This window comes from Saimiri boliviensis, chromosome 7 (genome assembly GCF_048565385.1).
Source record: "Saimiri boliviensis isolate mSaiBol1 chromosome 7, mSaiBol1.pri, whole genome shotgun sequence".
Classification (NCBI taxonomy): Eukaryota; Metazoa; Chordata; class Mammalia; order Primates; family Cebidae; genus Saimiri; species Saimiri boliviensis.
This window is the reverse complement of record NC_133455.1, coordinates 67,625,028-67,695,017: the sequence shown is the minus strand read 5'-3', so window position 1 is coordinate 67,695,017 and position 69,990 is coordinate 67,625,028. Positions and strand designations below refer to the sequence as shown.

At 47.7% G+C, this 69,990-nt stretch overlaps 3 protein-coding genes across 3 annotated transcripts in view; all 3 read left to right on the top strand.

Annotated features, from left to right (window-relative positions):
- Window positions 1-18,105: 18,105 nt before the first annotated feature.
- KRT2 (keratin 2) lies at window positions 18,106-25,800 on the top strand. Its single transcript, XM_003939198.3, has 9 exons — window positions 18,106-18,779; window positions 19,764-19,978; window positions 20,371-20,431; window positions 21,255-21,350; window positions 22,029-22,193; window positions 22,522-22,647; window positions 23,402-23,622; window positions 24,782-24,816; window positions 24,917-25,800. Exons 1-9 carry the CDS (start codon window positions 18,174-18,176, stop codon window positions 25,330-25,332), a joined length of 1,941 nt encoding a protein of 646 aa, XP_003939247.1. The 5' UTR covers window positions 18,106-18,173; the 3' UTR covers window positions 25,333-25,800.
- Window positions 25,801-46,926: 21,126 nt separating this feature from the next.
- On the top strand, window positions 46,927-57,701 carry LOC101047108 (keratin, type II cytoskeletal 73). Its single transcript, XM_003939200.4, has 9 exons — window positions 46,927-47,407; window positions 49,075-49,289; window positions 50,133-50,193; window positions 50,783-50,878; window positions 51,773-51,937; window positions 54,287-54,412; window positions 54,798-55,018; window positions 55,990-56,024; window positions 56,818-57,701. The coding sequence occupies exons 1-9, from the start codon at window positions 46,961-46,963 to the stop codon at window positions 57,078-57,080; spliced, it is 1,629 nt and encodes a 542-aa protein (XP_003939249.2). The 5' UTR covers window positions 46,927-46,960; the 3' UTR covers window positions 57,081-57,701.
- A 5,267-nt stretch (window positions 57,702-62,968) lies between these two features.
- Window positions 62,969-69,990, top strand: part of KRT72 (keratin 72) — a 12,444-nt gene continuing 5,422 nt past the window's right edge. The window contains exons 1-5 of the mRNA XM_003939193.3: window positions 62,969-63,523; window positions 65,419-65,633; window positions 68,096-68,156; window positions 68,546-68,641; window positions 69,432-69,596. Of these exons, the coding sequence (XP_003939242.2) occupies window positions 63,098-63,523; window positions 65,419-65,633; window positions 68,096-68,156; window positions 68,546-68,641; window positions 69,432-69,596 (963 nt within the window). The 5' untranslated portion in view covers window positions 62,969-63,097. The remainder of the gene's footprint in view (window positions 63,524-65,418; window positions 65,634-68,095; window positions 68,157-68,545; window positions 68,642-69,431; window positions 69,597-69,990) is intronic.

Below are 69,990 nucleotides of genomic sequence, written 5' to 3'. Positions count from 1 at the left end.
ACGCCCGGCAAATTCCTGAATTTTGTTCTGACTTTAAGATACCTGCATGTCCCTCATCTCCCTGGGTCTAGATCCAGGTGCCTCTCCAATATGAGCACAGTTAGAAGGACAGAATCTCACCTTCAGCTGGTTGGTCAATGGAGTCATGGGGCTCCTTCTGGGCCATGCTTCACAACATTGCAGCCATCAATTCAGTGGCCAGGCTTCCTTCCATAACTGATCAAAGTCTTGTTTTTTTTCCCATAACTGTGTGGCTCTTACACAACCACATCTCTGACAGAGCTTGGGGATTCATCTAATTCTAGAGAAGAACAGACTTCCTACCTTTTCCCATTCCCACACACTAACTGCCTCCTCTCCAACAACTCCAGGCCTAAGACAACCACTGAGCATCCACGGAGAACAGCAGAATCCAGCAATTCTCCCCGAACCCCTTGCCGCTCAGATCCGAATCCTAGCTCAGCTCAACTCTGCTATCCCAACTCCTTCCCGTGGAAAGTCTTCACTGGCCTCAGGGGCTGTTCTCTCGCACTTTGGGAGAGAGAATTCCAAATGATCATCTTGAGCTGGAGCCTGTGGTATTCTTGGGATTTTAGGAAGTCCAGGAAAGACTTCATTGGGACGGGGACCTTCTGTTCGTCCCTTGGAAGGACCATGAGGAAGTCTCACACAACTGCCCAGTTCTATCAAAAACTGGTGTGAAAATTTTAACAGGGACTTTATGGCTATTGATAAAAGTTTCTTTTGAAAAGAATATTCTTTCATTAGAATAGCAGTTCTAAAGGTATCAGTTACTTTGCCTCTTGTCTTATAGCAAAAATTAAAGTAACACCCTTTACTGTTAGGAAAAGAAAGAAAAGCACATAGATATATTGTGATCACATATAGTTTTAAAAAAATCAGTATAGTGTCCCCACTATAATATAAAGGAGACAGAAAAGAAAAACATGGTATAATATCATATTACATTTCAACCTGTAACATCTTAGGTGGAACCGCAATGGAAGACATAATTAAGCAGTGAGATGTTTGTGCCTATAGGTAAAATCACCACGCATTAAGCCAGCTACAAATGCAGACAGATGCAGGACGTCTATGGACAACTTAAAAACCCTGGTGACTTTGCCATTGATGACACAATTTTCCAAAAAGGTAAAAAACAAAACAAAACAAAACAAAAAAACTCCTGTAAGTTTCTGATGAAAAGAAATACAATCTTCTCTCTATATAGTAGCTGTATTTCTCAACCACTCAGTGAAAACAGTGCTAAAACGCCATCTGTGTGTGATACAGAATTAGGTTCTAGGTTCAACCATTATACATTATGGGGCACTCAAAAGCTGGGCAGGAGGCCTAGCAAAATCTGAATTCCAATCATTAAATGCCAGTGTCAGCTCCCCACGTCACAGTGACAAGCAAAAAATGCACCCACAGATTTCTAAAAGATCCCTGGACAATATTGCTGCTTTAGGACATTTTTGTGATTGGGGACATTTTTAGAGCATCTGGGGAGAATAGGCACATATTTTCAACTGTGCTTGTTTGTATATGTGTGTGTGTGTGTGTGTGTGTGTGTGTGTGTGTATGTTGTGGGGAAGGGTTCTGGAATGTGTGTGTTTCCACCTGAGAGTAGATTATATGGACCCCTGAATTGTGTAACTAATTCTCCATTAATTTTAATTTTATTTGCCATTAAAGTAACTTACTCTCTTTAAAAAAACAAAACAAAACAAAACAAAACAAGCCAAGAGGTGGGGAGCACCCGTAACAGAACCCAGGGACCATTATGCCTAAGGATTAGACAAAGAAAGGGCAATCAGTTGAGTCCAAAGGAGCCATCCCTGAGGCTGAGGGAAGTGAGAGAGCATGGAAACCAAGAGAGAGTGAGAGTCTTGAAAACCAAGTGAGAGTCTTGGAAACCAAGAGGCTAGCCCATTTCAATCAGCAGCCAGGAGGAGAAGTCAATGTGAGTTGGAGGAGCTACAAGTTGAGACGAGTCTAGAAATAGGGTCCAGATTTGGGTTGGTGGCAGGGAGGAAGTGGCGCGGCAGGCCCCTTCCCTGGTGAAGGGGGCATGGACAATAGTCTGACTACAGTTGGAGGCCAGATATGTGGTCACTAAAGTTGCCTCCTGGAGCTGCGGTGGGATGGAGTCTTGTGCTGGGTGACAGGGATAGTAAAGATGCTCACGAGACGTCTGTGGTGCCAGCAAATGTATTTGTTTGTTGAAAGGCTGGATCCTCAGCATGCCCTGGGATGCTCTGTGTCACCATGTTTGCCCCTCCCATATCTGCTGGAGGGAAGTGGACACTCCCTGCCAATCCATTATCAGAAAAATGGCGCAGTCTTAGTCAACTTGCGACCTTCCCGAGTTCATGTGGGTTTATTCCCACCCCTCCCAGGTGCCCACGCCCAGTTTCCAATCTGTCAATAGGTCCTGTGTGTTCTCTCTAGGCAGTATGGAGTGTCCTCTGCTGGTACAAAGGCTCCTCTACACGCAGTGATGGTACCTGTGCTGGTCGCCACAAGGCAGCGACTCCCAGGGAGGGTGAGGGTGAAGATGACATCATTTGGATATTTCAGAAAGCTTATTGGGAATAATAGAAACAAAAAGACTTTTCTTGATTCTGTTCAAGAATCCTAAAGACATAAGGAAGCAGCTAAATCCTTCCTCATACAGAGAATCTCTGATCGTGGGAGAAAGCTCTTGTCCCTGGGTGTTCAGTCCTGAGCATTTTGGAAGTTCAAGTGACCCACTGAAAAGCTAATGTGAGCACAGAGGCAAGAACTAGAGCAGAGAAGGGACTAGAAAGATCAAGGAAGACGGTTGAGAATGGGGTGTGATGATTTTTTTCTTTCTTTGCACTTTGGATCACAAGGTCAGGAGATCAAGACCATCCTGGCACGAACAGCATAGTAATCATATGAAAGAAATTTTTTTTGAGACAGGGTCTTGTTCTGTTGCCCAGGCTGGAGTGCAGTGGCATGATCTCAGCTCGCCGCAGCCTCAACCTCCCTGTCTGCTGGTGATTCTCCCACCTCAGCATTCTAAGTAGCTAAGACTACAGGCACACGCCACCACACCTAGCCAATTTTTGCTCTTTTTGTAGAGATGGGATTTTCCATGTTGTCCAAGCTTGTCATGAACTCCTGAGCTCAAGCGATCTACCAGCCTCGGCCTCCCAAAGTGCTAGGTTTACAGACATGAACCACTGTACCTGGCCAGTGATCACTTTCAATGAAGATTAACTACAGCATGGTTCATAAGGAAGAGAGTCAGCTTCTTCTTGCTTGGAAGTCACAGGAGTCACTCTAAAGAAGAACTTTCACCCCGGCCCAGTTGCCTCATGGTGCAGAAGCTGTCTTATGAGATGAATGAAGCTGCACTGGAGAAACACAAGTAGAAGGGTCTTTCCCCAGGCAAGGGCACCTGAGCAGCGATTCCAGCCCTGGTTTGGAAATTGGACCACTTCCAACGTGAAAGTGGCTGCCTTCTTTCCCCATTCTCCTCTCAAGTCCTCCAGATTCTTCTTTCTCAAGATTCCCAGATAAACTCTCAGAATATTTTGAGCAGTTATTTTAAAAAGCATTAAGATTTGGTTCTGGTTTGAGCTGATCTCATAGGTGTTTTGGGGAATGTTTTTGCTTGTTCAGTTAAAAAACGTTGGCGTTCAGTCCTTGAGCAGGGGTTGTTTATGATTGATTTGGTTCAATCCCGCTCAAGGTCTTGTTGTGTACATGCCGTGGGGGTGTCGGCAGGTGGGGCCTGTCATGAAGGAGAGGCCAGCCTGAGGCTTCACATGCAGCCCACCTGCCTCGGCCTCCCCAGTGTTTGGGGCTACAGGCATGTGCCACCATGCCCGGTTGCCATGCAGTTCTTTATAGCTTTAGAGACTTTCTGGCTTTGAAGGAGCTACGTCTTCAGCTGCCTCATGAGTATGTTTAAAGGGGAGGGGTGGGAAATACTCCAAGTGAAATTATGAGGATGTAGCTTTTATTCTTACTGAAAAATTACACAAACAGCATAGTAATCATATGAAAGAAAATGAAAATCAACAGGAAATTCACCCCAACTGAGAACTATTAAGTTTCCTTTTCTATTCTAGACCTTCTTCCTATGTAAAGATGAATAAATGCAGCTGTAACCAGAAAGTAGGTATCATTATTAGCATGTATTTTAGTATTAATACTGATCATCAACATTTTCTTCAAGGTCCCGCTAAATGCCAGACCTTCTGTGAAGCCTGCCTGCTCCTGCAGGGAAGAAAGCATTCTTTTGTGTTCTCATCCCATTTTACCTGCCTGTGTCCTGGCATTAATAACATCATATAGGGGCCGGGTGCAGTGGCTCACGCCTGTAATCCCAGCACTTTGGGAGGCTGAGGTGAGTGGATCATGAGGTCAGGAGATCAAGACCATTCTCGCCAACATGGCGAAACCCCATCTCCACTAAAAATACAAAAAGTAAGCTGGGCGTGGTGGTGCGTGCCTGTAGTCCCAGCTATTAGGGAAGCTGAGGCAGGAGAATTGCGTGAACTTGGGAGGCATAGGCTGCAGTAAGCAGAGATCACTGCACTCCAGCCTAGATGACAGAGCAAGACTCTGTCTCAAAAACAAAACAAAACAACCCCCCCCAAAACCCAAACAACCCCACAACATCATATAGGTAGCTGTTTATACGTCTGTTCCAATGATTTGTGTTGTCCTAAATGGATGAGTGGGTGGGGGGCATGTCTTATTTATTTCTGATTATTTCCAATAAAATGTGTTTAAAATCCTTCAGCAAAACAACACATGGGGTCTTTAATTTTGGGCCCCTCGGGTGAGGAAACTTGTCCTAGAAAAGCACATTCCGGAGTGAGAAATGTGCATTTATTGGCTTTCCTGGGTGTCTTTTTACCTGCTGGGACCATATTTCCTGTGGTGAAGGGTTAGAAGGGAGCTGCCTCTGGCAGACTGAGTTGTACTGGCCATTGGGAGTAGCTATGCCTGACCAATCCTGGGCCAGGAAAGGTCCTTGGTGGCCATCCCTACCTAGGGAGACCAGTAACTAGCAAAGTGAAGGGATAGGGACTGGGAGGGTTTGGGGGCCAATCTCTTAAGAAAGACCTCAGCGGGTAACAGTTCTCCTAAGTGGGGCCCTGGGTTGGGTGGGAGTAGAGTCTATTACATATTTCATCAGTAGAATTTCCGATGTGGTGAAAGTGGGTGTCACAATAGTAGGTTCTAGGAGAACTGGACAGGGAGAGCTAAGTCAGGATAGCCTTGCCTCTGAGGTCTTTCTGGGGATGCCATGGGACTCCTGACTTCAGCACCGTGCCTTATTTTTCACTAGGGAGATGAGCAAAGGGCTGTGGGAGTTCAGCCACAGTCATGGACAGGTGCTGCAGCTCTGCCCTGGGATGAGTGGCCTCTGGGATAGAAGACTGGGTGTCGTCCCTTTTCTTTAAGACCTGTCCTTAAGGTCGCCAAATATAGAACAGGATGATTAAACATGCACAGGGACATTTGACCTTAGATTAAAACCCTGTTTGGTGCTGTCTCTTGCCTAGACGCCTAGAGGCATTGAGAAGATTCTCCTGAGATTGCCTGGGACAGAGGCTGGGCCCTGTTGGGCTGAGCTGGATGGAAGCAGGCTGGAGGCAGGTGGCAGGGCCATCAGAGTCCGGGCCGAGAACGCACACAGGACACCTCTCATGGGCATCTGTTGGAGATTGAGTGCCAACCAGTTTCTCATGTAGGGCAGGCTTAAGGGAGGGGGTCCTGTCGTTCTCCAAATACACTAAACTTTTACACGTTTATGCTGTTAGGCCTTTGCAAATGCCTCTCCATTTTCCTGGAGTCCCTCTCTCCCTTTTCTGTGTGTAGACTCTAATGCATCCTTTAAAAGCCAGTTCATAGTTCCTCCTTCTTTTCTGCCTCACTTTTCTTTCCTGCCTCACGTTTCCATTTCTGTTTCCTTGCCTCTGGCACACGATGTCCAGCGGTGTCCTGGAGCCAGCCTGCACCAGCTCTTGAAAGCCAATCACCTGCTTTCCTTCCTACCTCCATGTTCAGCAACACCATGTTGATTGCTTGAGATTAACCATGGTAGATATATTTATGCCACAGAAATGAGTGCCTATGGAATAATGAGCTTCTTGAGGACAAGGACTGTGTCTTCTTTACCTTTTCATCCCAAGGATGCAGCAGACTGTGTGTTCTACTGACGTGATGGGTGAGTTCTTCTTAGTCAATGAACTGGACAGAGAGTGAGCACTGGAGGAATACAGGAAGATAGGGCCACGTTGCGTCAGGGTCATCAGTCAAGAGGCGAGAACATCTGGGTTGAGTTGGGTCTCGGAGGATGCGTTGATGGTAACTGGGGGCCTTGGAGGGATCCCTGGGGATGTTTCTAATTCTGGTGCAAGGAAACTCTTGTCTGGGAAGATGATCCTGTGAGGCAAGCTCCATCTTGGATTGTAGTCACCTGTCTGCATGCAGAAGTGTGCGTGAGACAGGTCTGAGGTGAGGCCATCCTGCCCCTCACCTAGCTGTAGGTCCTTAATTAACCTCTATTACATGGACAGGGGGAAAGTGTGTGGCAGGGTAGGTTCTTAGCCTAGATTCTAGACCCAACAACCCAGGCATTCCCAACCTCCACATTTCTACTCTGTATGCAATGGAGTAGTTGCCTAGTCCCTCTTGTTATCAGTCTTAAGTTTCTGCTGATGCCACCACAGTTCATTTCCTTTTGTCCTACACCTGGTGGAGCTGGAAGAGCATTCTAGGCAAATGAGGAATATGATGTCTACCTCCATATCCCTGAAGGAAGAACAAGTTGATCCTGTAGTTGCAACCATTCATTATTAGCATTTGCAGCTGAACATTTGGGTGTCTTCATTCACACTGTGCTGACTACTAGGGTGTGCTTGGGATCAGAGAAACCCCGCTGGGTTCCAAAGGGAGTGTCCTGTTTTTGGCTGCCTTCTCCTCATAATCCTCTCTCCTGGCTTGATAATGGATAAACAAGGTTCCCATGGTGAGAACATAAGGCTTTGAGGCAAGGTGGTGTGGCAGGAGCCTCATGCCACCTCACTGGCACTTCTGACCTGCCATGTGCCACCATGGAGGGGTGCACACCTGGCAGGACCAAGGCAAATGTACTCCACCCTACAGTAGGACAGTCATCAAGTTGTGGTTATTGGGAGTCTGATGAAGCAAGGATTGGACCATCTCGCCCCATACCCACCCTGCTAGCTCCCTTCCTGGCCATCCACAGGGATGTGAATAGGAGGAGCAGTTGGTCTGATGCCTTAACATCCCTGGGGGAAGTGTGGCAATGACAGATTGAGAAGTCGTAAAGGACACAGCTCCTACTTGCTTCCTGTTTTCCATTATTATGGATAATTGAGTGTTGACTGTGATATTTATTCAGCCCCTGTCTGTGGTCTACCTGAGCCCTTTTCTGGCTTTGAAATTCAATGCTGTCAGGCTGGTGTGGTGAGGTGGAGGAGCTGCAGGGCTGGGCTTTGCTCTGTTACCCTTCAGTCATGAGGCCTTGACAAGCACTGAACTCAGTGTCTTCATCTTAGAAATGAAGATGTCAGCCGCGGTGGTTTCTATCGTGTCTTTGAGCTGCTAGTACAGATGCCAGAGCTGGGTGGAGAGCCTTTAGGAGGGCAGAGCACTCTCGCTCAATCTCTGCGTTGGAAGCAGACAATTAGGGGAATGAGGGTGGAGAGGGCAGAAGTGGGGCTCCCAGACGCATGTGGCGTCTGAAGACGCTGGGCCAACCCTTATCACCACTCATCTTGTGATCTCGGGCAGGACTCTTCACTTTCTTAGAGGCTCAGTGTGGTCATGTGTGAAATGGGATAACATTTGTCTTAATTACTTCAGAGGGAGAGTGTCAAGGTGAAATGACACAGGCAACAGGGACCTGAAGTATTACACAAAGGGAGTGATCATCGCCACTGCTGCTCTTCCTTGAGAAGGCACCCAAGGGCAGGAGTGGGATGGGACCGAGGAGCAGCAGTGCAGCCTGGGAACGCAGGAAGAGCCGCTCACTTGGGGACCAAAGTGGGGTCCCACGCTTCATTCTTGGGGGTCTTGAAGCACTAAAGAGTCCTCCTTTTAAAAGAAATACATTCATGAAGAGAGGGCTCATACCCTGAATCCATTACCATTGGCCTTGTAATGAATGGCCAGTTAATGCCTGAGGATGGAGGAGCAGATCACCCATTGGGAGCAGGACTGGAGAAGGGGCAGGAGTTCCAGGGTGTGGGGTTAGGGGTGGGCTTGTAAGCTAAGGTAAGAGGTCATGGTCAGGTGACAAGATGCAGGCCAGGAGATTGTGGCAATAACAGAAAATTGATGTAACGTTGGAAGTTGTAGACTGCCTATCACTTCTACAGGTAGCGGGAAAGGAGAAATATTTGCTTTATGCTAGAAATTGTGCTGTGTCACCCAAACTACTTATTTCACAGCAACTTGGAAGTAGTACAATTGACCTTTGAACAACACAGGCTTGAACGGCACCAGTCCACTTATATGAGCATCTTTTTTTCAGTAAATGTATTGGAAAACTTTTGGAGCTGTATGACAAATTTGGAAAAACTTGAAGATGAACTTGTATCCTAGACACATCAAAAAAATTAAGAAAAAGTTAAGCATATCATAAATGCATAACATACATGTAGATAGTAGTCTATTTTATCACTTACTCCTCTAAAATATACACAAATCTACTGTGAAAAGTCAACATTTATCAAAATCTGTGCACACACAGACTCTACATAGTGCCAAAGTCAAGAAAAATGTAAGCAACTGTAAAGATACATTATTAAATCATAACGGCATAAAGTTAACTGTGATACATATGTGCTTCTGTAATCATTTTACAGCCACCTCCTGTTGCTACTTCGGTGACCTCAAATGTTGTGATTAAAACACTGTGTGATGCTGACCATCTCCAAGAGAGCAATCAGCTCCTCCAGTAAATCGCTTATCGCAGTAAAAAAGTGATCTCTGGAGGTTCTCCTGTATTCTCCGTCATGTTTAGTGCTTTTCAGTAAACCTTGAATAGCACTGTGGGACCCATGCAGAGTGACCCTAGTGATGCTGGAAGTGCTCCCAAGTAGTAGAGAAAAGCTGTGACATGACAAGAAAAAGCAGAACGGTTTGATAGATACTGTAGATTGAGGTCAGCAGCTGCAGTCACCTGTCACTTCTGACATGACAGATAATTCACCTGGTAAACACATGGCATAAGCTTATGGTATTGATAAATGCAGTAAAGTAGTGTAAACATGTTTTCCTTACGATTTTCTTAATATTTTCTTTTCTCTAGCTTACTTCGTTGTAAGAATACAGCAATAATATGTATACAACATACAAAATATGTGTTGACTGTTTATGTTATCAGCAAGGCCTCTGGTGAGCAGCAGGCTAGTAGCAGTCAAGTTTTTAGGTAGTCAAAAGCTACACTTGAATTTGCAGCTGCATGAGGAGTCATGCCCCTAAAACTTCAGTTGTTAAAGGGTCAGCTCTACTATTACCCCACTTTACAGATGAGGAAATGGAGGGCACAAAAGGGAAGGTAACCTTTCCAAGGCCAAGAGGCCAATCAGTGGTGGGGCTGGTGTCATCCCAAGTGCGTTGGACAAATCCACGTCCTTAACCAGTACACTGGTGGCCTTTGCTTGTTAGAAGGCACCATGCAAGGGTGATTAATTGTGATATTGGGTTGGTGCAAAAGTTGTTATGGTTTTGGCCATTACTTTAAATTACATTACTTAGCTTTTCTCCCTAAACAGAAGATCCCTCACAATGTTTTCCCTTGGGATACTGTAGTTACTTTTTATATGAGGACAGAAGGCAAAGAAAAGGCACAGGGGACAGGCAGAGGGCCCAACAGTCCAGTGTTGGAAAGCCTGAGGTTTCCACCAGCCAGGGTAGAGCAGGGCAGGTCTGCCTTGAACCTGGCCTCTGAAGTTTTTTTCTCAGTCCTCTTTCCCTCCATCAGCCTTAGGAGGGTGATGAGGAGCCATGCCTTCTGGTCCTTTGAAGGGACCTTAGTCTTCCCCGGCAGGGGCAGCTGCTCCCCACTAATGCCAGGCAGAGAGCTGAGTGCTGCTACTGAAACACCAGTGAGGAAACATAAGCTGGCATCTCCCAACCTCATCGTCAGGTCTCAGCCCAGTCCCGTCCCTCCCTGCCTGGTGGTGCTCTTTCCTCTGGCTCTCAGAGGAACCCTGGGGGGGAGCCTGCTCACCCCTTGGCAGATGGTTGTTGGGTTTCAGGACAAAGGCAAAATCTGCTTTTCCAAGGTAATGTAAACAGCCAACTTGCTCTAGTATGATGCTCCTCATTTTGCTGTTTGGAAAGCAGGTGCCTCCAAAAAGGTCCAGGATGCCAGGCAGCACGGCTGTGGGTGGGTGATGGAGTGTAGAAATCTCCTGTAGGAGCGAGGGTTCGGAAGATGTGGAGGCTCCTGGGACCAGGCTGAGCTCAATTTCCTGGCTGCTGGTCTAGGGAAGAAGGGAAGCAGAGGTGAAAAATAGAGGTGGAGGGTCGCTGGTGAGTAAGTGATCAAACCCAAGGTTGTGGAGCTGTAAAATGCTGGGTAGACACCCTGCCATGCCTTTCAGCAGCATTAGAGACTGGCAGCAGGACTGGCACTCACTCCTCGTGCTTCCTTATCGGCTCCCCTCCTGTCGTTCCAGGCAGATTCACTCCCCTGGGGCTCCCGCCCAGTGCCCAGTGTCTTCCCCTGAACAGGCCCCTGGAGACCAAGCTCTCTGTCTCCCAGCCTTCCCACACTGCTGAGACCTCCTCCCCGGGATGCTGGGGACTCCTGTACCATGTGGGTGGCAACTCCCAGCCTGCCTCCTCCAATTTCTTCTCACTGCCCACTGCACAGGTGTAAAGCTCCCAGGTATAGGCAGGGCTAGGGCCCCTGCTGACCCTTCCTGTCCCAGCTGTACCTGGGCTCAGAACCAAGCACAGCAGTCTGTGTCCATGCCTCTGTCCCCAGAGAGTGCAGGATGAGGGCCTCTGAAACTGGGTCTTAACAAAGCCCTGGACAGTTCTCTGCTGCCTTGGCAATGCTGCACCAAAGAGGCTGTGCACTGTATTCACACTCTGCATGGTGGGAAAGGATCTCCACATTCCCTGGCCTTTCTAATGGGTGACGTGAACTCCCTGGGACATGGGAGGAGGGAGGAGCCCCTCTTCCTCACATTCAGTATGATAGTCTACCATATTGTAGACTATCCATGTCTCTACCTGCTTGGGCCTGAGCAGAAACCCAGCACATTGGATACTGCAAAGGCCTCTGTGTGTGTCTAGATTATTAGTGTCTGCACAGGGTTGGGCAGTAGAAAATGTTGGCAGTAATCGGGTTTTATGGATTTGCTCAGACAAGCCTGCCACCATGTCCCCATTATAAAATTCTGTCATTATCATCTCTCTTTTCCTTACCAGAAAAACATTATTTCCGCTTAATAACATGAATGGCATGGAGTTAAACCCTCTACAGAGAGAGATGCAGGCACTATCTGATCTTCAAATGTATAGACAGTGAGCTGAGTTCATGGATGTATTAATGGGCTTCCAGAGGACTCCTGACCATAAGGAGTGGGTGTCTGGGGCTTTCCCCTAAGGGGAGTCCCAGGAAGGCCCCTGCACATAGGCTGTAGCGTGTAAGTGCCAGCTGTGTGCTGACATGGAGGCCTGATGGGGATAACGGCTCCATGCATACCCATACAGACATCCAAAGGGTCTTACTGGAGAGCCAGTGAGATTTGCATCTTTGGTCCTGACCTGAATGGGAGACATCACACTTCACAGCCTGAAACACGCAAACCCAAATGATGCAGGGAGTTCAGGCACATGCTAGGAGCAGCAAAGTGATGTCCACCCAAGGGAGGGGAGAGAGCCTGGAGATTTTACACACCCAGAGACCCCTCCAAACCCAGGCAAGTTTTCCACAAAACTGCTAGACATGGAGCTCCAGAAGAGAAGGTCAAGTTCTCTGCCCGCCCTGGGTGTGCTGATGCCAAGGGAAGGGAAAGAATTAAAGGAGAAGCAGTGGTCCCGGATCTGAGAGACTTTGCTTAGCTTTTGGAAACGGTGAGAGGTTATTTAAAAGAGACAGCTATTTATGGATCTACTCTACTTCTAGGTATCTTTGAGAAAAACAAGAGTTAGAAACCCTTGAGGAACTTAAAGCTGGGGCATCATGAGATAATGAACTTGTGTTTCTTGGCCCTGACTGATGGCAGCTCCCGCCTGATGGCGAACCCTCCTCCTCAGCTGCATGGCACCTGTTTATCCCTTCTCCCTCCTCTCCTGCTTCTCTTTGCCCACTTGACTGCTGCCATTTCTCCCTTCATCTCTTGGTGAGAAAATAACCTAAAGCAGGGTCTGTGTCTGTGCATTTTGTCTCCACGCTTTCCCAGAGTTTGCATCTGCTCTCAGGGTTTTAGCTATTGTGTCCATTTAAAGCACAAACTGATATCCGAAATGGACAGAATCGTTGTAGCCCAGCGCCTCTATTTCACAGATGAGAAGATCGAGGCTCAGGAAAGCTGAGATTCCTTAGGTTCTGGAGTCAGTTGGCCACAGGGCTGCGAATGGAACATCCTCTGCCTCCTTATCTAGGAGTCATCCTGTTCCTGTTGGTTTCCAGATCCCTCAGTCCACAGAGGAGGAAAGGGGGACCCAGCGAGGGAGGTGACATGCCAAGGTAACATGGCTGGTTTCTGGCAGAGGGACCCAACCGTCACTCCTAAACACATTCCTCCCAGTGCATCACATGGCTTCCCCTATAAATGTACTTCTAAATAGAGACGAATATACTTCTTTGAATACCCAATGGGCTATGAAATATGCCTGTGGCTCATAAAAACATAATTCAGCTCATAAATTTAATAATGTTACATGAATGACTAGATTAGCTCTGCTAAACGTTAATTGCATCATTAGCAACGATTTCGCTGCTTTTTTAGAATTGAAAGGCTTTTAAAGAAGAGTTTGTCAGGCCTATGGTTTTTGATGTGGGGGAAAAAAAGTCTGTCCAGAGAATTTTGAGCAGTTTTATTTTCCTTTTTTTGCTTTACTCCATAAAAATCCCTGGAGCAATCAGGTCATTCAGAATAGGGCCGTTGCTTCCAACACGAGGTATCCCGGCACCCACAGATCTGACAGTGTCTCTAAAACATTTGTTGCTAGACAGAGGAGTAGGAGTCTCTTGAATTTGGTCTTATAAAATTCAATTAATTTTCATGCGTACTCTCCAGTTTTTGCTGGGGGGATGTTTTCCCACCTGCCTTCTTCTGCAATGATCTCTAGCCAAACTGATGCAGGTGAAAGAGATCACGAAGGGGCAGGGGTAACTCTCAGTGATGGGGCAGGGAGGTGGGGCTGGGGCGGGAGAGCAGGTGACGGCTGGGATGTCTCCTAGAGCTCCCTGGGGTACATGGCCCAGGCTGCTGCTGAAGAACTTGTGGATGTCCAGGTGGAGGCATTAAAGTGAATTTTAGCTGTCAGCGGCAGCAGCGTAATATAAAATTAGTTGGAAGGCTCCCCTAGATGGAGAGGTTGGGTAAGAAAGGGGAAGCATTAAATCTGGTGAAACCTGGAGAAGTCTCTGCACTGAGGAAGGGGTGAGTGCTATGATTATGGTGACCCCTTTTTTCTGAAATCACAATCAGGATGGGATGGAGTATTTGACAGCTGTCTTGTCCTTCCACATTTGGGTGGCTACACAGATCATTGACAAAATAAGAATATCAGTGTTGGAGCAGAACTTGATCCAGGGAAATGGTTGGGCTGGAGTGAGGGCAGTGGCTGGGAAGGACAAGAGCTTTTTGCAGAAGACCCTTTGGCAGCTCTCTCTGTGTGAATGAAGACCTACTGTAGTTGGGAACACACAGCCACACGCCACACTAGTATCATGAACTAGACCGCAGTTTAGCAAACAAGGCCCGGGCCCCGGGGAGTTGCAGTAGCCCGTGGCATGCAAGTAAGCTAATTCAGCCGGAGACTGATCCCACTGAGAATAAAGCTGAAGTGTGCAACTTGCCATTTTCTGGGTCAGATCTTCTGGGATCCAGGTGGAAAATTAGACCCACTCATGATGCTTACGGCCTTGGCAATGGGCAAGGAGGTGACTTGCTCTGCTAGGGTGCTGTGCTGGAGCCATCCTCCACTGATGGCTCATACCCGCTTGCTAGATGGCCGTTCTTGTTCACCCAACATGTGCAGGGTCCCTGCCGTGTTCTGGGCAGTGTCTCTGCCCTCCCTCCTCCTCTGCTTCTGGGATCTGGGTTGCTTCTGAGCAAAGGACACAGTGTGCTTTCCTGAGAAGCCTGCTGTGTGTGTCCTGGAATCTCCTCATTCCAGAATGGGCTCTGCACAGTGGGAACGTTTGGTGCTTCATGCGGAGGGTGGACCTGGCTGCCTGCCAGCCTGGCTTCTCAGACACAACCAGTTTGGCCAGGGCACCTGAAAATCCAACAGCTACCCGTCTTGCTGTAAGAAAAGGGGCCGATTGAAACAAACAAACAAACAAACAAAAAAACTGAAAAGGAGATGTTAGGTAAGAAAGGAGGGGAGCCTGGGCCAAGAAGGAGAACTGGGTCGGGGCTGGGAAGAGACTGAGTAAGCAGTTTTAAATAATCATTTACGAGGGATGCCCTGGAGGGAGATGTTGAGCAAGTGGCTCCTGCTGGGCGTCTGTCAGCCTCCTGGCCCATCTCTTCTGGGAGTTACGGGAGCTGCAGAGCTCCTTGGAGCAGCACCTGGGTGCTCTGATGGAAGGCACCTGGAGTCAGCAGCCCGTGCAGAGGCTGGGCACCCGCTGCCCAAGGAGGCTTCGGCTTCTGGCTGACCTGCTGCTCAGCTTATTCCAGCCTCCCGCTGACTTGCCTCTCTGGCTTCCTAACTTCTTTCTTGATGTTATTGAATGCTCTTGAGCAGCCTGAGCCTTGCAGCAGGGGCTGGAAGAGGAGGATTTTCTTTTTTGTTGTTGTTGTTTGGTTTTCTTAAACCCAAACTCTTGATTTTCATTTCAAGGTGGTAGGAGCCAGATACCCTGAGGGCTCAGCAGCCCTCTCCAGCTGATGCACTGAGCCTTTGGGAAGGAGAGACTAGGCTCACTGGCTTGAGGAGGGAACCCTGATCAGGGCTGGGGCAGAAACCTGAGACAACTCCAAGTGGGACCTTTAGGCAACAGGCCCATAAAAGGCTGTGAAGACTTCAAGCATTGCCAGCATCATATGCACACATCTGGAAAAACCTACAGTTCCAAATCAAAAACCACGGAAATGATTTTTTGGAATATAGGCTTATTCCTCAACAGACTCTCTGTGCTGAGGGGATGAGGCTTTGGGGTAAAGATAAATATGACCTTGCCTCTGCCCTACAGAAGTCCTGCAACATGGCTGATTGTCACACAAGGAGGACTGTGATGATGAGCCATAAGGGAGGTAGACACGCCACTAACGAAGAACAGAAGAGAGGGAAACAAATTCCTACCTAGAGACTCTGGTGTTAGCATCCACACCTGGTTGAGAGTTTATGTCCTGTTGGCTAGACAGTTAACCCCTTCTCTGCTTAATACTGGGGGCTCATTTTTCCGTGCCAATGACCAATAGATGTGCTTTTGAAAACCTATGAGGAGAAGCATTTAGGATCTTGGGCTTGCTGGCAGCTTGTTGAAAGAAAAAGTGGGAAACAGGAAGAAGGATTTTGTTCTATAGGATTCCTGTTCTGTTCTCAGAGAGAGTAACACTTAACACTCTTTGCAGCTGTAGGTCAATGTCCTTGTGGGACCGTGGGAATTCAGGATAAATGTTCCTATTTTATGGATGAAAAAATTGAGGATACCAGTTTGGGTAGAGGCAAAATCACAACCAGATCAAGATTCTTAACTTCCATATCTCTCAAAGAATGCGAAGCGTATTATCTAGAAAAGCACATTGAGATTATGTAAAAGTTGAAACTTTAAAAACATGGAAATAGAATGCGTTATGTAATATCCAAGTTGCGTTAATTCTACTCTCCACATTTCAAGAGAATAGGAGGACTCTCTCTCAACCTGACTTAAAAAAAATTGGTGAAAGGATCTAGAAGGAGAAGATGTTCTGGAGAGAGAGAGGGGAGGGAGACCAGGTGTGAGGGCAGAAATAAAATGGAGTCAGACCTGCAGATTGAGCATCTAGCACAAATCCGGCTCAATAAATGTTTGTTTCTTTCCTTCATAGAGGGACCAAGACCCCGCTGAAGCTGGCACAGCCTGAGCATGGCCATGGTGGAGTACAGGAAGAACTGGGGCATTGCTGAGATATCTGCAGATAATGACACATTTGACTTTGGATTGAGACTCTCTCCAAAGCTTTTAGCTTTATGATTTATTTGTATGATTATAATTATACAAACTAGATTGGAAAAAAAAAATCAAGGGAACACATAGATTTGTTTCCTTCAGCTTTCTTTTACTGCAAATCAAATACCTTGAGTAGTCCCCTGTTCTTTACCCACAAGCCAACCCCTGCCATGTAGTTGGGACATAGGATTGGAAGCTAGGTGGGGGGGATGCCGAGGGCGAATAGCATTCATCGAGTTTCTGCCGTGTTTAGCTCATGTGTGTATTGTTCTGTTTTCACAATAGCCATATTTTTATTATTCTTGTTCACTTTTTATAGATGAGAAATCTGAGGCTCAAAGGGGATTATGGATTTTCCGAGGTCATTTAACAAGATGAGAGAAAATTGGGACTTGACCTCGAAGCTTATGCTTTCCACATTATGTTGTGATAACTTTGTACTGGGATCTGAACAACTTGGTTCTGTAATTTACGGTGCCTGTGGAGAGTACATCTTCAGAGTAACCACAAGACAGGAACGTGGCAAGGAGGAAAGGAAAAGGAATTATCTTTGTCTCACCCCAAACAATAATAATACTGACATTTTATTATGCATTGTGGTTTTCAAAACACTTCGTATGAATTTCCCATTTTATAACTAGGACTGCAGAGCCTCCGGGTTTCATTCAAGGCTACACAGCCAAGAAGTGCCAAAACTGGGACTCAAACCCAGAACTTCAGACTAAATTCAGTTTTATTACTGCAAAGTCCGTCTCCCACGTATTTGGCCCACGTGGACAGACGAAGTGGTTGAGTTTAAGTGTGAGTCTCTGCGCAGGCTGGATGGTCTTCTGATACTCATGCATGTATGGATGTCATTGAAGAGCCTGACTTCCTAATCACTTCTCGGAATCATCATGCAATACGTGATTACTGACTGACTGAATCAGTATACACCTGGATCTTTGTTTGCAAACTTTTTGGGTGTCCTGCATCACAGAAAGCCAGAAAGAGAGAAACTTTTCTTATATCCCTCATCCTCTGGGTGTTCATGTAGACAAGGGACAGTTGATGATTATAAAAACCATCATGGTTATAAAAATATCTTTATTCAGTGCCAAGTTATTGTGTAGTTCTGTTGTGGCATGGGCAGAAAAGAGCCAAGATATTTTGGGAAACGACAACTCTTTTGCAGTATCCTAGGCTAATTTCTTTCTGTAAGAGGATGCTGATTTCCAATTAGCATTTAACGCCATTAAAGACTTTTGCAGTCTCCCCTACACTTGTTGGAACTCTTTCTGGGGAAGAGGGAAAATCAAGGAGAACTATAAGGCTGGCACTGAGGGGCTCCTGCAGTCTCTAAACCCATCATCCCTTTCACTGTTAAACTGACGTGGTGAGCCTGCACAGGCGTGGGTGGTAGCCGACCTCCCTTGGGTAGGTCCAGAACAGGGAGCAGCATTCTGCAGAAGGAAGGTCCTTTTCCAGATTGAGAAACCCAAATCCTGATCTCCTCTTTTGATGATTTTACAAAAATCAAATTGTGTGACAGATGCCCAGATAAACAGAAGTTTGCAATCAAAGCAAGTTCTGGGATGGAGCTGATTAGTAGATTTTTAATGGCTATTAGCTTGATAATCACTCACCAGGAATAGCTCCCAGGCAGACCAAACCCATGTATAAGTGGGTCCACACCCATGTACACCAACACCTAGCTATCAGGTATATAAGGGGACCCTGAAAGCTTCCCAACGGCAGAGTTGAGTCTCCAGCCTTGACGCTTCTCAAGAGCCTTCGACTTTCCTCCCTGGGCAAAACCATCATGAGTTGTCAGATGTCGTGCAAATCTCGAGGAAGAGGAGGAGGTGGAGGAGGATTCCGGGGCTTCAGCAGCGGCTCAGCTGTGGTGTCTCGTGGAAGCCGGAAATCGACTTCCAGCTTCTCCTGCTTGAGCCGCCATGGTGGTGGTGGCGGGGGCTTCGGTGGAGGCGGCTTTGGCAGCCGGAGTCTTGTTGGCCTTGGAGGGAGCAAGAGCATCTCCATTAGTGTGGCTGGAGGAGGTGGAGGCTTTGGCGTCGGTGGTGGATTTGGTGGCAGAGGAGGTGGTTTTGGAGCCGGCAGCGGCTTTGGAGCCGGCAGCGGCTTTGGAGGTGGCAGTGGCTTTGGAGGCGGTGGTTTCGGAGGAGGCGGCTTTGGTGGAGGCCGCTTTGGAGGTTTTGGGGGCCCCGGAGGTGTTGGAGGTTTTGGGAGTCCTGGTGGCTTCGGGCCTGGAGGATACCCTGGTGGCGGCATCCACGAAGTCTCTGTCAACCAGAGCCTCCTGCAGCCTCTCAACGTGAAAGTTGACCCAGAGATCCAGAATGTGAAGGCCCAAGAGCGGGAGCAGATCAAAACTCTCAACAACAAATTTGCCTCCTTCATCGACAAGGTGAGTCCGGAGGAGACGGCTCCCACTGACGCTCAGACACCTCACTTCCAGCACCAGCTGAAAAGAAAATGACACCGATTCGTGTTTCTTAGGAGCCAGTGGTGTACGCAGTCGCCTAGGTTATTTGCAGTTTCCAGATGGGAAAGGCACCAGTTTTGCGAGCTGCATCTCCCACAGCACCCTGCGGTTAGGAAGCATTTGTCCCTTTGGGTTTATTGTTATAGTCCAGATAAATAATATTTATGGAAAATTCTGAAAACCATAAAAAATGGATATAGGCAATTGTGGAACTGATCCATGGGACAGCAGGTTTTGGAAGGGACTGGGCAGACATCTAAGGGAGGTAGTGCTTCCTTCCTTAGCAGTGATTATTAAATTCTGGGAAGCGGAACCTGAAATACCTGCTTGGGAGTGTGTGAAAATCCTGCCTTCAAGTGAAGCATTCTCAGTTTTGTGATCTATAAAGTCTTTACTGGTGTCACTTTGGAGTGTTACTGGGTTTTCTCCTATTTCAGGGCAGACGAACCTGTCTTGGTTTATCTGCCTTGAAATAGGCAGGGATTTACAAGGCTCTTAAAAATCAGGCTGAGGAGCCCTGCCCTCAAGGACTCTCATACTCAGCACCGTTGGGAGCAGTGCTGGCAGATGCCTGCTTTTGGTTTTCCCCAGAATTTATGGGATCTTTGCTGGAAATTCAACCAGGATCGGGGAGGGAAATTACCTGGAGTCTTGGGAGAGGCTGCAAACAAAACAGTGAGCAGGGAAGCAGCCAAGAGACTCATCTTCATGGAGAGAGCCAGATGTAGCATTAGGAGTCTGTGGGACTTTCCAGGGGTGAAGGCAGGGAGCTCAGAGGCTCTGCCCAGCATGACTCGGCATTCAGCCTCAGAGACTTCTCGAGGTCCTGAGCTGCCCCTGGCCAGCATGGCTTGCAGTTGTGAAGGATGATCCAGAGCTCATGTGCTCTCCTTCTGGTCACGGCAGGTGCGGTTCTTGGAGCAGCAGAACCAGGTGTTACAGACCAAATGGGAGCTGCTACAACAAATGAATGTTGGCACCCGCTCCGTCAATCTGGAGCCCATCTTCCAGGCATACATCGACAACCTCAAGAGACACCTAGATGGGCTCACTGCGGAAAGAACATCACAAAATTCAGAGCTGAACAACATGCAGGATCTTGTGGAGGATTATAAGAAGAAGTAGGTGGCAGAGTAAACGCTGAGTGGAGATCAACATGGCGCTGAGCCATTTGATCATTCCTCAGAAAGCCACTCATCTCCCAGTTGCGTTTGCGGTGATAACGGGGAAAGGGATATGTATCTTGGTTGATTATTAGTGAGGCTTTAGAGATCATTTTTGTTTTTTATATGTTTGAGAGTCAGTTTATAGAAATCTATCTTTAGTCTGGAAACCATAGTTTCAATTTAGACATTTTTAAACATCTAAATTGAATGTCTAAATTTTAAATGCCTAAATTTAAGAGTGTAATATTCCCAGAGAATGGGACATTTTGGGTGAATCCAGTATGGAAAGGAAAAGAAAAAAATAAATGAGAACTAATCTGACTGCTGTATCATCTGGGTCCCAATAGGTATGAGGATGAAATCAACAAGCGCACAGCTGCTGAGAATGATTTTGTGACACTTAAAAAGGTGAGCAAGAGAATGTCTTGGCTGGGGGCGGGGATAGGAGCGCGTCACAGTCCCAGTGTGTCTAAGCAGACAGGTTGGAAAACAATTGTGAGTGCGAAAGCAGCAACCAGAGAAAGGGGCTGAAAGCAACCAGGGCCCACTCCCTTATAAGCAAGAGTGTGTCTGCAGATCGAGCTTCTGGATCCAGTTTTCAAAGCTGCTCTGCGTTTTTGGTAGAATGCTTCCCAGTAGTAATAAAGCCTCTATTGGGCTATGATAAATACAAGCACAAAAATCTCTTTATACTCCCCTTCTAAAGAGCTGAGGAAGGAAAGGGACTTCCCTTAGAATGCCTGCTTAAAGTTACTGTTGGTTGTGCTGACAAATGTTTGAGCTCGCAGGCCAGAAGCCTGGTTTCTCCTCCTGGGTTCTGCAGGGGCTTTGGTGTGCATTCTGGGGAAATTCAGGAGAGGTGAGATGGACAGACAGGAAGAGAGAGCGGAGGAAGCCCACAGAGAACACTGGATCCCATTGGAGGAACGCACCATGTCCCAAGCAGGAGTGGGGGGCTGGTTGGTAAAGCTCGGTCACATAGGAGCTCTGATGGTCCTGAGGGGTGTGGGCAGGAACGTGGGCATGGAGTCCCTGGCAGAGATGTATGGTGAACTGCACAACCAAAGGAGTCCCATGGGGACCGAGCTTGCCTGGGGGAGCCTGAGATGTTGGAGAGGAACCAGCAGGGACTGAGTAGAGTGGAGTGGCAGAGAGAGGAAGAGCCCTGTACGGGGAACCGTGCAAGGTAGGGGGGTGTGGGTTTCACCAGAGGTCCTGACTTTCCTTGCAGGACGTGGACAATGCCTACATGATAAAGGTGGAGCTGCAGTCCAAGGTGGACCTGCTGAACCAGGAAATTGAGTTCCTGAAAGTTCTCTATGATGCGGTAAGGAAGCTGCTCCAGGACAGACCCTTACTTCCCACCCTTCGCACAGAAACAGAGCCTTTCCACTTGGTGAAAAAGTGGCGGGAGTGGGGTTTATGGACCAGCTGACTTCAACCTGCCATCATTCCAGGCCACTGGGGGGCTTTCATAGGCTAGGTTTCGTGGGCGAGGAATTTTCTCCTCTGATGTTACAGGAAGAAAGGTTCAGGAAATACCAGGACAGCCTCCCCTTCCTCCATTCCCCAAATGTCCAGCTCCCCTGGGGAAGAGACAAGTCGGGTGTCCATTCCTGTGCCCACTGCACTTCAGAGGTCAAAGTGCATTTGTCTCCTATCCCCTTCCCTGACCCAAGGGCACATGGATGATTTCTGAAACAGGGAGTACCGTTTAAGGTACAGGAAGTATTTGCCATGGGCCAGCTTCTGTCTGGGGGCATTATCATAACTGGCCTAAGTGGTGAAGGTTGTTAACTAGGAGGCTCAGAAATACAGGTGCCTCTCCCCCAGATTCTCAGAATGACCTTGGGAAAGGCCCAGGAGTGGATGGTTACATGATTTTCTTCCCCACTAGTGGGTCCTCAGTCTGAGGGTCTGCATTTCCCTGATGCTGGGAGACAGAGATCTCCTCTGCCTGTGGCTGTAGCTGGATGTCATGACCAGATCTTCCTGTGTGTTACAGGAGATGTCCCAGATGCACCAGACTATCACTGACACCAACGTCATCCTCTCCATGGACAACAGCCGCAGCCTGGACCTGGACAGCATCATTGCTGAGGTCAAGGCCCAGTACGAGGAGATCGCCCAGAGGAGCAAGGATGAAGCAGAGGCCTTGTATCACAGCAAGGCAAGTACAGGGAATGCAGGAAGAGCCACAGGCTCCCTGCCATGAGCTGGGTTGCACCCCCACCTGGAGAGATTACTGTTTTGTTTTGTTTTTTTTTTTTTTTTTTGGCTAATGGAAGTTGGGCACCATTCCCAAGAAACGATGTTGAGAATGCCACCAAGTCCTTTTGGGAATGTGAGCTGGACTCTACCTCTCATGAACGCAGCCATGGCATTTAGCTGGGTTGACCCTCCCTGGACCAGTAACCAGCTCTCCTTCACTCCAGTCACTCTGGAATGTGAGCCAGGCTGGAACTTCCTTGTAAACTGTCCTCCTCTACCCATATCAGTATGAGGAGCTCCAGGTGACTGCCGGGAAACATGGAGACAGCCTGAAAGAGATCAAGATGGAGATCAGCGAGCTGAACCGCGTGATCCAGAGGCTGCAGGGGGAGATCGCGCATGTGAAGAAGCAGGTGAGGCCCAGCCCTGTCCAGGGAGGGGCGGGAAGTTGTCTCTGGGTGTGCGTGAGAGTGTGGTTGTGTGTGAGTGTGCATATGAGAGACACTGAGATGTTGTACTTCAGCATGTATCAATCCCAATGTCCCCAGTTTAACATAATTTAAGCCTTATTATTAACAATTCTTGGAGTGCTCTAAGAGACATTCCAAAGTAAGGATTTGCAAAGGGGAAGAATTATGCTCACTTGTTTATATGAGTAAAAGGAAGTCACAACAAATAGAGCAGACGTTAGTTTGATTGATTTGCTGTGGATTGCATGGAGCTTCCTTTTTGTGTTCAGCATGGGCCCTAAGCACCAGCCGACTGGCTTCATAGAGGGGCAGTGAGTGTGGGGGCAGCTGGCCTGGGGCTGGATGTTAGCTTTGGAATAGAAAAGGCAGAGGCAGAGAATGATTCCATCAGCAGCAGAAGGTTTGCCAAGCAGACCATTTCGAATGTTTTCATTTCCATCTGTAAGATGGGATCATGATTCTGGCCCTGTGGTGTGAGGATCAAAGGGTGTTAGAGGGAAAGCCAAAGCATGTCATCAAAGGTGACAGGGGACAAAGATGCGCCAGAGACAGCAGCAAGCCTGTTTGCAACTTGCATAAACTCCAGAGGGGACCTAACACTTCCCGGGCCAGTGGTTCTGGCTTCTCGCACTTCAAATGCCTCTGCTCCCTATCCCCTTCCATCAGGCAGAATCTACTCTCTGTCCTTCTCTCACAGTGTAAGAATGTGCAAGATTCCATCGCAGATGCCGAGCAGCGTGGGGAGCACGCCCTCAAGGATGCCAGGAACAAGCTGAATGACCTGGAGGATGCCCTGCAGCAGGCCAAGGAGGACCTGGCCCGGCTGCTGCGTGACTACCAGGAGCTGATGAACGTGAAGCTGGCCCTGGACGTGGAGATCGCCACCTACCGCAAGCTGCTGGAGGGCGAGGAGTGCAGGTGAGGGCACTGGGAAGAGAGAAGGGGACCCTGGGCTGTCCTCTCCTTTCTCCTAGAACCAGGGCTGGAGACAAAGACAGGGAAAGCAGGGGATGGGGCAGGGCCTTCTGACAACCGAGAGCTGACATTCTCTGTGTTCCCCAAGCAGAAACTCAGGACACAAAGCTTGAGTGGAGAGTTGTACATTTATCAGTATGAAATGATGCGTAAGACACATTGAATTAAGCTAAGCAGTAAGTTAAACATCCTGGTCTTTTCTGAAAGTGAAAACAAAATCATGGGAAAACCAGTTCGTTTTAGACAGTCTCTAGGTCCACAGAATGAGTGGTCTCTGTGCCCTCCACCGTGTGACCCACACAGGGGAGGTGATGTGTTGAAGTGTGCTCACAGTGGGGACGTACTGACCGGAGCAGGCGCCAGCCCCAGTTCTTTGCAGGTTTCTGGAGTGACAAACAAAACCCTTTGCTAGCATTCAAAAGAGGGACCCTTTGCTTCCTCTGTAGTCTGAGAACTTTGTCCGTATTATCAGCATCTTGGGTGACTTAATCTGGCTGAAGCATTTGGAAGGGGAAAAGCTACCCCAGGCCGTCAGCAAGCCAGCATGACAAAGAGGGAGTGGCTTTCTTCTGGTGGTTTCTCTATCCCTGTCTAGATGCGATGCAGTGCCTTCTATGCCCAGCTTGTAAGGGGAAGTGGAAACGTTTTCAGTTGAAGCTGAAGAGGGTGGGGAAGAAGAGAGGAGGAGAGGCTCTGCAGAGTCACAGTTCTTTCTGAGTGGAATGCTCACAGGCAGCCTCCTTGTAATATTTCTGGTGTGGCATGGATTCTGAATAACAGACTCTCCAAGATGGACTTAAATACAAAAGTGGGTTTCAAAGTCGGAAGTGAATTTGCTTTTCAGTTACCTTGGATCAACCATGCAACTGTTCACTTTTTATCAGAGCAAAAAATCGAGATGGATTGAGATGCAAGGTTGTGCGTAAATGGAGGGGGGTCTGTCATCACGGTGTGACCTGATAGCACAGAAGAAAGTGGGGTCTGTGAGTGCTGGTGGCTGCTTTTAGAGGCTAAACTGCACATTTCTGGCTGGAAGTTGTAAAATAGTGTGCATAAAGAACCCGAGTGTTCCAGCACAGCTTGTTTCTTCTCTCTCTCACAGGATGTCTACAGACCTCAGCAGCAGCGTGACTGTGTGTGAGTAGTGGGGTGTGGTCCTATTCCAAAGGGTGGTGTGTGGGGTAGGGGCAGGGAGAGGCAGTCAGAGTCTCTGTGGTAACAACACCTCTCTCTGCAGCTGTGACGAGCAGCACCATTTCATCAAATGTGGCATCCAAGGCTGGCTTTGGAGGTTCTGGAGGTAGAGGGTCCAGTTCTGGAGGAGGATATAGCTCTGGAAGCAGCAGTTATGGCTCTGGAGGCCGAGGGTCTGGCTCCAGAGGCGGCGGTGGCGGAGGCTCTGTCTCTGGAGGAGGATACGGTTCTGGCGGTGGTTCTGGAGGAAGATACGGATCTGGAGGCAGCTCTGGAGGAGGATATGGCTCTGGAGGCGGAAAACATGGCTCTGGAGGTGGAAAACACAGCTCTGGAGGTGGCTCTAGAGGAGGCTCAAGCTCTGGAGGAGGATATGGCTCTGGAGGGGGAGGTTCTAGCTCTGTAAAGGGTAGCTCTGGTGAAGGTTTCAGTTCCAGTGTAAGCTTCTCTTTTAGATAAAGATGAGCCCCCTGCCCCCACCACCGATTCTCCCATGCCAGACTCTCCCACTCCAGAATGTAGAAGCCTGTCTCTGTACCTCTAACTGGATGCAGGTTAAATTTTGTCATTTATCTCTGATGGCATTTTGGGGGAAAAGAATGTCCACATACACATTTTGAAAGATCTTCTCTCCAAACCAGTTAGTTAGAGCCAGTGACGTCACCATGTCCTGGGGGAGAATCTGTGGTGTCTAGGTCTGCGCTTCTAGCCATGTCCCATGCCCGCCCCACCCCCATGCCTCTTTACATTGCCCACTTTCCAGATGGGTATTCTGTGGAGGACCCAGGCCCACCCAGCGATTTCATCTCTACAGCTGGCAGTGCCGGGGGAAATGTGTTTCTGTGTACATAGCTCCTCTTGTCCACCCTGCTTTTGGACGTGCTGTGATTTGGGGGTCTTCGTAATAAATTTCATTTGCAATTCATATCACGTGCTGTCTGGGTGATGTCAAACCTTGGTGGAAGTGGGCAGCCACAGAAAGGGAGGTTTGGACATGAGGAAGGGGTGGCTTCTGGGTGAGGAACGTGCCTCCCTGAGGGAAGCCCAAGTGCCAGCCTCTGGACAGATCGTGGGGTGGGGTGACCCTGGAGTCTGGGGATGGGTGTAAGGTTCTTGGAAAGTATTTACCAGATTTGGGGGCTGTGGCGTTGCTGGAAGGTGGACAGGGGATTTGTGGAAGAGTCTCTTTTTCAGAAAAACCCATTCTTCCTGAGCATTTCCCACAGACTGCCCTCTGCCTTTTCTAACAAGGGCTTTGGTCTGAGATCACTTCTCACGAGGGTGAACCAGCCGAGCCCCTGCCACCATCACAGTGAATTTCCAAAGCGCCGAGCTTCCAACGCAGACTTGCCTCAGCCTGACGTAGGTCCTGGCCTCTGTCCCTGTGGGGTCTCTGAGCAAGCCTGGAGGACACCTGGGATGTGTCGGGGGACTATAAAGTGGCCTCCAAAACAGCCAGTTCTATTTTCACAGAGCACCCACTCCTGTCAGAGGTGTCCCATCACACTCAGCAAACAAGCCATTCTCTCTTCCCTCACCGCAGCCCCCAGGGCCTGTCCCATGGATGCCATCAGGGTGGACTTCTCCTGTAGGTGTGAAGATGCCTTCGGCCCCTTCCCCAGAAAGGCCTTGTCACCTGACTGAGGCTTCCAGGGAGTTCAGGGATGGTGGGGCAGGTGGGATTGGGCATGCTCGGGGTTGGTATTAGACAGGTCAGAGTTGCTCAAATGGGAGCTGGTGGCTTAGGCTGGGTCAGCTTAGCTTCATGCATGTGGTATTCCATTATAGCAGCTATGCTTAAAGCCACTCAGAGCCAGTTCTGGAGGGTCCTCTTTTTTCCCACTCCATCCCAGATTTAAAACCTTGGAGAGTCCTTAGTTGAGTCTGTGACTGTCTTCCTGTTCCCAGAGGTTGCAGGGATGGCTCTAATAGAGAACAGATTCGTTCACCTGCCTCTAAGCCAGCCTGGACACAGGTATGAGGGTGCTGCAGGAACAGTTCCAAAGGCCACAGGTGGCAAGGTGTCGAGGTGCCATGCTGCGCATTCTAGAGCGATCTGCTCAGAGAAGGGTCTTGAGAACCACCTGGGCCTTGGTCACGGGGAGAGGTCTGTGGAGAGAGGGTACAGGCTGGGAAGAAGCGGCGTGGGCAGCTGGCTGTTTTTGAGTATGTACGTCGCATAGACATGAACACAACCTTTAACAAGGTCTTGTGTCCCAGACATTTGAGGCTGGATAGGAGCTTTGACAGTCAGTGTATTTGAACTTTTCACTTAGGTGAGGAAACAGGTGAGGCCCAGGGTGGACACAGAAACCAGGTCTCCCCCTCCCAATTCATTCATTTTTTTAAAAGGCTTTGGGAATGGCGATACATTCCAATAACTTTCTGAGGGGAAAAGAGGTGAGGCAGGTAAGGTGGCAGATTTTATTCCTGGAGGGGCCTTAATTCTTCTTTTTTTTTTTTTTTTTTTTTTTTTGAGATGGAGTCTCGCTCTGTTGCCCAGGCTGGAGTGCAGTGACATGATCTCAGCTCACTGCAACCTCTGCCTCCCGGCTCGAGGATTTTCCTGCCTCAGTCTCCCAAGTAGCTGAGATTACAGACATGTACCACCATACCTGACTAAGTTTTGTATGGGGTTTCATCATGTTGCCCAGACTGGGCTTAACTCCTGACCTCAAGTGATCTGCCCACCTTAGCCTCCCAAAGTGCTGGGATCACAGGCTTGAGCGAGTGTGCCTGGCCTTAATTCCTGAGACTTTCAGTGGTCTGAGCCTCTGGCTCCTTCTATCGTTCCCACTTCCTCATCCCTTCCCAATCTGAGACACAGCCCCTTTTTTCCCCCTGGATCAGATACATGCTGGATTCCAATATGAAATTAGTCTTGTACATTAACTCGGAGGGATCCAGGCCTGAGGCATGACAGAAACCAAGCTCTAAGCAGGTATTGGAGAGAGGGGCTAGCTCTGGAGAGGGACTCTCCTTTCCCTCCGAAGTGTCATAGAGTAGCCCAGCAGCAGGGCCACACCAGCCCATAGGGTCCTCTACTGCTCTGCCAGATTTGGTAATTGACTTGTCAGGTCCTGGGCTTCAGAGGGGAGACAGGCACAGGCAGAAGGGCTTTACGAGCTCAATTTCCATAGGGAATTGGGCTAAACATTTACATTCTGATGGTGTTGCAGAATATTTGGGACACCCTTCCTCTTGTGGTTCCCTCCCTTTCTCTGCCTGTGAGTTTTAGAATGAATTCAAATAAACCTTTTTTCTCCTCCTCACCAAACTCCTTCTTTCCTGTCTACCCAAATGAAATTCCTGGGACAGCTCAACTCCTCCAGGAAGCCCACCTAAATGGGACACTCATGCCTCCTTTTCTTGCCGTGAAGTGGGGAAGGAGTGCCCTGGGAGAGAGGAGGTGGCCTGGGAGCGAGGAGCTGCCTGTGCTGATCCTCACGTTTGTGGGAACTGTTGCATGACATTGGGCAAATCATCTCTCCTCTCCAGGCTCCATTTCTGCCTCACCGTAAGGACTTTCAGGGGCCAAGATTGTTTCTACAGATCCTTCCGGCTCTGATGAAAAGACTCCTGTCTGTGCTACTGGGTCAGCCAGTGCTTACTCCCAAAGTCTTTCAGACTAATAGGGGATTTGGGACACTGTCAGGAGATCTAGAGAGACCCTATGTGAATAGGTGTGAGCATGTGAAGCTCGAAGTGATTTCCATTCTAGTTTAGTAAATGCCCACTGGACAATGACTGTGGGCAAGGTTGTACATGTGGCTATGTGGGCGTAGCAAGACTTATAAGACAGTGTGTCCTGTCAGGGATGTATGGTCTAGTAGGGGATGAATGAGAAATTTGCAAATAGTTATTAACATAAGGCAGAGTGTAGTAGTATGCATTAAATTCATTAAAGGGGCCCTTACTAAAAATGTGTATTCTTTGTTCCAGCATCCCCTCCCCCTCCCTGAGTTTCCACTAGAGAAGAGTCTAGAAATCTGCATTTTTAACCATCTCCTGGGTGATTCTGATGCCGCTGATGCAAGGGCCATGTTCTGGAAAGTGCTGATGGACAGGATAAGGCAGCAGGCTCTGGGATGGACTCAGTTGCTGGCACCTTGGAATTTAGCAGGCACTCAGTGAAAAGCTGACGATCAGATAAAAGAATGTGTGACTTTGGTCAAGTTAGTTAATGACTCTGAGCCTTGCTTTACCCATTTGTAAAGAGGCAATGACAACAGCTTTCTCATAGGGTTGCTGGGAGGGTTACACACTGAAATCAATGATAAATGCTTATTCTGTAGGACCTGTACCATCATAAGCAAGCAGTACTGTAGGCTACATTATTATCATTATTGTAAGTCATAGACAGTATTTTGGGTCCAGAGATGGCCTCACGGACGAGATAACTTCATATCCAGGCACTGGCAGATATGTGGGATTAATTAAGGAGTAATAACAATTCTGCATGAACTCTTTTAGGAGATAGAAGAAGAAACACCTTCCATCTTGTTTTATAAGGCCAGCATTACTTGGATACTAAAATCAGACAAAGACAGTTTAAAGGAAGACACTAAAGACGAATATCCCTCATGGATAAATATATTAAAAACTTATCAGCCAGATATGAGCAAATTCAATCTAGAAATACACAAAAATGGTAATACCTCATGACCACATGAGGTTTACCCCAGAAATAAAAAGCTTGCTCAACATTCAAGGAATCAATGTATTCGCTCTATTGACATATTATAGAAGAAAAAAACATGACTATATCAATAGATGCGAAACACTGGACAAAACTCCACACCCTTCATGGTAAAAACAAACAAACAAACAACAAACTAGGAGTAGAAGGGAACTTGTTTAGCCTGATAAAGGGCATCTATAAAAACCCATGGCTAACATACTTAATGGTGAAAGTCAATGCTTTTCCCATAAGCATTGCTTGGGAACAAGCAAGAGTATTTGCTGTCACTACTCCTATTCAGCATCCTACTGGGATTCCTAAATAGTGCAATAATGCAAGAAAAAGAAATAAAATCATACAGATAGGAAGAAAGAAATCAAACTGATTTGTTAATCTGTGATGTGATTGTGTATGCAGGAAATCCAAAGGTATCTTATTAGTCAATAGAGTTCCGTATTGAGAAAATCTAGATTTATACAGATAGATGGATGCAAATGGTAACAATATTTGTATCGAATGAGTCTTGAAATATCTGATTACTTTCCATTGAAAGAGAGATGGCAGGGGAAGCTGTAGTTCAAGGTGCAGAAAGATGAGTTAATTTAATGCATTGGTGAACTCCAGTAAATTAAAATTTACTACAGATCACATTTTAATGTGCATGCTGTTTATTTTAAAGTCAACTTTAACAAGGATTAATTTATGAATAATAAAATGCATTGTATTACATTTTAAGCGTATAGCTCAATATTTTAAAACAAATGTATACATCCTTATAATCACTACCACAATACCTTATAGAGGATTTCCACCACTCCAAGGAGTCACCCTATGCCCCTAGGCAACTTTTGATCTCCTTGTTGATACCATTGACTGATTTTGCCTGTTCTAGGGTTCCTTAGGGCTGCTCTACCTCCACTCCAACACGGGATATGGCCAGTCTGTTTTAGTCTACAGGGTGTGCGTATTGTCTCATTGTAGTTTCAATAGCATTTTTCTGATGACTTGTGATGTGCAGTGTCCTTTCTGGTGTTTACTGGGCATTTGTACATCTTTTAGGAAGGGTCTCTTCAAATCTCGTGAAGGTTTTTATTTGGCAGTTTGAAATATTATTATTTAGTTGCAGGAGTTCTTTATATACTCCGGATAACAGTCATTTGTCAGGAATGTATTGTGAATATTTTCACTCCGTGTGTGGATTTTCTTGTCATTTTCTTGATGGCATTTTACAAGCAGCAGAAGTTTCTAATGTTGATCAATTCTAATTTATCAAATTTTATTTATAGTTTGGACTTTTTATGTTCCAAGAAATCTTTGCTTACCTAATGTTCACAAACATTTTCTCCTACCATACAAATTTTATTCTAGAATAAGTTTTATAGTTCTAGAGTTTACATTGTCTATACCCCGTTTTAAGTGGTCATTTGGGTATGGTATGAGGGTCAAAGTTCATTTTATTCCCCCAAGTAAATATCCAGTTGTTTGGGCCCCAGCTGTTCAAAAGACTATTGTTTACTTGTTGAACTACCTTGGCAACTTTGTCAAATATCAAATGTAGATATATGTGTGGGTCTGTTTTTGGATTCTTTATTCTGTTGATCGGTTAATGTATCTGTGAAACACTTCTAACATACTGTATTGGTATGGTAGCTTGAATAAGTCTTGAAATAATGTAGTATAATTCCTCCGATTTTCTTCTTCTTTTAAAAAATTATTTGGGATACAATTTTTAAATTTGAATATAAACTTCAGTATCAGCTTGTAAGTTTTTTATCAAGAAATACTGCTGGTTTTTAATGGAAATGGTGTTGAATCTACAGGTCAGTTTGGGGTGAATTGACATTTTAAGTATCTTGAGTCTTTCAATTTATAAACAGTACCTCTCTTCATTGCTTTAGGGCTTCTTTAATTTTTCTCATCAGTGTGTTACACTTTTCAGTGTAGATTTTGTTAAATTTGTCTCTAAGTATTTCATGTTTTCATGCTATTGTAAGTGGTATTTAATTTTTTTTTTTTTGAATAAAGAAGAGGAAGAGAGAGAAAGAGGAAGAGGGAGAGAGGATGGGGGTATTGCTTTATTACCCGGGCTAGAATGCAATCTAAATATGGGTATGCCTATAATTGTCCTTAATAATAGAGATATAAAAGAAAATGAGGGAAGAGAATAACAAACAAGGAGCCAACCAATATTTCGTTTAAACTTCTAAGTTGATATGATGTGGTACTGATAAGAGTGTATATTTTGTATATTTAAAGTGGAGAGTTCTATAAATGTTAATTACATTTACTTGTTCCAGATCTAGTTCAAGTCCTGGATATCATTGTTAATTTTCTGTCTCATTGATCTGTCTAATATTAATGTTGAAGTCTCCCACTATTATTGTGTGGGAGTCTAAGTCTCTTTATAAGTCTTGTATGTCTGGGTATTCCTGTATTGAGTGCATATATATTTGGGATTTTTAGCTCTTCTTGTTGTTGCATTGATCCTTTTATCATTATATAATGTCCTTCTTTGCTTCTTTTGATCTTTGTTGCTTAATTGTAACTTCTGCTTTTTATTTATTTATTTTAGCTCTCTGTTTGGTTGGTAAATCCTTCTCCATCCCTTGTTTTGAGTCTTTGTGTATCCTTGAATGTGAGATGGGTCTGGATGCAGCATACTGATGGGTTTTAGTTTTTTATTCAGATTGCCTGTCTGTCTTTGGATTGGGGGATTTAGTCAATTTAAATTTAGAATTAATAATAATATATGTGAGTTTAATACTGCCATTTAATATTAGCTGGCTATTTTGCCCATTAGTTGATGTAAATTCTTCATTATATTGATGCTCTTTTTGGTATTTTTTTAGAAAGGCTGATACTGTTTGTTCCTTTCTATGTGTAGTGGTTCTTTCAGAAGCTCTTGTAAAGCAGGCCTGGTGGTGATGAAATCTGTGAGTGCTTGCTTATTCACAAAAAACTTTATTTTTCCTTCACTTGTGAAGCTTAGTTTGGCTGGATGTGAAATTCTGGGTTGAAAGTTCTTTTCTTTAAGGATGTTGAATATTGGTCCCCACTCTCTTCTGGCTTGTAGGGTTTCTGCTGAGAGATCTGCTGTAAGTCTGATAGGCTTCCCTTTGTGGGTAACCTGACCTTTCTCTCTGGCTGCCCTTAGTATTTTCTCCTTCATTTCAACCCTGGTGAATCTGACGATTATGTGCCTTGGAGTTGCTCTTCTTGAGGAATATCTCTGTGGTGTTCTCTGTATTACCTGGAGTTGAATATTATCCTGCCTTACTAGGTTGGGAAAATTTTCCTGAATAATGTCCTGAAGCATATTTTCCAGCTTGGATTCATTCTCTTCGTCACATTCAGGTACACCTATCAAGCGTAGATTAAGTCTTTTCACATAGTCTCATATTTCTTGGAGACTTTGCTCGTTCCTTTTTATCCTTTTTTCTCTAATCTTGTCTTGTTTTAATTCATTGAGTTGGTCTTTGACCTCTGATATCCTTTCTTCTGCTTGATCAATTCGGCTGTTAAAACTTGTGCATGCTTCACGAAGTTCTCGTATTGTGTTTCTCAGCTCCATCAATTCACTTATATTCCTCTCTAAATTGTGTATTCTTGTTAACATTTCGTCAAATCTTTCTTCAAAGTTCTTAGTTTCTTTGGATTGGGTTAGAACAAGTTCTTTTAATTCACAGAAGTTTCTCATTATCCACATTTTGAAGCCTGCTTCTGTAATTGGAACACACTCGTTCTCCATCAAGCCTTGTTCCGTTGCTGATGAGGAACTGTGATCCCCCAGCTGAGGGAGAGGTGTTCTGATCTTGGGTATTCTCAGCCTTTTTTGGCTGTTTTCTTCCCTTCATTGTAGATTTATCCATCTGTGGTCTTTATAATTACCGTCTTTGTAATTGGGTTTCTGAGTGGACGTCCAACTTATTGATTCTCAGCGCTGAAATCTGAGCAACCCACTGCGCTGACTAAATCAACGGCGTTAAGATGGATGGTGCTTTTCTGATGCTGCACCAAGAACCGACGCTCCAGGGCGCCGGCAAAACCGCCTCGCCGGTCACAAGAGTCGCGCTGGCGACCCGTGGGGCTCCTCCGCTGGGAATCCCCTGGTGCGTGAGCAACAAGCATTCATGTGAAGGTGTGGCGTCCTCTCGTTCTTTGCACTTTCACTGGGAGCTACAATCCCGAGCTGCTAGTGATCAGCCATCTTGGATCTCTCTCCTATAAAAAATTTTAATTTGCTATGTGTTTGCTGCTCATATATAGAAGCACAATTTTAAAAACTGGCCTTGTTTCTCGTGAGCATGCAAAATTCATTTGTCACTTCTACTAGTTACTTTGTAGATTCCTTAGGATTTTGTATGTGCATGATTATGTTGTCTGTGAATAAAGATGATTTTGACTTCTCTTTCCCAAACTGTTTGCTATTGTTTACCTCCCCTCATTGCTCTGGCTAGGACCTTCAGAGCAGCGTTGAATGGGAGCAGCAAGAGTTACCATCCTTCCCTTTTCCCTAATCTTGGAGGGAAACATTTATTTTTCTTCACTATTGTCTGTAATATTAAATGGTCTTTAAAATTGGTTTGTTTGTTTAGATGAGTAATTCGGGAAGTTTCCTCTACTCCTAGTTCACTGGGTGTTTTATCTTAAGTGAACATTGATATTTTTCAAATACTTTTCAACATTCAGATGATCATATAACTTTTCTCCTTCATTCTGTTAATACAGTGAACTATACTGATTAATTTTAGAATGTTGAATTAATCTTGTATTCCTGGAATAAACTCCATTTGGTCATATTATATTATCCTTTTTTTTTTTTTTTGAGATAGTCTCCCTCTGTCATCAGGCTGGAGTGCGGTGGTGTGATCTTGGCTGACTGTAACCTCCACCTCCCGGGTTCAAGCAATTCTCCTGCCTCAGCCTCCCAAGTAGCTGGGGCTACAGATGTGCACCTCCGTACCCAGCTAATTTTTGTATTTTTAGTAGAACAGGGTTTCACCATGTTGACCAGGATGGTCTCGATCTCTTGACCTTGTGATCTGCCTGCCTTGGCCTCCCAAATGTTATCCTTTTTATATGTTGCTGGATTCAACTTGCCATTTTGTTGAAGATTTTTGTATCTGTCTGGAGGAAGGATACAAAGCACCTGCTTGGTCCAGGTTAACTCCAGTGCTATGGTGGATGTCTTGCAGCAGGTGGTTTAATTCTTCCAAGCCTTCTATGTTGCCGTAAGTTTGGAGTCCAAGCTCCCTGGGGGTCCTGGGATGCTTAGAGAATTAAGGAAGAAGGAAAAGGCTTGATGTGGCTCTGAGAGCCCCAAAAAGTGGGAGACTGAGTGTTTCCAGAGGAGTAATCCTTGCCCGGCTGCATAGGTGCTGGCCCGGGTGCAGCAGACCATCAGTGACACTAGCATGGGACCCTCCATGGACAGCAGCCAGCACCGGGACCTGGCAGCATCCTCTCCAAGGTCAAGGTGCAGTGAGAGAGATTACTTGAAGGTGCAAGGCTGGGGCTGAGGCCGAGGCGCTGTCCCAGACCAAAGTGAGGACTGAGAGAAATGTTGTGCACTGGGTCATGCCCAGGGAAGTTGAAGGACCCCTCCCTCCACTAACAGGGGTTTGTGAAGTAGGCTGACTGTCCAGTGGTTACTACCTTGTCTGAGTCCAGCCAGCCAGACAACACTCATACCGAACAAGTTACGGGAAAAAGATTTATTACTTCCAGACAGCAAGGAAAAACAGAAACCCAGGATTTAAGTTGAGTGGGTCCCCAAGCCTTAGAAAAGCTGTCCAGAGCGGAGGGAGTCATGTACCCCACAGCTGAGAAGCCCCGAAAAGCAGCCTGCCCAGAGTCTTATGCCCCAGGGGAATGTGATGCGTTGGGCTAAAGCATTAAAGGACACTGTGTTTCTAGGGGAAAGCAGAACAGGCCCCAGCTGCTCTGGCCTGCACCCCTTTATCTCAGCACGGTGCATTTCCAGAACATCCTGCAGTTATTCCTGAGAACTACAAGTGAAAGAGCAGGGAGAGCCAGGTTGGTCCAAGGTCACCCAGATAAATACCCTGCATGCAGGCTTGACCTCCTCCATTTGCCCCGTGGCTGGAAGGTCGCCTGACCTCATATGTCTGGTGAAAGGCTTCGGCTAGGCCACTGGAAGTTACTGGGGTCCCTGTTTCCTGGGGTTTTGCCAGTCCTGGATCGGGGAGCTGTCTCAACTCTGCAGACTCAGGTGCTCTGAGAAACACCAAGCAGCCCCCACACCAGTGCAGTCAGCTTTTCATTCCACACATCGTGGTGGCCAATATTTCAACTCAGGCTGGCTTCCTTCTCCCTCCGCTGGCTCCCCACTGCCTTCCCACCTCCACAGTGCATCGAAGCCCATCTCTGGGAAGCCTGATGTGCCTAATACTCACCTGAGTGGAAAATGATTTAAGGTGGTTCTTTGGTAGAAATAATACTTCTAGGTCCACACATAAAATAGTGGGTGTCTTCCTCCCATGGAATCCACAGTGGATTGTTTATGTTACTGTCTCTTTCAAGATCTGACTGGGACAGACCATTCTGTGTTATTGTCTAGGAATAGGCTAGGTGACCTTTGGTAGTTACATAAGTGTGTTACACAGGAATGTTTTGTTCTCACAGCTAGACCATGCATTCCTAGCAGACAGGAATGTATCTCCTCTGTATGTTGGTTTTGGCCACAGTGAGCAGCCTGGGCAGGACATACAAGTCCTGGTTGACCGAGGCTTAGCGATCTGAGGTTAGGAGCCCTGCTTTTGCTCTCTCTGTGACACGTTTTCACTCTTGTTTCTCCCAATTCCAGTACTAGGAGCTCCAGGTCACTGCCAGGAGGAAGGGTGAGAACGTCAAAGCCATTAAGATGGAGGTCAATGAGCTGAACTAAGCCATCCAGAGACTTCAGGCAGAAATCACCAACCTCAGGAAACAGATGGGACCCCAACTCGACAGTGGTAGCCTTTGGAGTGGGGAGAGTGGGATTAAGATAGATTTTTTTCCTACTTGTCTATATTCTCAGGTTTTCTACAATAAATGGTGGTTATGAGGGTGGAGAAGAGACAGGCACAGGTGGGTATGGGAAGGTACCTGGTCTCCTGTGCTCCAGTCGCTGCCTGCTGTTGGCCCTCGGCACAGTGCTGCCCTGCTAGACACCATTCTGGAGGCAGAGAAGATGGGCAGGATGCCATCTTCTTAGGGATGCCCAGGACAAGTGGGCTGAGTGGAGGCTGGACAGCTGCTCTGTAAGTATCGGAGCTGGTAAGCATCAAGCTGGCCCTGGAGGGCCAGGCATGCAGGTGGGTCACCCAGAGGGCACAGGACAGGCAAGGGTCCTCACTACACTCGGCCATGGTAGGGACTCTCTGTCAGCCCTCTCGTCTGCATGATGGGCAATTAATTAACTCATTCACTCCTGAAATGCTGCTCAGGCTTCGTTCAGCAGTGCCGTCCGGTCAGGGCCTTTGTCCAGGGTGCACGTGATGAGCACAGATCCTGGCCCTGTGTGCTGCACTCCTTAACTCTCTGGAATTCCCCTCACTTGAACAAGAGGGAAAAGGGTGAGGATTTCCCTGCTGTTGCAAAAGGCTGGGAGAAAAGGTATAGTTTTCCTTGGTTTCACCTGCTCCAGGCACAGGTGCATTGATCCCGAGCTGGGAAAGGGTAGAGGGCATATGGGCTGAGGGGCTGGGAGAGTGTGAGTGCTTGTGCAAGTTTAGGAACAGTGACCATGTGCCGAGATCCAGCTCGGTCGGGAGACTCCCACCCAGGTGGGCTGAAGGTATTGAAAGGCAGACACACCCAGATGGCCAACAGAGTGGATCTGTCTGGGGACCAACAGCCTGAGAGTCTGCGGGGCTGACAGCTCTCCAGGACTGAAGGCCCCCAGCAAAGATTCATCCACACATTTAGTTGCTTTTCGACAGGTGATTTTTATTAATAGACAGGTGCTCTACATATACACGTAACTCAGGAATCTATTAGGTAGGCAGCTGTTACCCGCCTACCACTAATTATAAACTAAAGTAATTCCACCAAGGGAGCCATGGGGGCAGGATAAACTTAATGTTTCTCAACAGCCATGAGGCGACTGTGGGCTGGGAGGGTGAGCGAGGCGGACGGATTGAGAAGGGCTGCCCTTGTGACTCTATGCAGGAGGTGATGCGATGCCCAGCGGGAGACTGAATGAAGAATGCCGAAGCAGACTTGAGGTATCCTTTCCTCTGACATTGTTCTCCTCTGAGCCCTGTGAAAGGATATACTGATTATTCTGCCTTCATGCAAGCAGGCAATCTAGAGGAGTCAGCAACAACATGAGCTACCCCTTGTAGGTGACGGATTCGCCTTTGCTGGGTGGTCAGGATCCACCCTTCCCTTTTCCTGAGAGTAAAAGGAAGGAGCCTTTGGCCAGGCAGCTGGGGCCCTAGAGCCCTGACCCTTCCCTGAAGGCACAGACTGTGTGGCCTTGGATGAGTCACTGTTTGTCTGTGGTCCTGTAAGTGTTCCTCCTCCATGTTCCTCTTGCCTGTAGAAGCTCACCCTGCTTCCAGGTGGAGAAGAAGAGACCCTGCCTTCAGGGCCCTCACTGCCTGTGGTGGACACATAGCCCAGACCGTGGATGATGTGGGAGCCCTGGCCACTGTTCTTTTATGGGAGACTTCAAGAACAGCACCCCTCAGTGCTGTGTGAGAAGGATATTCAGGGATGCAGAAGGGGTGTTGGGGTGCACAGAGCTGTCTCCCCACAGCTGTGGTGTCAAGCACTGTCTCAGCTTTTGGGCAGATGCGTCTGGCTTCTGTTCAGGCGACAGAGTCTTCCTGAGAAGGGGCACCATCCCCTGAGGATCTGGTGCAGCATCTGGGTCCATGTCCAGGGCTGCGAGGTCCTCAGGGGCCGGCTAGAGCTTCTGAGGATACAGACCTCAAGCTAGGAATCCTGGTCCTGGCTTTGGAGCTGAGAAGTCCAGTTCAATGAGAGTCCAGGGCTCCAGCTCAGGGCACTGTGGGTCTCCCTCCCAGAGGCTAAGGCCAATCTTCTGGCCCTGCTCTCTCCTGGCATCTGTCTGACTGAGTGTGCACTCCTGCTCTGGCTCTATCCCCACCTTTTTGCCTTCTTTGGCAATTTGGAGATGGACTTTTGGGTCAAAACGCATTCTTTTTCTTTTCTCCCTTAACCATCCAAACGCCAGGCCCCACAGGAAACCACCTCTTAGTGGGCCTTTGGGTGTCGGTCACCTCCTCCCTTTCCTCTCCTGGCAGCCTCATTAGCCCACTGTCTCCTTCTATGGTGCAGAAGCCAGAGCTCTTCCCCTGTCTCTGGTCCTGAAGTAAGGGCAGGCATAAACACCTTTTGAAACATGATTCCTATCAATTCTCAGTTATCCACTTTAGTGGATGTCAGCCATGGCACTGATAACCTGCAACCGTGTTCAGCAAGAAGTTGTTTTTATTTCATTTTACAAGGCCCCATATGACCTATTCTGGGACAGAGGGACTCTCTGCCTTCCATGGATTCATAGACCATGGGTCCCCATCAAAGGGAGGAGGAGGGAGAAAGATCTATGGGGATGGGGAGGGTGAAGGTGTGCCAGCCTGGCCCCACTCCATTCCCTGAGAAAGCCAGTGGATTACCCACCTGGAGGGCAACCGGAGAGTGGGCTGGGTTCAGGTGTCTCCCCATCTGCCGGGATGAAGATAAAAACATAGCAGAAGCAAATCCATCACAGAGGCCATACTTTGGCAGAGTCTAGTTTGAAATAACGTCCGTGACCTGCTGGGCTACGAGGGGTATGACTAGAGTCCTGGAACCCTCTGGTTTATGAAGGGGATCTTGTATCCTGTGTTTTGTTGTAAAGGGTTGCTTCCCACCATACCCTCCCTCCCACACTTTTCCAGTAAAATTCATGGGGAATTCATTCCATCTGGAAACTTTAAAAATATTCACTAATCAGATCGTTCCTGAATATTGTTCACTAACCCCAAATTGCCACTCTGTAAGGTACACATGTGCACACACACACATAATACACACACATACGTACACTTACATACATGCACATATGTTCATTCTCCGTTCTATCCTTGTTCAGCTATCTGTGCTCACAGGAGGGAACACTGGAAGGGGTGTTTTTCCTGTTTGGTTTTGGAAGGTGGGCACAAAGGACCCTTGTTTCCTCCCGCTATTAGGAAAGCTCAGCTTCCATTTTTACAGCAATAACTTTAGGTCTTGAGCCTTGCTTGGCAGCCAAGCTGGTGTTATTATTGGCTAATTTTGGGGTAATAGTGTTGCTAACATTATTGCTAGGAGGGTTATTATCAGGTGATTAAATGGCCAGAGGCTGTGGAGTGAGAAGAGCAGCCCGGGGGTTCGGGTCATGAGGGCAGGTCTCCTGTTTTGTCTCCTGCTTTGCTCAGAAGGCAGTTTCCAGTCCAGCACTGCACTGAGTCCAGAGTGTTGTATTGGAAGGCAGGCCTCATCAGCTCCCTGTTGTGAGCTCTGTTTTGAGCAGAAGGGGAGGAAGATAGCCAGGGATAATGGGCACAGGTCCTGCCTTTGAGCCACTCCTATGCTTCTGAAGAGGCAGTCTGCATTCATTCGACAACCATGTACGGGCCAGATTCTATTCTCAACACTAATACAAAAGGGTGACCAAGACCTCTGTCTACTGGGAAGCAGGTAAGTGAATGTGCTGAGTATAGTGAGACAGATGCTGTCTTGGGAAGAGCATCTCAGGAACAAGAGACCTAGATTAGGAGGAGAAGGGAGAATTCCTTGATGGAGAGCCCTCAGAGCTGAAACCTGAAACTTGCAAGATGTATTTAGATGTATATTGTTTAGTTAATAAGTGTTTGGATAGATCGCGTTATCTTTCCTTTGTTCAGTTTTATTTATTTTGGTTACAGAACATACTCTGTATGGTTTAAGTTATTTTCAACTTGTTGAGGTTTATTTTACATCCAAGAATATGGCCTGTCTGGGTGAATGTCCTGTGGGCACTTGAACAGAATATTTATTCTGCTTTTATTAGGTGGAACGTCTTATAAATACCAATTAGATCCTGTTGGTTGATGGTACTGTTGAGTTCTTTCATATCCTTGATAATATTCTTGCTAATTGTTCTATTGACTGTGAGAAAGGAATGTAGGATTCCCTAACTATAATTGTGGATTTGTCTATGTAATATTTTAGTTCCATTAGTCTTTCATTTACATATTTGCAACTCTTTTGCTTGGCGTATAAACATTAGGGATGTCTTCTTGCTAAGTCACTATTTCTTCTTAGTGAATTGGTCTTTTAAAATTATATAATCTCTCTCTGTCTCAATTTTTTCTTTTTTTTTCTTTGAAGTATACTTCATCTGATGTTAACCTAGCCACTTATATTTGAGATAAGTTTTCTGTAGATAGCATATAATTGGTTCATGTTTTAAAATACACTCTGTCAATCTCTTTCAATTGGTATATTTAGACCATTTATATTTAACATAACTCTTGATATATAAGGGCTTAAGCTGCCATTTAAATTTTTGTTTTCTAATTGTTCTCTTTTTTCCATTTATGTTTTTCTCCCAACTTCCTATTGGTTATTTGAACATTTTTAAGAATCCATTTTGATTTATGTATTGTGTCTTTTAGTAAATGCCCTTGTATATCATTTTTAGTGGTGTTATTTTATTATATATGCATAACTTATCATAGTCTGCTGCTATCATTATTTTACCAGTTGAAGAACCCTTACCTCTTTATATTCCTTTACCTTCTCTCATTTATAATATAATTTCTTTTTTTATTTATTTTTTTTTATTGCATTTTAGGTTTTGGGGTACATGTGAAGAACACGCAAGATTGTTGCATAGGTACGCACATGGCAGTGTGGTTTGCTGCCTTCCTTCCCCTCACCTGTATCTGTCATTTCTCCCCATGCTATCTCTTCGCACCTCCCCACCCCCCGTCCCTCCCCCATTTCCCCCCAACGGACCCCAGTGTGTAGTGCTCCCCTCCCTGTGTCCATGTGTTCTCATTGTTCAACACGCGCCTATGAGTGAGAACATGCAGTAAATATTTCATCTCAATACATTTAGAATGATATCAGAGAGTGTTAGAATTTTTGCCTCAACCATCAAATGTAATTTATAGGAAATTCCAGAGAAGGAAAGTCTGTTGCATTAACTTATTTTTTAAAAATTATCATGTTCTTTCCTCCTTCCTAATGTTTCAAGTTGTTGTCTTTTATCATTTTCTTTCTGTTTAGAGAACTTACTTTAGCCATTCTTTTAGGATAGATCTGCTGGAAACACATTTGTAGTTTTTCTTTATCTGAGAATGTTTTCATTTTCTCTTCATTCCTGAAGGATATTTTTACTGGGCATTGAATTCTGTATCAACAGTTCTTTGCTTTCAGCACTGGAAAACTATGCCACTCCCTGCTAGCCTCCATAGTTTCTGATGAGAAATCTTCTGTTGTTCAAATTTTTTTTTTTCCTAAAGGTAAAGCATTGTTTGTCTTTAGCTGCTTTCAGGATTTTTCTTTGTAGTTTTCAGAATTCTGACTATAATATATCCAGGTATAAATTTCTTTGGGCTTATTCTCTTTTGGGTTTGCTCAGCTTCCTAAATCTGTCGGTTTTACACCTTTTGCCAAATCTGGGGAATTTTTATTTCTTATTTCCTTGAGCTCTCTTTCAGCAATCCTTGTTTTCCTTTCCTTCTGAATCCCAGCGACTTGAATGTTAGGCCTTTTGTTATAGTCTCCCTGATCCTGAGACTTGGTTCATTTTATTATTCTTCAGCGTATTGTTCAGTTCTCCCTATTATTCAGATTGGCTAATTTTTATTGTCCTCTCTTCCAGTTCACTGATTCTTTCCTCTGGCCTTTTACGCTGCTATTAAGTGTATCCATTGAGTTTTTTTTTAACTTGGCTATTGTATTTCTCAGTTCTGAAACTTCCATTTAAAGATCCGGAAGCTGATGGATGTGGGTCTGATCACGATTCAGTGATGACTTGTTCATCCCCCTCTTCCCTTTGCCCTCATGTGGAAAGAGGAGCTGGGACCGTGCCAAGCAGCATGGAGCGAAAGGGAGAGAAGCGGGAGAGAAGGCCTCATCTCTGCATATTTATATATAATCCCAGGGAAGACACAGCCTGGTGCTTGCACTGTTCGTGTGCTGCCTCTGGGCCCTCCCAGCACATGCATGGTCTCTTCACTGCTGCCCTCGAGTTCCGTGTTTCCTTCCCCTGCCCCTAGTCGCTGTCTCGGCTGCTCTCCCATAGTTGGGGCAGTGGGCATGTACGGGGAGGGGGGTTCTTCCCAGACTCAGGTCCCAGCTATTTATTTCATGTCCCCTTCTCCAGTGAAACAAGCAAGTCGGGTGTGGTTTTAAAACCATAATAAAAAATAAAACTTCATTTAGTTCTTCTGGTTTTTTAACTTCTTCGTTGAAACCTAATTTTTCATCTATTCAGCGTGTTCTTAGTTGCTCATTTAAGCATGTTTATTGTGGCTGCTTTGAAATCTTTGTCAGGTAATTTTAAGAACTTCGTCATCTAGGTATTGGCATCTATCAGTCATTTTTTTTTCATTAAACTTGAAGGCTTCCTTGTTCTTGGCGCAACAAATGATTTTTTAAAAAAGATTTGGACATTTTGGTATTCTTATGAGATTCTGGATATTGTTTAAATCTTCCGCTTTGGCTGCCTTCTTCTGACATTGCCCTTGCAGGGGAAAGGGTGTGGATGTTACCTTGTTATTACCAGGCGAGGGTGGAAGTCTAGACTCCCCACATGGCCTCCACTGGCATCAAGTGGGTCAGGCACTTGTCACCTCCTGGTGGGGATGAAGTCCCGGCTCCTTTCCCGGACTTCCCTGATTCCACCTAACTGCTGGGGAAGGTGGCAGTTGGGGCAGTTGGGTCTAGGCCTCCCATTCAGCTTTTGCTGAGGTGGGTGTGGGTGAGGCCATAATTTTTTTCTATGGTGTTGAGATGGGACAGAGTGATTATTCTCTGCAAGTTTTCCGTCTTGCTAGGCTGCTTCTTTCCTGACGATTTGGCTAGAGAGATCAGGCTTTTGTTAGGTCTTTAAAAATCTGAGCCTTTCCAGATTCCTGCCTTCTTCTGCCCCAAGTCTGGAATACAGGAGACAAATAGAAAACCTAGAGAACTCGTCATCATGTCTTTCACTGGGTCCTGAGGTCCCTGTTGGCGTGCCTTCTTCGCTACCTTTCAGAGTCTTCTTCCATCCGTGAAGAAGGGGAGAGCATGTCTACTTCATCTTTCTGGATGTGGAATATCCACATGTGGAATACCGACTTCACAATATTTATTTGGTTGCCCCTGGGAGTGACAGGAAGTTGATTTCCTGTCTCTTTCTCTCTCTCTTTTGTCTTCCTTGAAACCATCAGAAACTCTTGCCCTAAAGTCTGGGTAAAGACTAATGGCAAGACAGCCCCTCTGTGGGAAGTGGGATTGACTTGGTGATTGGGTTCATCTGGCATTGAGTTTCCAATGGTAAGGGCAATAGAAGGATGTGAAATATAAGGGGCTCACTATATGAAAGCCCACTTGGAGGAGTTCTAACAACAGGTGCTAGGGATACTGTTCTTAGGGAGAATGATTTCAAAGGGCACCTAATACTTTTTTAGCCCAGTCCATGATGGCCTGAGAGTCCTCTGCCACTGGAGTTCTGGGAAGTGGGTAGAGAGGACCAAAGGAAGGATAGGACCCGGGTCTGGTCCTCAGGAAAATTTCTGGCCATCAGGAAAGATTGACATATCTCCCGAACACAGGTAGAGACATCAAATTAGAAGGGACAAATGACATAACAGATGCTATTGTTTGGACAACAGGCAACATGTGGGAGGCTGGCAAGAGAGGAGTGGTTGGATTAGAAAAGTGATCAGAGAAGGTGTCCAGGGGTGCCTCTGAGGTAGGTTCACAAGACGAGAAGGCCAGGGAGGGGAGGGGAGGTGAGAACCTTAAGGAGAGGGGCTGTTTGCTCATAAGTCCTCCCATGCCACGCTGCGGAGTTGGCATTCACAGCACGAATGCCATTGGGGGTCGTGTCAAGGCCTGTGACATGCAACAGTTCATAGCTTTGGTGAGACATGGGTCTGAATCGCCTCCACCCCAATGCTGGTGTGCCGAAATGAGCCAATTAGGGAGTGATTCTGGCTGGAACACTCAGCATCCTTATCACAATGCAGTTTTGTTGATCTTCTTTGTACCTTACAAAGAAACTTACAAAGGAATAGAAACTTTGGGCCAGGGATGGTGGCTCAGGCCTGTAATCCCAGCACTTTCGGAGGCCGAAGTGGGCAGATCACCTGAGGTCGGGAGTTTGAGACCAGCCTGACCAACATGGAGAAACTCTGTCCCTGCTAAAAATACAAAATTAGCCAGGCATGGTGGTACATTCCTGTAATCCCAGCTACTCGGGAGGCTGAGGCAGGAGAATTGCTTGAACCCGGGAGGTGAAGGTTGCCGTGAGCCGAGATCATGCCGCTGCACTCCAGCCTGGGCAACAAGAGTGAAACTCGGTCTCAAAAACAAAAACAAAAACAAAAAAACTTTGTGTTAGCTAAAAAAGATTAAAGGATTGCCAAGTGTCATTACCTTTAGTGAAACTGAAGACATCTAGCAAAATGATGATTGTTATCTGGAAGACAACTGTTTTGTATAAAAAAGAGGGGAGCCTGAATTTGGCAATTGTTTAGTACAACAGTTTTAGGGGCATACCATCACCTCCATAAAGAAATAGAAAAGAGGGGTGGGCCAACTGTTCATTCACGTAATCTGGCCAGTGAAATACTTGTGTTTTTCCGTATATTCTCACTCATAAGTGGGTGTTGAACAATGAGAACAAACGGACACAGGGAGGGGAGCACTACACACTGGGGTCCGTTGGGGGGAAATGGAGGAGGGGCGGGGGGGTGGGGAGGTGGGAAGAGATAGCATGGGGAGAAATGACAGATACAGGTGAGGGGACGGAAGGCAACAAACCACACTGCCAAGTGTGTACCTATGCAACAGTCTTGCATGTTCATCACATGTACCCCAAAACCTAAAATGCAATAAAAAAAAAAAGAAAAGAAGAAGAAAAAAAGAAATACTTGTGTTTTTATGGAGGAAATGATATACTATGAATACATTTGGGAATTGGGAATTCTTGGGTCACATGTTTTGGCAATGTCAAGGATCCATGAAATTCTAGTGTCTGCCTTACCATCTCCAAACTTGGGAGCTAGGTTTGGTCTTCTTAATTCAGGACCCAAGAGCCTAGCACAGTGCCTGGGAGAGAGTCAGTCCTCAACAGAAGTCTGTTAAATGAATGGATAAATGAATGAACAAGTGGACAGCTGGCTGGCTGGCTGGCTGGATGGATGGATGGACGAATGAATAAGGCCTGCATAGCTCTGAATGTGGAATCCGAAGACCAGCCAAGGGAGTCCTCAAGGCTGGGGCCTGTGCTTTTTTGGGGCATTTTCAATTATCTGGGATTCACACAAAGAAAGGACTCACTAAATGTTTGCTAAAGGAAAGACATCCTCATATCTGAGCCTTGGTTTCCCCATTTGTGTGATGTGGATCATCACCACTCTCCTCCAGGCAGACGAAGTGGGTGAAATGAGCGTCTTGTGTGATGGGTCTTTTACACTGGAAAGTGCTGCACCAGTGTTAGCCATCGTGAATGGTGGCAATGACCATTATTTCAAGGTCAAGAGTTGGGGTAGTGGGATGGTAAGGGGGCAAAGAAGTCAGTGTGTGCAAAGGAAGGTGAGCAGGGCAGCCTGGCTGTCTCAGAGGAGCAGGAGAGCTACATGGGAGGGCACAGCAGGGGCCTGGCAGCCAGAGACAGGGCCTGGATTCCCAGCGGGCTCCTCTCCTAGGGACACTGGGAAGCCAGGCAGCAGCAGTCTCTTCCTAACCACATAAAAGCAGCTCAGCCAGGGTCCCTGAAGCAGCCCGTCTGATGCTGGCAAGGCTGTGAGATTTCTCACAGATGGCATTGTCAATTAAAGTCTCCCCTCTGTACCCCTACAATCCCAGCCCCCACCACTCCCTGGGGAACGGCAGCTGAGACCGTGACAAACCTCCCACCCAGGATCTTTCTATGGATAATGTGGCCAGGCTAATTACCCATGTTCATTAGATAAAGCGCAAATTACATGAGCAAGACTTACAAGACTAGCACTTTGGGAGTTTTCAAGTTATTTATCTGGTGTCTGATTTTGCTGGGAGAAAATGATTTCTTGCTCCCAGGCAAACTGAAGCCACAATTTAGGCCAGTGGCTCCCTCCTGAGTCCTATAAAGTGGGAGCCCAGGATCACAGGCTGGTGACTTGCATCTCAGCTGAGGGTTGGCACCTTATCCCTACTTTCTGCCTCCCCACCATGAGCCGCCAATTCACCTACAAGTCGGGAGCTGCTGCCAAGGGGGGCTTCAGCGGCTGCTCAGCTGTGCTCTTAGGGGGCAGCTCATCCTCCTACCAGGCAGGGGCCAAAGGGCTCAGTGGGGGCTTCAGCAGTCGGAGCCTCTATAGCCTGGGGGGTCCCCGGAGTATCTCTTTCAATGTGGCCAGTGGCAGTGGGTGGGCAGGAGGCTATGGATTTGGCCGCGGCCGGGCCAGTGGCTTTGCTGGCAGCATGTTTGGCAATGTGGCCCTAGGGTCCATGTGTCCATCAGTGTGCCCGCCTGGGGGTATCCATCAGGTCACCATCAACAAGAGCCTCCTGGCACCCCTCAACGTGGAGTTGGACCCTGAAATCCAGAAAGTGCGTGCCCAGGAGCGGGAGCAGATCAAGGTGCTGAACAACAAGTTCGCCTCCTTCATCGACAAGGTGGGTCTTTCTGGAGAAAGCTGATCTTGGGCTCCTCCTTTCAAGAACTCAGGAAGGAGCCACTGCCCTAATTTGTGGGTTCAATTTGCCTGAGAGCAAGAAATCATTTTCTCCCAGAAAAATCAGGTGCCAGGTAAATAACGTGAAAGCCCCCCCGGGTGCTGGGCTTGCAAGACTTGCTCATGTCATAGAGCCCCTTCCTTCACCCATCTTCATTGTCCTTGGGGCACTCTCTGTCAGAAGCAGAGAAAGGCAAGCCACCTTCCCAGTATGCAGACATAGCCCAGGGAGGAACTGGGAAAAGCCTGGACATCAGAGCCAAGGGACCAGGGTCAGAGGGGTGAGAGGAGCCAGCAGCCTACTCCAGGAAGGTGTCCAGGAGGTGGAGAGAGAGTGGTCTGAGTTGGGAAGTAGGAGAGTGACAGCCTGTGAGACTAAGAAGCCAGGCAAAGGAGATGCCCTTGACAGCCATGTGACCCAGCACTTCTTCCTGTGTCCCCTGCTAGCTCAGACAGTCTGTAACACACGCAGCCTGTGAGGCAAGGCAGCTGGAGGTCATGGTGCACTAGAGCAGTGGTTCTCAAGAGTGGCCCTAGAACCAGCAGCAGCAACGTCACCTGGACGCTTGTTAGAATGCTCATTCTCAGGCTCCACCCCAGAGCAACTGAATCAGAAACTGTGGTGGGGCCCAGCACCCTGCATTTCAACAAGCCCTCCCTGTGATGCTGATGTCCACTCAGGTTTGAGAACCACTGAGCAACAAAGTGGTAGGAAGGTCTTGGGAAGCAGAGACTCCCTAAGCTTAGGGGAGCAGGAGAAGCTTACCAGGAGTGACAGTGAGGTAGGGTGGTGAGGCATGAGTAGGAGTTTTCAGATGGAGGTGGGAAAAAGGCAATCTAGGGAGAGAGCACGTGCAGCATGGTAGAACTTGTCTGGGGAATGGGAGACCTTGGGTTTATAATATCATTGTGTGAATGATGAAGGAAGCCAGCAGGGCTGGGCACATTGTGAAGTGTGTGATAAGGAATATGAACTTGACCCTGAGGGTGAAGGTTTTAAGCGAGAGAATGCTATATTTGTAGGTTGTAACTTGAGAATGCTTGTTCTGCTGCTGAGGCAATGCTCTGATTGAGATAGTAGGGATCCAGATATGAAAAAAGCTTAGCAGGGCTGGAGACTGCAGATACGCTGAGCATCTGCCTCTGGCTGGGCTGGGAGAGCCCACGCACAAGGAGGGAGAGAATAGGCAGAGCATGGGCCAGGCCACCAGACCCCAAGCAGAGGGTCCTACAGTGTGAAGGCTGGCACAGGCCAGCTTGTGTCTCAGGAGCTGCCTTGGAGAGGCGGCCTAGGCTGAAGATGGACATCGGCTCAGGCAGGCTCGGATAAGTGCAGAGGAGACACGAGATCTACATCTTGATAGTTGGAGAGGGAAATGAAGATGTTGGTGCCCCTCCTGACTTTAGGAGCTGCCTCAGAGGGAGAGCTTCAGTCAGATAAAGGACCCTAGGTGAGGAGTGGGGGTGTGAGTGGCATGGGTAACAGTTTTTAAGGGGTGAGGCACATTTTTAAAGCCAATGTAGCATAAGAGAACACAGTTCCTCTCCAGGAAGGACATCTCACCTCCCCTCTCTGCATTGCTTAAGAATCTGTGGCATGCCTTCCAGGTGCGGTTCCTGGAGCAGCAGAACCAGGTGCTGGAGACCAAGTGGGAGCTGCTGCAGCAGCTGGACCTGAACAACTGCAAGAACAACCTGGAACCCATCCTCGAGGGCTACATCAGCAACCTGCGGAAGCAGCTGGAGACGCTGTCCGGGGACAGGGTGAGGCTGGACTCGGAGCTGAGGAGCGTGCGCGAAGTGGTGGAGGACTACAAGAAGAGGTGAGTGGGACGCCGCTCCAGGCTGGCCTGCTTCCCGGGGTGAGGCTTTCCCAGTGGGCACTGGGACGTTCGCCTCTGGCCTCGGAGGTACTGAGTTCATCTGATGTGCCAAGATGAGAGCCTTCTGTGGGCAACGAGGCAGACTGGACAGTGGACAGTCAGCCTCTTGGGCAGTGTCAGGGCTGTTCTGGCAGGTGATCCCCTCTTTGGCATGCTCCTTCCTGCTCCCCACTCAAGAGAGCCTGTGTTGTGTGTGCCACAACCTCTGGGCGCCTAAGCTCACCACTGTGCCCCTGAGTTCCAAAGAACCACCCCCCTTTCCCCCGACTGGCCGCTCTCTGCAGTGGGGAAGGAGTTGGGGTTCCTGTCGGGTTTCCTCCCTCATTGCCTTTAGGTCCTGGACACTTGGGCCATGTGCCTTATTTTTCGCCTGGGGGATAGTTCTGGCTTCCGTGGGACCCCTGCCTAGGGATGGAGGGGAGTTGTTGGTAGGGTGTCAGGCAGCAGGATTGACAGAAGAATCATGGCTGAAAGGGACATCTGGCATGCTTCTGTGATTCAGATACTGAGTGGGAAGAGAAAAAACCTATTCACTCCTCAGGCATCAGAGGAAATCAGACCTCAAACCACCCAGGCTACTTCATAACCCAGTCTACAACTCTGGCCAAAGAGTCCTGGAGTATTTGGATGGGCTTGCAAAGGTGTAGACTAATGCCTCTGAAAGGCACATAATAGGAGTATTTCTTTTCTCATCTCACTATGAGGATGTATACACACACACGCACACACAGACTCACATGCCCTGCTCATTGTGATGCTTTCCCTGCGATACTTTCCCTGCAGGTATGAAGAAGAAATAAACAAGCGCACAACTGCTGAGAATGAATTTGTGGTGCTTAAGAAGGTGAGGAGGGTGCGTGGGTGGCCTCCAGTCCCCAGCAGTGGGTGCTACAGTAAGAAAGAGGAGCAACTGAGGTCTGTATTGCTTGGAGCCCACGTGCTGAAGGAGGAGACGCAGGGCTTGCTATTCGGGACATCTTGGGACACCTGGGTATTGGTTTTGCACACAGTACCTTGTCTGTGGGCAGGGACCTAGACATGGATGGTCGCAGCTCATGTCCTCTTTGGCTGGGGAACAGGACAGGCTTTGGGAGGGGCTGCCGGTTTGCCTTCCAACTCTGCTAGTTTCTGGCAAATTGCCTTGGCTGTCCTTGGCTCCCTCTGTTGGATGAATGACCAGCTGAGTGGGGTATAGAGTCCCACACCCTCTCTGAGAAAAGAGGCAGAAGGCATTCCAGAGGCATGAGAAGCTTGCCCCGGGTTTCGCAGTGAGTCTGACAGCGAGTTATGGCTGGAAGGCAGGTACCTGCCTCTTGGATCTCAAGTCCATTCATGGGCAGCTATCAAGGGCAGGGCCTGCGGGTGTCAGTTCACTGGAGAGGCCTGTCTGGGCTTAAAGAAGGTGAGGTCAGGGGAATCTGGATTCTCCACAGGACGTGGATGCAGCGTACATGAACAAAGTGGAGCTGCAGGCCAAGGTGGATGCCCTGGACGGAGAAATCAAGTTTTTCAAGTGCCTGTACGAGGGGGTAAGTCTCCCTCTGCCCCACTTCCGGCTCTGTCCTCTGGAAGGACAGATACGTAATGAACAGTTTCTTACTTATCAATAACTTCAGCAGCCCAGGGCACCTCCGGCATTGGGATGCTAGAAGTTTGTAGATCAAAGGTGGGGGTGGCCATCTATCCTGGTGCCCCATCCATCCCTGACTGCCCTGTGGATGTCCTGCTTTCATTTCCTGCAGGAAACCAGCGTCCTCAGGGGGTTTCTACTGAACTTCAGCCAAGCCTATTCTCATTCCTGCTTCTCTTCTCTCTGTGGGTGGGGATGTTTCCTGGGGTCTTGGGCAGGAATCCCCAGAGATAGAGATAGGAAGTCCTCATACCCTTTCTATCTTCTCTATGCTCATCTGGTTTCGAGCCTCAACCTACAGGCCAAGCATTCAAGAGAGCCTGTGTTGCGTGTGCCACAGCCTCCCAGCTCCTAAGCTCACCACTGTGCCCCTGAGTTCCAAAGAACCACCCCCACTCCCCCCGCCACCCTCTGCAGTGGGGAAGGAGTTGGAATTCCTGTTGGGTTTCCTACCTCATTGCCTTTAGGTCCTGGACACTTGGGCCATGCACCTTCTTTTTCCACACCCGTGTGTGGTGGCCAGGCTGTTGCCCTCTGCTTTCCCAACTCCCATCCTGTTTCAGGGGCCAGACGTACGGGCTGTTTTCTTCCTGAGCTGCTTCAAACCCACTCAGCAGTTTTCAGATGTGGTATTGGAATCTCTGGGCTGTGAGCTCTGTTCTTACAAGCTTTGGGGCGTGCAGCTGACATCTGTGTGGGACGGTCTAGGGCCATCCCTCTGGGACGTGGCCATCTCCTTGGCACCTTTCTCTGATCACAGAAGGCATTTCATGCTTCCTCGTTTTCCCTGTAGGAGATCACTCAGATCCAGTCCCACATCAGTGACACGTCCATCATCCTGTCCATGGACAACAACCGGAACCTGGACCTGGATAGCATCATTGCTGAGGTCCGTGCCCAGTACGAGGAGATCGCCCGAAAGAGCAAGACCGAGGCCGAGGCCCTGTACCAGACCAAGGTGAGGCCACACAACTCCTAGAGTCACGTGTGCAGGGCCCTCTGCTCCAGACTCTGTCTTGTCTGCCCCATGACCCACTGTGGTGGCTCACAGCTTTCTAAGAGCACAGCACTGTCCTGGGCACTGGGGGAAGCCAGAGGGGAAGAGAAGACACAGCTCTGTCCTTGGGACCCACTCATATGGACGGCACCCCTGGAGGATGCACTCAGCTGAGTGCAGTGACTGTGGTACAAACAGTCCAGATCGAGGAACCAGCACCAGGTGGGGCAGGTCAGAAACAACTTCCTGGAGATGGAGAGTTCTGTCTGGAGGGGAGGGGCAACATGAATAGTTAGCATCGCAACTCCCTCGCTAATTATCATAAATGAGCGGGTCTCTTCAGTGTGATCTGGAATCAAGTAACTTCTACCTTTTCATTCAAGTACAACTCCAAGGATAAAGAAGAAGTTTGAGTCCTCAGATCTTAACTCCCCTAATGGTAGTGGGTGGGAAGTGATTCTTTAGATAATTTGGTTTCTCAGATCACGATGGCAACTTCCTAATTGTTCCTTGCTGTTTATCAGGCTCTTTCTCAAGGGAATCCACACTCTTGGGAGATCTTATCTCATCCCTCTCCCTGCCTCCTTGCAGGGGTGGAGGGAGACGTTTCAGGTCTAGGAGACATAGGCTAGGGCTTCTTGGTAAAGGTTCAAACTCAACTCCTTGGTCTCCAAAGCCTTCCACGTTACTGTTGCAAGCTAGTGTCAGGAATGGCCAGAATCATAAGAGTATTGTGATTGCTGATTTTGATGATTCCCTGTTAAAGATGAAAAAGATAGGGCCCGGGGAGTTCAATCTACTTATCAAAGGCAATAGCTGGCAAGTGACATAGCTAGCTAGATCAGAATCTAGGTGACTGACTTCAAATTCCACTGTGTTTAGGCAGAAAATCAGGTGACTCTGGGGAAGAAGCATTTACTCAGAGGGCTTTGTGTGGCTTGAGAGTGGAATGGCAGGAGGAGGCTCACCTGTTCGTCTCAGAATGAGGCTGCTTGGTGTCAGAACCAGTGTGTGGGGAGGCATCCTGCTCACAGAGCCTTGCAGAGAAGTGGAAGAAGACCCCTTGTTCAGGGTTGGCACCAAAGATAAAACACAAGGACGGAAGAGAGAAGCCCCTGTGTCTTCTCTGCCTTGGAGGACTTGGCATCTTTAGGAACAATCCTAACTCCTGGGCCATGCTGGGGTGGAGCGCCCAGGGACAGAGGCAGAATGGTACATCACCTCCAGAGTACGAAAGGGTCTCAGTTTCATGTTCCCCTTGAGCTGCATTCTGAGTAGAAGTGAAGTACTCTTCGTGACTATTTAATAGATGACATCAAAGGCAGAAATAATCCCAAATTAGTAGATGACCCAAAATTCATGGCTAGTGGGGTTGGGGTGCAGCTGAATCCACCCCCATCATACACACACAATATTCTTCCATGCTAATCCGTCCCTCCATCCCAGCCCAGCAAAACTGCCTGTGGGCTGGGGCCCAGCTAAGCTATCAAGGGGAGGGAGTCACAGAAAATACAGATGAACAGCTCATTGGCTTACTCATTCGTTAATTAGACTTTTTTTTGAGCACCAACCAGGCACTGTGCTAGGTATGGGAAATTCAAAATTAAAAGAAAAAGTCCCTGTCATCTATTCATTTTGAGTCTGATAGAGAAAACATGGAAACATGGGTTCACAGTACAACACAGTGTCGGGAGACCTATGGACTGGTGTGCCAGGAGCAATGGAATAGAACTGCACCCAATCGGGGCATCATGGAAGGCCTCGCAGAGGAAGTGACTCTGCACTGGCGAAGTTGGAGCTAGCTAGGGAAAAAGGAGGATGGATGGGGGAGGGTTTTTCATATCAAGGGCGAGGCTCAGGCAAAGACTCAGAGACACGAAGGCACGTGGGATATCTGGGGGAACCGTGGGACTGTTTGGCCCAGCTGGAAAGTTGGATAGGTGTTAGTCAAGGGCAGAGAGAAATGTGCCCCTAGATGCCATGTAAGAGTTTGAATTTGACCTTGACTTTGAAGGACGATAGGCAGAGGAACGCCATCATTGAGTTGTGTGTTGTCAAGTTGCATGTGGAGAGTATAAGACATTCAACAGTTCCTACGGCCAATTCTAACCATCCATGAGCTCAGCCGTGCTTAAGACAAGCAAATGCAATGGACCAGTGCTTGAATGGGAGGCTGCTGATAGACGTGGCGGAGCAGGGGACCTGGACCCACCTCTGCCAGGCTCTGCAAGTGCAAGCACAGTGTCTGCAGCAGGCTGAGCCCAGCCAGGCCCTGAGTCAGTGTCTTTGCTTTGCTTCCTTTTCCTCTAGTTTCAGGAGCTGCAGCTGGCGGCTGGCCGGCACGAGGATGACCTGAAACACACCAAAAATGAGATCTCAGAGCTGACCCGTCTCATCCAGAGGTTGCGCTCGGAGATTGAGAGTGTGAAGAAGCAGGTGAAGGGGGCTGGAGCGTTCCTTACTCACTCCTGAGAGGGATACGGGATAAGGGCTACTCACTCCTGCTTAGTAGCCCTGCCCCCTCCTTCTTCTGAGCCTCCATCTCAGCGTCTGCTTCCTCACACAGAGGCCCTGTTCTCATCCCCAACCCTTAGCTCCCATCTGAAGTTTGGAACAATTGCAGATTCTTTTCATAAAGCCGTGGGGCCCAGTGTAATAAGCCCCCGGTGTCCCAGGTTGACGGGATTCCAGCTGGCTGTGGGTGGGTCTCTGCTCTAGGACATGGGGCAGGACAGAGGAGGGCTCAACCACTGTGAGCATGGGAGAGGTGAGGTGAGGCCCAAGGAGGAACTCAGGGGGAAATGCTACCTCCTGATCCCAGTGCACCAACCTGGAGACGGCCATCGCTGACGCCGAGCAGCGGGGGGACTGTGCCCTCAAAGATGCCAGGGCCAAGCTGGATGAGCTGGAGGGCGCCCTGCAGCAGGCCAAGGAGGAGCTGGCACGGATGCTGCGCGAGTACCAGGAGCTTTTGAGCGTGAAGCTGGCCCTGGACATCGAGATTGCCACCTACCGCAAGCTGCTGGAGGGCGAGGAGTGCAGGTGACTGGGACCCAGGGACTGGAAGAAAGTATGCAAGTCTCCAACTCAAGAGTTTCCCAGAGTGTGTTTGGATGGCGAAGGGCTGGAGATGTGTTTAATTCACTCACAAACAATTTCAAACAGAATCCAGCCAGATAATGCGACAGCAGTTTCCTTTACAGTTCTCCTTTGACTCTGAAGAAAGCCTTAGCTGGATGCTGTTGCATCTTTAACACCTCTTAGACACTTGCAAATCTCCTCTATTGATAAAAAGACAGTCAATCCCAGGTGCAGAATCTCTGAGAAGATAATAGCAATATCTAGCCCCAAAGTTTTAAATTGTTTTATTTTCGTTATATTTATTTTCTGCTACTTTTTTTTTCTTACTTGGTTAGGTAATAATATCGGTTTTCTGGTGATATAAATCTTCTTTTTAAAAGAAATGTACTTTTGTCATAAAAGGCAGAGTCAATTAAAAATACTGAATATCTAACAGTGCAAGTCATACGTGGTCCTAGCAACAGTTGGAAGGGTGGCAAGCAAAGCGCGCACATTTGAAAAACCCTGTTTTAACCTAGCACCATTTTATAACTGAGATCTGGAGAGAAGTCGCTGGTCCCAAAATCATACGGTTAGTTCATTCGTAGCAACTCCTGATCCCAATCTTTCCACACATAAGTTTATTCGGGCAGCTGCTTCACAGTGGTAAAGAAATGGGTTCAAGAGAAACCCAGCAGGAGGGACCCTGGGGATGGTTATGTTGCTGGGGGTTCCAAAGTTACGGGTTCCACATGTCTCCAGTGGGAAGAGTAGATTAAGGAGGGAGAGGGAGGGTTTAGAGACACGCAGGGGCAGCCAGTGCCATCTGGCCAGGGCAGGGTGTATGGAGGCTGAGCCAGTCTGGTGGGGGAACCCCGACCTGTGTTGAGACAGTGAGAGTCACTATGGGAGGGCACGTGATTCAGACTCTCCTGTGCTTTTCTCTCTTGCAGGATGTCTGGAGAATACACCAACTCTGTGAGCATTTGTGAGTATTTCATGACACTGAGGGAATACTTATAGTTTATCAACAAACATAAAGTGGGTGTGTGTCTGCCACCCGGCCCCCTGGGGAACAGCCTGGCTCTGCCTGTTGTCTACTCTGTCACATACTCACCTTCCTTGCTGAGACCTGTGGCCTCCCCATTCAGAGCAGCTGCTTTGCTGGAGTCAGCGCCCAGCACATTCTGACATTGCACACCGGCCTCTTCTGCAGCAATCGCCCCCATGCTGTGGTGAAGCTCTCAGCCCCTCCCCTCTTCTGCCACTCCCACTCCGGCTTTCCTGCATCAAGGAAGCAGCACGGAGTCGGAGTCGTGCCTCCTCACTGGGAATGGAGACCAGTGTGCAGACCACTGTGCAAGTCAGTTGAATGCTGGCCCCAGGGCGGGGCAGTCTCCTTCTTATAGTGGGGACAGCAAAAACTCCCCTAATTTTAACAATCAGGAAGTTCTTTTGACAAATACTCAGAAGGTACTGTAACGCTAAATGCAAGAACCTGCTAGCTTATCTGATGTTCGAGCATCATCTGTCCCTTGCGGGGAGCCCTTGCTACTCCTGTTTGTATTCATAGAATGGCAAGGCGCCTGATTTGGGAGTCTTTCGGGATTGGGGCTGTTCTTCCCGTGAGTTGCTCATAAGAACCCAAGTTCATGGTTGATGCGAAGTGTTTGCTTAAGAAGGAGGCATTTAAGCCAGTGGGGCCTGGGAAGTCGGAGGGGCCTTAGGGTCACCTCTGTCTTAGGATATACACTAATCATTCCTCCCTCCCTCCTCCACAGCGGTCCTCAACAGCTCCATGGCTGGGGCGGCAGGCACAGGGGCTGGCTTTGGATTCAGCAATGCCGGCACCTACGGCTACTGGCCCAGCTCTGTCAGCGGAGGCTACAGCATGCTGCCTGCGGGCTGTGTCACTGGTAGTGGGAACTGCAGCCCCCGCGGGGAAGCCAGGACCAGGCTGGGGAGTGCAAGTGAATTCAAGGACTCCCAGGGCAAGACCTTAGCTCTCAGCTCACCCACCAAGAAAACCATGAGACAAAAGTGAAAGCCCATTTCCCAGTAGTCTGCCTTCTTCCGGCAGACTACTCCAGACTCCTCCTCTAGGAAATTCCTCTGTCTCATTTGTCTCCATCTCTTTCTTGCTTTGCTTCGCCATGGACCTCTCTCGCTTCTCCTTGACCTCTCTGCCTCAGTCTTTGTTAATGCTGAATCGGGATGTGAGAGCTGGAGCCTATCTTTCTGCCTCCATCCAAAGAGACCTCTTCACCCAGCCTCCCCTTCTGGATGAAGACTTGGCCCTTCCTGTGCCTGCATGTCCCTGTGCAGAGGAAGGCTGTCTCTCAAGGAGAAAACCCCAGTCTTCCTGTGCTGCTCTTTCATACCCTGTCTCAGTAATTATTTGGCTATTTGCTCCCTGGGTACACAAGGTTTCAGATCTACTGAGAGACTTGCAAGAACTGTCTCACGTTAGAGCAGCACCGGCTCAGGCAAAACGCCTGGTGGGAGGTTGTCTCTTGCATAGCCACTGCATATTACATAGCTGGGAGTACCCCTTGAGGCCAATCCTATCAATCAAGGGATCTGTGCTCTTCATCTGTGAGTACTTGTCCTTGTTTAGGCCTCACCTCCCTGCTCCTGTGTCTTACCAATAAACTTATAAAACCTACGTGGGGTCAGGCTGCTTCTCTCTCCCAAGGGAGTCCTCATCTCAGTTCGTGTCTCTTCTGCCTATGGATTGGTCAACGAATGGGAGCTTCAGGCATCTAAAGTCTGGAAGTATATTTTGATCTGAGTGATAGAGGCCCTACCCAGCCCGGGGGAATTTCACTAGCACCTTCTAAGTCATGCTTTTCTCAGGCCAATGCTCCAGTGAATGGGGGAATCTCTACGAGTTATTAACAGGGAGAAGCAGCCCACACTTGCCTGGTGTCAAGACTTAAAACTGGCCAAGAGGCAGCAGAAGGCCAGTTCTAGATAGCCTGGGGTTGAGTTAGGATGGCCCCATCTCCCCTAAGAAAAGGCCTAAAGGTAGACTCCTCTTTGAAGTAACATGTTCTCTTGGTCCTTGCTAAAGTTGAGCATGGATGTTTATATATAGGTGTATACGTATGAGTTTATTTACATATGTATGAATATGTGTGTGCATATGTGTATGTGTTTAAGAATGGGGCCATCTCTGTTACACACACAATTGCAGATTCTTTTCATAAAGCTGTGGGGCCCAGCATAACAAGCCTCTCAGTCACAGGTTGACAAGACTCCACCCGGTTGTGGTGGGGTCTTTGCTCTAGGAGGACATGGAGCAGGACAGAGGAGGGTTCAACCACTGTGAGCATGGGAGAGGTGAGGTGAGGCCCAGGGAGGAATTCAGGGGGAACTGTTTGTTTTGAAAATGCTCAGAGATTTCTCATAGATCCCCAGGCCACGATGATGCCATCAGGATGCAACAGGATGTACACACGAGTGAGAAGCTGGCACACATGCAGTTTGGGGCTCCCATGTGGCATCTGAACGGGTCTCTGTGGTTCCTGGGAGAGTCCTAGACTTCAAGTCAATAGCTGTGAATTCAGATTCAGACTTTGCAACTCAGTGGCAATAATGAACGAAGCTCTCCATCTTCTCGAACCTTATTTCATTAGCGATAAAACAGAAAGAATAATGTCCCTGGATTGTTGTTAAGCTAAAATGAGACAGCACGAGGATATCTTGTGCAATTGCTGGCACAAAGTTGATGCTTAATAAATGTTATTGGAAACTAAAGCGCGTCCTCCATATTTTTGGTTTGACTTAATTAGCTCGCCGAAAGAGGTGTACAGCTGCAGATAAGGCAGTTCGAAAATCCAAACTTTAAGGAGACCATCTGAGGAATTACAGCACAAGCTTAATTCCCAAAGGAGAACCGGTTGGCGGAATAATTAGTCTCAGGACTATATTCTTAGGGCCAGTGAAGAAGGTCAGTTCGACAAACATTCATTAAGCATATTTCGTGTCTGGCACATGCTGGTGCTGGGGATACAGTGATGAAGAAATCTTGTCCATGCACCTAATGGAGGCATAACCATAAAACATAGAACTGTAACATGGTGAGGTGTCAGCAACAAAAGAAGACACAGAGGCAGCCTAGAGGAAAGAGAGGAACTTCAGGGAGGTCAGGGAAAGCTCACAGAGGAGGCGATATGTGTAGAGGTTTTAGGGGATGGATAGGAATTTACTAGGTGGACAAGAGGAGGCAGTGGGCTTTGTAGCCAGAGGCACCAGCTTGGTACAAATAGGTGATTGTTGCTGGAATGTGAAGTGTGAGGACGGAGGAGGCTCAGTAGGTGGAGAGGGAGGGCGCAGTGGCATCCAGAGTTGGGGAGGCAGGCAGCAGGTGTATAAGAGAGGCCCTTCGCCGGGCGCGGTGGCTCAAGCCTGTAATCCCAGCACTTTGGGAGGCCGAGGCGGGTGGATCACGAGGTCGAGAGATCGAGACCATCCTGGTCAACGTGGTGAAACCCCGTCTCTACTAAAAATACAAAAAATTAGCTGGGCACAGTGGCGCGTGCCTGTAATCCCAGCTCCTCAGGAGGCTGAGGCAGGAGAATTGCCTGAGCCCAGAAGGCAGAGGTTGCGGTGAGCCGAGATCGCGCCATTGCACTCCAGCCTGGGTAACAAGGGCGAAACTCCGTCTCAAAAAAAAAAAAAAAAAAAAAAAAAAAAAAAAAGAGAGGCCCTTCATGCATGCTAAGAGCTGGGATTTTATCCTGTAGAGCCTGAGGGAGAAGTTAACCTTGGTGTCAGATGGGACCTAAGTCAGAAGGACTAGTAAGGCCACTTACTAGTTGTGTAACTTAGGCAAGATACTTCTGCTCCATAAGCCTCAGTTTTCTCATCCCTAAAATGGGCTTAATAATCGGAGTTACCTCATAGAGTTGTTATGAGAATTTAATGAAATAATGTTTGAGAATTATTTAGTTCATGTCTAGCACATAGTAAGTGCTCCATAAATGGGGCTCCCATTATTTTTAGGTATAGACTATTCTTTCAGGAAACTTCATTTCTGATTCTAGAATCAGCTTCCCTCCCTTTCATCTCTAGTTGTGTTTTGAAAAACTAAAAGCATTATATGCTCGTATTAGAAAATTCAGAAATATTAAAAAGTGGGAAAAAAACCCCTACTGACACTGCCCCATTCACAAGCCCACCTCTCAGCCACCAGGTGTAAAAAACATTTTTTGTATTACCCTTTGGTACTGCAGAAAGTATCATGTTTTTCTGTTATTATGGTTTAATGTCATCCACCTGTCCATTTATCCATCTACCATCCATCCATCCATCCATCCATTTATTTGTTTAATAGACTATTTATTAGGACAGTTTTAGGTTTACAGCAAAATCGAGTGGAAAGTACTTGGGTTTCCCACGTACCTCTGATCCCTACACATGCGTAGCCTCCTCCCTTATCAACATCTCCCACCAGAGGGGTACATTTGTTACAAGTAATGAACTTACACTGATGCAGCATTATCACCCCAAGTCCATGGTTTACACTGGGGTTCACTGGGAAGTCTGTGGGTTTGGACAAATGTATAATGACGTGTAGCCATCATTATGGTACTATACAGAATAGTTCACTGCCCTAAAATTGCTCTAGCCCTAAGAATGTTAATGGGCCTAGAAAGTCCTGCAATATGATGCCTGCTTTTTTTTTTTTTTTTAAACCCAGCACAGACTCCATTCCCATATTTTTTCCCATGATACCTATTAACTTCCCAAGAACTAGTGTTGCAGGCCAAAGGAGATCCAGTTTGACCAGCAATGCATTTGCAATTCTTGGCCTAGAGTGGTTTCATTCATCTTTTGTAGTAGACATCTGGTTTCAAAGGACAAGGCTCCTGGTCTAGTTTACTAATCCAGGGGTTGCTTTAACCCAAGAACTAATGACAGAGGTGGTCACCAGGGCCTGAGGTGACACTGTAAGCTGCTGTCAGAGGCAGAGGCAACTCCTTCTCCCAGGCCTCAGCCCCCTTTGACCTGCTGACATCCCCACACATCCGAGGCCTTTGAAATCTGCATGTGTCACTTCTGTCTCTTCATGATCTATAATAAAGGTGATTCAGGAGGTGAAGAATCCCTTATTCATCCATCTAGTCAACCCCTCTTGGGAAGATAAGAAAAGGTCATCTTACCTGTTCCTTAACACTGGGTAGAAGTGTCCTGGTCCCAGGATATCTCAACTCCTTAGAAAATTTCTAGGAAAAAAAAAAAAAAGATTTCAAAGACATCCTTTGTAAGCCAATCCTATGTAAAAATTATTCTCTTTCGATGTAATCCATTTCTTGCTTTTCTATCCTCAATGGCCGGAATAAATAAGTTCACTTTTGTGCTTGTGGAAAAAAACTGGCTAAATTTATGGGGCAGAGGAAAAATCTCATGTAATAATGAAAAGGATAACTTTGATCTTCTTGAAGGGTCTGCTGGTCACCTAGCCACAATGATACTGCCTCTCTCCTCTCCAGAGGGAATGGACTATAGCCTCTCCTCTGAGGCAGCACTGAGAGCCCACTGTCTCTCCCACCTAGGACACCCAGACGCCGCTATCTGTTCATCTGTGATTGGTGCCATCTCCACTGCTTAACAATGTCCCCACAACTTTGTTCCCTGTTGGGTAAATGCTGCTGTGGCTGTTATTATGTCCTATCCTTGGCCCAGTGGAGGCTGTGTCAGCCAATCACCCCTAGGTATCATTTAGCCATCCCATGAGGTCCCCAAGGGGAGCTCAGCCTCAGGGTATCACTGAGGGCACAGTTAGGAGCCTTTCCCTAAGCCCTCTGCTGTTTCACAATCCTCCTGAATGTCCCTGGAGCCAAGATCTGGGCTGAGCACTGGGGGAGCAAGGGTGAGTCCAGGGGTCCTGTCAGTCCGATAGAGGAAATGGAACACACACCCAGGACTTGAACAGCTTGAGAAATAAGAGCAATGAAACAATTCCACCTGCATGCCAGAGGAATAGGAGGGCTGCTGCTAAGAGAGGAGGAGACTCGAAGGCAACTTAAGTTTGAGAAAGCGGAATCAGGTTAGATGGAAGAAGGATCCTCTGTAGCTTCAAAGGAATGAAGTAGCTTCAAGGGAATCAAGTTCTAGAATCTAGTTCTTGGTTTTAGATCTGAAGAGTCTTGACCTGTTCCTAACAACTGGTCACATTTTGATGCTGAATTAGAAACCACAGGGTTGCAAATGACCTGAGCAGAGGTTTCCTGGATTGGCTGAATGAGCCTCTTCTGCTAGTAAAAGAAAACAAAAATGAAACAATCCAAAACCTTAGGACATATCATCTGCTAAACGATGCCTAAGCCTTCCTGTGCCACCTCCCCAGGCCTTCTTCCCTCCCTCCCATTCTTAATCCAGAAATGCTTTCATGGAGAAATCTTTTCACTCTGGTCCAGAGTCAACCCCCAACACTTGTTCCCAGAGTGCTCTGGGTCCTGCCGTCTCCAGTAGACTGAGAGGTCTCTGCAGGTGGAGCCCAAATCTTCTCCTTCTCAGCTTCCTTCTTGCACACAGGACAGAGCTTGTCCTCATGCAGAAGCCTGGGAGGCAGGAGGAGGACAGGCTATGGATGATTTTCTGGAATATTTTTGACCCTATTCATGGCCTTCTGAAGCAGAATCAGCCTGGACATCTGCTTCACACACCTCTGTCTCCCCAGACACACACCCAGAGGGGCCAGACCCATTGGAAGCTTCCAGAGGTGATCTTGGGGGTGATAACCCCAGTAATTGGAGAGCAGCAGGTGGAGATAAGGGATAATGCAGGAGGTGAGCCAAGTAAATGCTGGGTTCTGGGTCACTTTACAGGGATTCATGGGGAGTTCACGGTGGAACAGACAAAAATCTCGTTGAGTGGATGGTAATTTCCTACATGAAGAACCCAAGAGGCCTTGAGGGATCTAAAAGGTGTTTTCGACGTACAAATTAGGCAGACTGCAGCCAGCCAGGCTATTTAAGGGGAGAGCCTGGCGGAGGTCGCAGCGATTGTCTGCGCCCCTGCCTTCCGCGCCTCCAGCACCGGTCCTCGCCAGCCATGAGCCGCCAGTTGACCCACTTCCCCGGCGGGGAGCGCCTGGGCTTCAGCGGCTGCTCCGCGGTACTCTCGGGCCGGATGGGCAGCAGCTCCGCCTCGTTCCGGGCCGGGGTCAAGGGCTCGGCCTCCTTCGGCAGCAAGAGCCTCTTCTGCCCCGGGGGCAGCCGGCGCTTGGCGCTGAGCGCTGCGGCGGGGCGGGGCGGCGGCCGCCTGGGCGGCTTCGTGGGCACCGTCTTCGGCAGCGCGGGGCTGGGGCCCGCGTGTCCCTCCATGTGCCCGCCCGGGGGCATCCCTCAGGTCACCGTCAACAAGAGCCTCCTGGCCCCGCTCAACGTGGAGCTGGACCCCGAGATCCAGAAGGTGCGCGCCCAGGAGCGGGAGCAGATCAAGGCGCTGAACAACAAGTTCGCCTCCTTCATCGACAAGGTGGGTCCCCAGGCATCGACCTGTCCCTGCGGGCGGCGCAGCGTGCACAGTGGGGCCGGCTCTGCCACTGGCGGGCTGCGTGGGAACGTGGGCGAGTCACCATTTCTCCGAGCCTGCCTTTTCCATCTGGAAAACAGGCACAATAATGGGTCTTCCTCCAGCGGGTTGTGATGAAGCTTAATTGGGATGTTTATAAAGTGCTCAGAACAGTGAGAGGCACACGCTTCCAGTAAGCAGGAGGTATTAGTCCATTTTCACGCTGCTGATAAAGACATACCGGAGCCTCGGAAGAAAAAGAGGTTTAATTGGGCTTACAGTTCCCCATGGCTGGGGAGGCCTCACAATCACGACACGAGGCCAAAGTCACTTCTGACATGGCAGCGGCCAGAAAAAATGAGGAAGAAGCAAAAATGGAAACCCCGGACAAATGCATCAGATCTTGTGATACATTCACTACCACGAGAATAGCAGAAGAAAGACCGGCCTCCATGATTCAACTGGGCCCCTCCTACAACCTGAGGGAATTCTGGGAAACACAATTCAAGTTGAGATTTGGGTGGGGACACAGCCAAACCTATCAAGGACCTTCATTCCTTTCTTGCGTGAGGCAAGACTGTGGGAAGGGAGGGGGCAGGAGTTACGAGGAATGGGCACTATGAGAGCTCCCAATATCAGACCAGGAGATGGGACCACGTTCAGGACAGGGCATTAGGACCACAGGCCAGGAGATGCTGCAGGACATGGTGCTTGGTGTTTGGGGAGTTGGGTGAGTGTGTAGCCAGGAAGGCGAGAGAGGAGGTGAGAGAAAAGGGCCAGAAAACTGAAGGGTGAGGCTGAGGAGGCACTTGGAAAGAGCGCGGGTAAAGTTACAGGTGTGTGCTGAGGGTGGGGCGTCCAGAAATTGGAGTAATAGGGAAGTTGACCCTGGAGATTCCGAGGCAATGACCCCAGTGAGTGGAGAGCAGAGAGGGAATGGGCTACTCTTGTCTCCACCTGGGTGGAAGGTCTAGATAGTAAGTGGTAATGGGCCTGATAGCAATAGCTGGCTGACATTTATGGTGCTGCCTAAGTGATTCTCATTTACTAATGCACAATTCATGATTCTGTTGTTGTTTTGCCTTGTGGATGAGGAAATTAGGACATGGAAGGCTAAGAAATGAGCTCACCTAAACAAGACAGTTGGTGGTGGGCTGTATGCCACCACTCTGCTAGGGAGAGGGGAGTGAGGTGGCTGGAGGGCTCAGGTCTGCATGGAAGAAATGCAGTGGCTACTCCAGAGGCCAGGGCATTTTCTTTCTCTTTTGTGTCTGTTGTTCTCTAGCATGTTTCCTTCTGCCCCTCAAGCTAAGAGACAGGTGAGGAGAGGAATGCTGGTGTGTGGCAGAGGGCCTGGAGTTCATGAATCTAAAAACGTGCACCCTGGTCAAATATGAAGAAACCTTGTGAAAATGTGATAACCTGCTGTGAACAAAGAAATGAACAAACCAAACGCAATTTAGGCTACGCAACAGGAAGAATGCTCTAAATGCCAGTGTGTGTTCCAATGTCACTCCCCAGTCACTGTTTCTCCCCTGCTCCCCATTTCTCTTTACTCAGAAAACACCAGCATTTATAGCAAGAGAAGCTACCTCTGTCTCATGAAAATTCACTAAGGCAGAGGCAAATGGTACCACTGCTTAAGCCCTCTTCCTGATTTCTAATAGAAATCAGGTCCCATTTCTTGTCTTGGCGATCCAGGTGAGCATGTCTCTTGGCTGAATCCACCCCAGGATGAGCCTTGTTCTTTTCTACGCCCAGTCCCCCAGGACAGCTGCCTCTGGTTTCTGGGGCCCTCTCCTCCCTCTTGAGAGGCAACAGCATGGGGACTCTGGGTGATGACTGGCTTTGGGTTCCAGGTGCGGTTCCTGGAGCAGCAGAATCAGGTGCTGGAGACCAAGTGGGACCTCCTGCAGCAGCTGGACTTGAACAACTGCAAGAAGAACCTGGAGCCCATCCTCGAGGGCTACATCAGCAACCTGCGGAAGCAGCTGGAGACGCTGTCCGGCGACAGGGTGAGGCTGGACTCGGAGCTGAGGAACATGCAGGATTTGGTGGAAGACTACAAGAAGAGGTGAGTGAGTGGCAGAGAATATGCCCCTGGGGGATCAAAGTTCGAAGTTTTCATTTAGAGGCAGCATTTTTTGCTTCTTAGATCCTTTGCTGACACTGTGGGAGGGAGGGACATCCAGACAGAATGGGACTTGGGAAGAGAATAACTCTACCTACGATGGTGCCCCCAAAGTGTCTAGGAAATGTGTGCTCAATTTCTAGCACTGAAAATGAAGGAATGGGGGAAAGAGAGTTGTCTCAAAACCAGAGCACCATGTTGAATCCAATGGATCGGAAAGGACTGGAAACATAAAATACCGTTAGTACTCAGTATGCCTATGCCAATTCTTTATCCTTAACAAATAATGTGATTCTGTCTCATATCTTTATACATAAATACACACACATACACATTTTTAGCTGCAGATTTACCTTGTTCAATTTATATAGACAATATCTGCTCTCTAGCTTTATTGGAAAAGCCAATTTTCATGTTCACATCAGAGACATGAGTTGCTTTTTATCAGAAAAAGCCTGATTTCATTTCTAAATTCAGGTAAAAATGAGAGTTTGTACTTTAGGGACTGTTAGAAAATCCACTCAGCAATAAACTAAGAAATATGTCTTGTGTAATGGGTTATTGGAAGCATTTAAGATTAAAAAAGATTTAGATTTAATGTAACTAATACAACTATTTATGTTATAAAACCAGATAAATCAATATGTACTTTTTCATGGTTTAACTTTAAATTATTCATTGTAACATATCTTTAAAATAATGTTATTTTTAAGTTAATAATGCTATAAAAATGCATCATTTTTCTTTTTGATGTGTATATTGAATGCTAGTGTTTGGTCTCTGGAAGTAAATAATGTAAAATTATTTATAACTAATGTAATTGATTTTGATAACCCACTTGGTCAAATGTTTTCTAGGTATTTTAGGAAATAGATATAAACTACTAAAAATTAATTGGTCTGGCAACCAATTAATTTATTAAAAGGAGGTAGACATTATTAACAATTTTGTAAGATGATACAAACTATTGACTGTAATAGAAATAGCTGTTTCATGACATAATTTGATTAAAAAGTTTCAGTTATCTCTTGAATAAGACACAGAATCTGAGATAAATCATATGGACCGCTTTCTGTGTGCTTTACATAGCATAACAAGAAAGATCTGCAGTCTCAGGAAACATCCCAGTCACATTTGCGATAACTTCCTTCACTACCCCGCCCTGCTTCAGCCATTCAGCAGTGCTTTTTGGGGAGAGCACTGCCAGGGACATGCCTTAGGAATGAGCGAAGAGCTGAAAAGGATTGTTTATGCTGAGCACATGAATAAAAAAGCTATCATCTAGCCTTATTTTTTTTTTCAATTTTTTATTGTGATAAAATATACATAACAGAATTTGCCATCTTAACCATGTTCAAGTAGACGGTTCAGTGGCATCAAATACATTCATAATGTCTGCAGCCACCACTACTGTCCACCGCCAGAATGCTTTCCATCTAGTGAAACTGGAACTCTATATCCACTTCACACTAGTTCCCCATTTCCTTCCCTCTTTCCCAGCCCCTGACACTCAGCGTTCTACTTTCTGTCTCTGACTTAGACTACTCTAAGTCCTTCAAATGAATGGGATCATTGGTCTTTGGGAATATTTGCCTTTTTGTGACTGGCTTCTTTTGCTTAGCAGAATGTCCTCACGGTTCGTCCGTGTTGTAGAATATTGTAGAATTTCTTTTTTTCTTTCTAAGTCTGAATGATATTCCATTGTATGTATACACCACATTTTGCTTGTCCATTTAGCATTAATTATTTCTTACCAATGCTCTCTTTTGTTTACCCTCACAAATGTCCTATGATGTGTTCTTTGAAAAGAGTAAGGGATGGAAGAGGTAAGCTCTTTAAATAAAATGCTTAGCACCCTTACCTCCCCAATCAACCATATGTCTGTATTCAGAACATCCCAGGCCTATCCAAATTTCTGTGTCTTAGACCTTGCTTCTGTTTCTGCTTCGCCTAGAACAGAAATATGTATAAGAAATAAGTATAATGTACAGTTTGAAAGTGAGAATAGTGCTTTTGTTTGGGGCTTTTGCACCCTGAACTATGGCACAATATTAAGTTGTCATGTGGTGCTGGTGGGGGGGTGCCTTTTCACCTCTGCTCTAATCAGGGAGGGGCTAACTGTGACAGGAAGTGGACAGTAGAATATGCATGACATCTCAACCACAGGTGCTTTCTGAGGCAGGTAGTTTTGAGGCAGACTGCATAGTGACAGAGGAGCTGGCAATTGATTTATTTAAATAAGGCCTTGCCTGCATCCTCTTTAGGAAGGTTATGTGTATCCCAGGGTTATGTGAATCCCAGTTTGAAGACCCCCCTCACTACGCAGCTCTTGGCACAGAGGTGGTCACTAACTGTTCAGTGAGTGCTTGCAGAATTGAGTTATCTCATTGTCTTGCCCCATGCAGGTATGAGGTGGAGATTAACAGACGCACAGCTGCTGAGAATGAGTTTGTGGTGCTCAAGAAGGTAAGAGGGGTGCCGGGTGGGCTGGAAGCCTAGAGGGCTCCCTGTCCACCTGGTGCAGTGATGCTTGCAGGATGAGGAAACGGGTGACTGGGCAGGGGTGACTGGGACTCTCACTTCCCAGCCGCTCCTTCCAAGTCCCTTCCCTGGGATGCATGCTGTTTCTAGAATTTGCCAGTCTAAAATCTGGGCATTTTGCTGCACTACTGGTGTGGCCATTGCACTGCATGTTATTTGGTTTGCTTTCAGGGACTGAGCTGCCCATGAAATACAGGGTGAAGGGAGCGGAGAGAGCAGGGCTTCCTGTGGCAGGGAGGGAGGGAAAGAGGGAGGGAGGATGGGAGGGGCAGGCAAGGCTCTCCCGGGGAGGCTTGACTGTCCTATGCTCCCAGGATGTGGATGCTGCCTACATGAACAAGGTTGAGCTCCAGGCCAAGGTGGACTCCTTGACAGATGAGATTAAATTCTTCAAGTGCCTTTATGAAGGGGTAAGGACTTGGCTGACCTCTCTTGTGAGGTCTGCTCCTCGAACAAGGGGCTTCTAGCCCTTGGCTGGAGGGTTGTGTGAACCAAAAATTGGTAGAGAGAAAGCTTTCAACCTGGTGCAGCTGGAAGCCCTCTAGGCTCCTTCCACCTGCATTCACCAAGGCCCTACTGGGTGCTGAGCAACGAGCTAGGTTTTGACGAGTTCTTGAAGGAGAAGAAATGATTTCTGTCCTCCAGGGGTTCACAGCCTGGCAGGAAAACACCATTTAGCCGAGCTTTGAGACAGCAGAGGAAGGAATGGTGGATCCTGCCTGAGCCATCAGCGTAGGTTCCTGGAGAGAGAGGAGGAAGACGATTTCAGTGGGTGCGGAGAGGGCCAGACACATTGACGGTCCAGGAGCCTGTGCTATGCTAAAGCACGAGGAGCAAGGAAGGGTGGAGGCCTGGGGAAGAGGCTGGTGCTGGTGACTCCCTAGGGCCCTCCGCATGCTAGGGAAAGAGTTCAGACTTGGTCCTATGGGTGGAGGGTGGCGGTGGCTGGTTTCTGAGGATAACAATGTAGAAGAGGGCAGGAGTGGTCCTGAGCGTGTGGTGGAGAAAGGAGTTTCCAGCATTTGGGGCTGAAAGCCTAAAGCTCTCATTCACATCCCTGCCAGGCACTGGTGCTGAGGCAGAGTTCAAACGCTGAGGAGAGGCAGAGAGGGGCTGTGAGGAATTTGCTCAGGGAGGACCAAGATAACTGGTCCCTCATGAGGACCCCTTAACTCACTCCCCTCCCACAACCGTCCCCAGGAGATCGCGCAGATCCAGTCCCACATCAGCGACACGTCTGTCATCCTGTCCATGGACAACAACCGGGATCTGGACCTGGACAGCATCATTGCTGAGGTCCGCGCCCAGTACGAAGAGATCGCCCAGAGGAGCAAGGCTGAGGCCGAGGCCCTGTACCAGACCAAGGTGAGCTGGGCACCAGGTGTGCTGAGTCCCACTGGCCACAGCTAGCAGCCTCTCAGCATGCATGCATGAGTACATGTGTGTGTTTGTGTATGTGTGCGTTTGGGTTCAGTCAAGACCTCCTTTGTCTTGGAGTTGGGTCTTGTGGAAAGGCCACCCCAGGGGTAAGGGAGATTGACCGCAGTCTTGGCTTGTGTTGCGGTCATATATGGGGCTTAACCTTTCTCCCGTCATGGCCCTTGGCTGAGGTGACACCAGCTATAACCCTGATAGGATTCTGACACTGTTTCTATGGGTAATTCACGTATATTGTGTTATCTTCATGGTTCCAACTTTGGCAAAATGAGGACAGGAGACTCGGCCTCCGCCAAGGTGCTCATATTTGAGAACTTGAGGA

What these genes read in the sequence shown, in the direction of transcription:
- KRT2 (XM_003939198.3), top strand. Translation starts at nt 18,174, where the DNA reads ATGAGTTGTCAGATGTCGTGCAAATCTCGAGGAAGAGGAGGAGGTGGA. An exon ending in AGGCCTTGTATCACAGCAAG is followed by an intron (nt 22,194 to 22,521) that starts GCAAGTACAGGG and finishes TACCCATATCAG; the next exon opens with TATGAGGAGCTCCAGGTGAC. An exon ending in CTGGAGGGCGAGGAGTGCAG is followed by an intron (nt 23,623 to 24,781) that starts GTGAGGGCACTG and finishes TCTCTCTCACAG; the next exon opens with GATGTCTACAGACCTCAGCA.
- LOC101047108 (XM_003939200.4), top strand. Translation starts at nt 46,961, where the DNA reads ATGAGCCGCCAATTCACCTACAAGTCGGGAGCTGCTGCCAAGGGGGGC. An exon ending in TCGCCTCCTTCATCGACAAG is followed by an intron (nt 47,408 to 49,074) that starts GTGGGTCTTTCT and finishes CATGCCTTCCAG; the next exon opens with GTGCGGTTCCTGGAGCAGCA. An exon ending in AATTTGTGGTGCTTAAGAAG is followed by an intron (nt 50,194 to 50,782) that starts GTGAGGAGGGTG and finishes GATTCTCCACAG; the next exon opens with GACGTGGATGCAGCGTACAT.